Genomic DNA, 72,089 nt, shown 5'->3' with positions numbered 1-72,089 from the left:
TAAACATACAGATTAACACCTACCACAGCATCTAAATCAGCCTATCCACGCAGAACAAGCACACTACCGACCATCACCACACATGATATTCCCTTCACAAGACAAAATCAAGAACCTAACACAAACAAACCATGCGGACACAGGAGGCGAGAACAACGTACCAGACGCGGGAGCCGGGCCCGTAGTTCTTGGGGTGGGAGTTCCACACGTTGGAGTGGCCCATCGCTCGCCGCCGGTGAGGGTGACCTCGAGCTCTCGCTTCCCTTCCTTGTCGGATCGGATGCGGCGGCGAGGAGCTGGAGAAGGCGGCGGCGCGGGTGGGATTGGTGGTGAGGTTTATATAGTGGGGAGGGTGGTGCGAAACCCTAGCTCGCTCGAGGCGGCTTATTGGGCCTAATATGGGCCCTGTTTTGTGGGCTTTTTTACTTCGTGGAATATATGGGCCTTGATGTTCTGCTCTATTGGGCTTAAATGTCAGGAAAGTCCATCAGCTTGTTAGGACTAAACTATTTCGGACTTGTTCTTTCTTCTTCTTCTTCTTCTTCTTGTAAATATATCCATCGTTTTCTTCTACTTACAGTATTTATTTTGTGGGGTTTATTCTACAACTCCCTTAATAGATGACATCGTTGATTTTCGAACATATATTTAGTTCCTTATTCAAAAATTTTATATAAATGTATAAGATATAAATCATGCTTAAAGTACTTTGAGTGATAAAACAACTCACAATAAAATAAATTATTAATTGTTTTAAATTACACGAATGGTCAAACGTGTGAAAAAAATCAACAACGTTTTTAAGTACTTCTTTTGGTAGCTATTTTTACGGCGCCACATTTTTCACGAAAAAATAGTTAAATTATGTTTACATTATAAATTATCTATATTTACAATTATACATTATAAATTTCAATTTTGGTATTTACATTGCTACAAGCACTTTATTCATGAATCATTGTGCTTTTTTCTCTCAAGCTTCAAAAAGCTCACTGGGAAGTATATTCCATCTATTGGTGGGCAATAGAATCATGCAAGTATATATGCATATGCAACTGGTACATGGTGTACCTATCATGAACCTACCTATCGATCAGCACACTTCGTGAATGAGAATCTCTTTTCCAACGGATGATCAGATCAGCACGCACGGCTTAATCCGGCCTATCTGAGTGGAGAATAAGATGCCATATATATGCATGAATTCATGCACTTTTGCTTCCTAGCTACTGGTAGCCGCAAACTGAACATTTTGGAGTACTGCAGTTCAGAATTTTTCTCATTGGTAACATGCCAAACATTTTCTTCTTCCCTTTTCTTTTTGAGAGTGGTGAGATTCTGATCAAGATGAGATCCGATGCCCACTAACTATAGGATGCCTAGTGCCCACGGATTGTCGGGAACTTGCGGGTGCATAAATCTGAATGTAAGGCATTAGAAATACCGCAACGAATCCGAAACTCGATGCATATGAATAATGATCCCAAGTGACAAAAGAAAAGGCCTAGGAAAGCTATGTCCAAAATGATATATTGGTCGAGAGATAACCCAAGTGAAACTTTGCAGGCCCAATATGGGGGCTCCTATTATGGCAAAGTAGAATGACCTAAATCAATAATGGGTCCAATTGTCTCCTTTGTCAGTTTATTTCAGTTATAGTTGTTGCATCTTTTGCTAGCAGGTAGTAGCCTTCTCTGTCTACCTCATCTCTATCTTATTATTATATAATGCACAGATCTCCTATATGTTATAGAAAATAATACAACCAAATTAGGCTTGTTTAGCAGAGGTTATATAGAATTTCCCCTCTAATTAAGCTGTGTTTATCTCTTGTAGATGCTCCTACCACTACTAAACTGAAGGAATCCAGAATCTGATATGTGATCATCCATGGTCACTTTGGGTGGTCAACTAAAGTCAGATTCCTCTGTTAATTTGTGTTAGGCCACACGATCGCTAAGTGTACGTACCTCTGCATTTCACCTTAATTTGAACATGGTAAATTTTAGACAACTTGGAAAATGACACATGCCAAGAAAAGTCTTCAGCTGTGAGCTAGAGGCCACACTTAATTTGTCCTCCTTCACACTTGAAGCCATGAAAAAGATCTTCCTTAGCTTTCACTTTACGTTTAGAGCTTTCACTTTACGTTTAGCTACCTTTCCAACCAATTTGAGATGATTGTATATAAATGTTTCCAGCCAAACTAGGTTGCATAAATGAGTAGCTCACCTATCATTTGCATGGTCTTAATTTTTGCCATGCATACTACTTATTTTTAGATATATAATTCAAACCATATGCTACTCTACACATGTGCCTGAAAATTGTAATAATATTGATTCACATCCAAAATATATCTGACTATACCCCTATTTTCCAAGAGAAACATTACTGGGTGCATTATTGATATTGCAAGTTGTGCACTTATTGCTTAACATGTTGTCATATATATTCCGGTGTATACATATGCATATAGTGTTTGGTATGGTTGTGTGAATCTCACACTACAATATATATGTGGTGAGAATTATTCTTGTCTCATCTGAAAAACACACAGATAGAGTTTCTGTACTTCTGCCTTTCTTGGTGCCATGACAAGTGGCTGGTTTTGGAATGCTCTTTAGTTTTTGGTAGCTAGGTTTTCCTAGTTGCTAACTTTTGCAGCCATAGCAGGGAAGAAGAGAGAGAGATCTCAAGAACAAGTTGAGCACCTTGAAAGGGACAAACTAGGAGGAGAAATTCTTTGAATCTGCACACTACTCTGAATCTCTGCAGAATGTTAGTTAGCACGACCAAATCAGTCAGTCAATCAATCAATCAATCAATCCAACTGGTGTGCTCCAGAGAGGATAAATACTGACATGGAACTTGTCCCCCTGGCCCCCTTTTGCATAGTGAGGTGATGTAGATGTCTCAAGTGCAGTGCAATGCAATGCAAGGCTCATGCAATAGTGATAGAGTTTGGTGTGAGATATATACATGCATGGAGTAGTATGAGTACCTTTTTTGTTTTGTTCCCTTTGGTGATGGTGATGCCCTTGGCTAGCTAGCTGACAACTGCCTAACCTTTGTCTGCCCAGTGTCCAATCAGGCCATGTAAGTGGGAGTCTTGGGAGCTTTGGAGGTATCTCCTCTTCTTTCCCTGTCACTTGCATGCATTTATGCTCTCTGGAGGAATTGAAGATGGTGATGTTCTTGCCAAGTGTGCAAACCCCACGATGACACGTGTCGTTCGAGTTGTTTATTAATTCAAGCCCTCAATAATCTTGCTCAAACAACTGTATGTTTGATGGCTTATCAATTAAGTACTCCCTCTGTTTACATAGTTCTGACGTTTTAGATAAGTTTGAAATCAAAGAATTAGACTTTAATTATTTATAATTATTAGAATATTCAGTTTGAAGACACTTGAACACGATACATAGATTAGTAAAAGTATTTGAATGAACATAAATACATTTACTTATTTTTCAATATATTATAATATATAGGAAATCATAGTTAAATATATATTTTGGAAACTGTGTCCTATATAAAACCTCAAGAATTATGAAGAAATATTGCTCAAATAATTGTGGTACGTACGGTGCTACTAGCTAGTATCGACAGTAGAAGATCTGTACAGATCAGTTACACAAAATTAAAGCCGCAAATTGAAGGATATATGGCTCCAATAAATTTTTTTTATAATAAATATAGATGGCACTTGTCTGAAGTCTGAAGTCTGAAGACCGAGAAAAGCTAGCTTAGGGTGTGTTTAGTTTACGCTAAAATTAAAAGTTTGATTGAAATTGAAATAATGTGACGAAAAAGTTAAAAGTTTACGTGGGTAGGAAAGTTTTGATGTGATAGAAAAGTTGAAAGTTTGGAAGTAATCTCGGCATTGGAATGATTATTATGCAGCAGTCATATATGCAGGACAAGGGCAGGGCGTTCGTCCGTCGATGGATCCGTCGCTTTTATTCTGTGGACGATCGATGTCGTGTCAGGAAGGGTTCATGTCACGTCAAATCGATCGGTTTCATGCCGGTGCGTCGATCCAAAGTACTTGGAGACCCTCACATAGGCTGCGTTTAGTTGGATCCACGGTTTAGATTTTGGTTGAAATTAAAGATGATATGACTGAAAAGTTGTGTGTGTATGACAGGTCGATGTGATGGAAAAGGACTGAAGTTTGAATCCAAATTTTAGATCTAAACACAGCCATATTTCCACAAGTGCGCGTCTCATCGCTCTCATCTGCCTCCAAATCAGAAGTTTTCAGGTTCAGGCGGCCAAGGAATTGCATGAGAAAGTTTCTCTAGCTTAATTGGACATGAAGTTCTCAGGTTCAGGCCAAGGAATTTCATGAGAAGTTTCTCTAGCTTAATTGCACAAATTTTGACAATTTGACCCTTTGCAAAAACTATTTTTATAAATGAACCGCTGTCAAAACTTATTTTAAATCTGACCCTTTTGCTCAGCGACAAATCCTGTGGCGCTGAACTTAGACACCTCAACGCCAAATAGCATGGCGCTGAATGTACGTTGGCACGCTGATTTAGTCTCCCATCCGCTGTGGCACGGTATTCAGTGCCAGCTGACATGGTGCTGAGGTGTCTAAGTTCAGCGACACATGATTTGGCGTTGAGTAAAAGGGTCAGATTTGAAATAAGTTTTGGCAGCGGTTCATTTGTAAAAATAGTTTTTGTAAAGGGTCAAATTGTCAAAATTTGTGGTTTAATTGGACATGAAGTTTTCAAGTTCAGGTCAAGGAATTGCATGAGAGGTTCTCTAGCTTAATTGGACATATAATTGTCTACAGATTTGCTTCCTGATGTCACTCCCATGTACAAACCCATATGTCAATGAGTATTACTGCACATCCAGTAATTTTAGAGTGCCTTCGAAAGAGAGAAGATTGGAATATTTTTCTTCTGTGCACGTAAAGCGGGTGACTCATTAGCGTATGATTAATTAAGTATTAACTATAAAAATTTAAAAGGAGATTAATATGATTTTTTAAAGCAACTTTGTTTTTTTTAAATTATATGTACCATTTAGTAATTTAGAAAACGTGCATGTGAATAACGAAAGAGCATAAGTTATAAACCTATATTTCCAAACACACCCTTAGTTATCCTCAGGTGTGGCAATCGTTATTGATTTTGCAAATCAACAAAATGTATATACGTATATGAAAATGCAAAACTATAAAACTTTCATCAAGGGTGGATCTACGGTAGAGCTATCTGGATCAATCAACGAGAGGATAAGTACTATACCATAGTTCTCATTTGGTACTTGGTGTCAGGATACACTAATCGTACCCGGTAAATTGCTTAATTATATTACTCCCTCCGTACTAATAAAGGAAGTCGTTTTGTACAGCAACACAGTTTCCAAAACACAACTTTAACTTCTTGTTTCTATAAAATCTATCTATTATTATATACTAAAAGTCCATTAAACTTCCTACAAACGCTCTCAAGTCGCCACGTGACGCTCTAATAAATTAGAAAAAATCCTAGAAATTCTAAGAAAAAAGCAAAACATCTACCTCTTAATTTTTACTTAAATTGGTGGGTCCAATATTATACACCGTTAGATGAAATTGATCTTAACATAAACCAAACTAAATACTATGGGCCCCACCTCTCCTCCTCCCTAGATATATACGTACGTACAGTACGTACGCTTCTTCTTTCCTTTCTCTTTTTTTTTTTCATTTTTTCTTCTTTTTTCCATTTATATAAGTACGTACGCTTCTTCTTTCCTTTCTCTTCTTTTTTCATTTTTTCTTCTTTTTTCCATTTATATAATAGAAATATATATATATTTTTAAATAATCATAATTCATGCGTACGCTTCTTCTTTCAATTCTTTTTTTCCTTTTTTTCTTTTTCCATTTATATAATAGATATATATTTTTTAAATAATTATATTTTACAAACAAAGAATCTACCATCATACAACTTAGAGGTAACTAAATTATCTCTACAATTTTTGAAAATAAAATTTACACCATTATCTGTTACCCATTAAATTAATAATAATGTAAGATAATTTTCATTTAAACTGGTGTACTCATTACTATGTACTATTATGTTTAAATAATACACTATTTTAAAATAAAGTTTACACAGTTATATGTGTACATATGTACGTGTACGTACGCTTCTTTCGCTTATTTTTTTTCTTTTTTCCATTTATATAATGGATATATATTTTTTAAATAATCATAATTTTACAAACAGAGAATCTACCATCATACAACTCATAGATAACTAAATTAGCTCTACAATTTTTGAAAATAAAATTTACACCATTATATGTTACCCATTAAATTAATAATGTAATATAATTTCCATTTAAACCAGTGTACTCATTACTTTGTACTATTATTTTTAAATAATGCACTATTTTAAAATAAAGTTCTCACATTATATTGTATACATACGTATGTGTACGTACGCTTCTTTCGCTTATTTTTTCCCTTTTTTTCTTCTTTTTTCTATTTATATAATGGATATATTTTTTTAAATAATCATAATTTTACAAATAGAGAATATACCATCGTACAACTTGCATGTAACTAAATTAGCTCTACAATTTTAAAAAATATAATTTAGACCATTATATGTTACCCATAAAATTAATAATGTAAGATAATTTCCACTTAAACCAGTGTACTCATTACTTTGTGCTATTATTTTCCAATAATGCACTATTTAAAAATAAAGTTTACACAATTATATTGTGTAGCTATCAAATAAACAATTTAAGATCTATATTAACTAATTTATACGTGCATTTAAGCTGATGGACCCATTATTTAAATCACTGGATTTATTTTTTATTACATTGGACTATTATTCTCCAATAATGCATTGTTTCAAAATAAAGTCTACACTATTATATTATGTACCCATTAAATTAAAAATTTAAAATCTATATTAACTAATTTACACTTACACTAGAACCGGTGGACCCATTATTTAAATCATCGGATCTATTGTTTTCTTATAAATAAAGCGTTCGAAGTTCTCTTTTTTGGCCCGCTACACAATGCACGTTTGCACTTTTTGCCTTTTGCACGCGTGACAAAGCGTCATGTCTAAGGCATCTAAGGTGATTACGACCGCCGCTACGCTACCACTTTGCCACATATCAAGTCATATATGGAGTTGATTAATTTTATTAATAACATGTAAAGAAAATTAAAGGTGTGATGCCGCGAGAGAAGAATTAAGCACCGCGGGTTGAATTTTTTCCAACACTTAGCTCTGTTTAACCTGAAACTAAGAGTTGATTATAGAATAATTATAATGTATTGTGTTATGTCATATTTGGATTTTGTACTATTTGTTCGTACAGGTGAAAGAAATTATTATGTTATAAATGTGGGCATAATATTAACGAATACCAATAGAACTTTTACTAAGACAAGCATGCTATAAGAGAGTTTAACCCTCTTTTTTTTCCCAATTCCATAGTTTGGGTTTTCGTTTGCACGCTTTCCAAGTTTCTAAATGGTGTCTTTTTTAAACAACAGTTTAGCTTTTTAGAAGTCAATTCATTCATTTGTACCCTCAAATAACTATCATATAAATAAGCTATTCTAAATCCTAAGTAGTACATGTTTTTTTCATGGGAGTCATGGTGATTAATAAATTAGGGATCAACGGATAATCAAAGTCGTAAGATAAATATGTAAGAGCTACAATGAACAACTGTAAATAGGTGTCAAAATTAATTGCTATTAATTAGACATCTAATGGCTTGCTAGCCACATAATTAATTTCTCTCTACATGTATATAAACATGGACGAAGCTGGAATAAATAATACCATATGCCCCATGCATATATATATTATGTGGTTAATATTCTAATTACATGTGTTAAGTCCTTGAAAATTTCTTAAAATGCTCTCAAACTGCCACGTGGTGCTCTAATAAATTAAAGCAACTATTAAAAATTCTAAGAAAAAAAGCAAAATATATATTATTTGATTTTCACTTAATTTGGTGTGTCCAATATTACAAACCATTAGATTAAATTGATCTTAGAACAAACTAAATACTACGAGGTTCCACCTCTCCTCCCAGGGCATAGGTACGCACCTACGTACGTGGGTACGTATGCTTCCTCTCCCTTTTTTTCATTTTTCCTTTTCTTTTTTTTCTATGCATGCGCTTTCCTCCCGTTCTTACTATATCATGCGTCTTCATGAGATGATTTAATCATAAGAATTTTAAGTATCTTGCTCTATAAATGGATTGTATAATAATTAACTTCCAATAGTTTCTTATTTACTCGAGAAAAAAAACAAGATTCAAGTCATAAGTACTTAATCCATCTCCTACTCAAAAGTTTGTGAATGGTTTTTTTTAAGATACTTTAAGAAAAATAGAACCCTTAAATTATTATAAAATAACATTATCCAAACATTAGTTTGCCCTTAATTTATGAGACAAAATTTTCGAACAAACAATAATCTTATCTTTCAATAATATAATGCCCGCGCATTCGCGCGGGCCACCTTCTAGTTATTTATTGAAAAGTGATATATGTATACTTTTATGAAAGCATTTTTCAAGACAAATCTATTCATATAATTTTTACATTTTAAAACTCAACAACTTAAGAGTTATTTATGATTTATATTCCCAATGTTTGACTTAAACATTGTCCTAAATAGCTTCCTTTACGAGTACGGAGGTAGTATACGATAATATAAAGATGATACCAAATACCGAGCTCGATCAGTATGTCCTGACACTAGATATTGTGATATAATACATCATTTGACGTATTAGCAAAACAATAACAATTTATATGTAAAACTTTTGTATATACGTTCTTAGCGATTTAAATGCTAATGATGAAAAATAAACTTCGATGAAAAAACTTCTAAATTAACTTAAAAATTGAGTTTAAAAATTTAAATTTTGGCAGCGGTGCTGTATATATATATATATAGAGGAAACGATGGGGCCATATATAGCTTGTTTTTACATGTGTAATCTTATGATTTAAGCATTGTCGTCGGACAGTGATTATGACGAATGACCAGAAAGGTTTTAATTATTAAGCATGGGATGACAATATGATCGTTTGTGATGATGAAATTTAATAAGCTCGACTGACCAATCAAAGACAAATTAGTTGATTATTTTTTCAGGACGATTCTTCTATAAGTGCACTGTACATTCATGCAGCCTTCTTATTCTGCATGGATTTATTAGCAATTAGTCAAATTAATTAGAGTGTACAGTATACATATATAATTGGAGTGTACAGTACAGCACATGAGATTATAATTAGAAAAATAATATTTATATAATTTGCACGGATGGGTTATTTAAAGTTAGCACGCTCGGTCGGCTCGATTGATCAAGAAGACTGTCCTGCCTACATGTGTTGGAGACTTGGAGTACAGATTGATTGAAATCTTTGTTTCTTTTGGTTGGAGAAACATGTCCATCAATCCATCATGGATGTGTTTCGTGTTGGACATGCATCATCGATGTGTTCCTAGCTATCGATCTAACCAATACTCTAGAATCATATAAACCAACGTGTAAAGTTACCTTTCTATTGTGGCATCATTTTGGCTAGGTGTGCCCTAATTAAGATGCAATATATGATCGGATCCACTTGCTTGATTAATTAATTACTTTTAGCTATCTCTAAAACTCGTAAAAAAACATTTTACCTAAGTTTCACTTTGAACCACCCTTAAATATATCTTTTCACTTTGAACCGGACAAATTTGCCATTGTTGCGATTTGGACCACCGCAAACGATTATTTTTCAGTACAATCAATGGTCTTAAACACATCAACTCTAGTATACGGGCAAACCCTCTATGTATGGTTCATATGTTTGCCGAAAGGGAAGCTAGACATGATGAGAAAAGTTGTTCATGGTAGTCCAAACCGCAACAATGGTAAATTTATCCGGTCCAAATTGAAAAGATAGATTTAGGGGGGGGTCCAGAGTAAAACTTGGGTAATAAAAGCTGGACCAAAGTGTAATTTACTAAAAAATGAATCTCATCATTTGTTTTATGTCTGATAAGTATTGGAAAAACAAATAAAGCAAAAATAATTTATGGGTTCAACTTTTATATCCATGTTCTTAACTATTTGAAAGTCAATGCTGAAAAGTAAACTGCGATAAAAAACCTAGAGTAAATTGCACGTCAGACTAACTGCTAATTTTACCTCTTTTGCAACTTGGACTAGGTGTAAGTAATCATTTTCACTTTAGGTCAAGTATATCTACATGTTTAACTTAATTTGGACCTATTTCTTCCTCTCTCCCTTGCAGAGCCAGACCATATTCTTTGAACTTAAGCTTGAGGGTGGCAGTTCCGCCTTGCCTTGTGCTACTCACACTCGAGACGCTAGTTACATTGGACACATGAGTGTGTGTGGCCTTATATATTGATGTTGACCTCGAGTTAGGTGCATGCAATGCTGGAATTCCTTGGCATTATATGAAGATGACGCCCTACGCGATGCATAGATTGAGCTTCGGTGTGTTTCCACTGAGGAGCTATCGACAAGAAACAATATCATATTTATACGAGGTGGGAGGGAGAAGAGCATGCGATAGGTCCTAAATGAAACATCTGGGAAAGTTTTCATATGCTCTTCTCCAAGCTGCAAAAGTGGTAAAGAAAAAGTCAACCGTGCAATTTACTTAAAAAACATAAAATCTAACTTTAAAATTAAGGTTTGAAATCAAAATTTTGGGTGTGGCCGATAAGCCAACATGCAAATGATCAGAAGCTTTGTGTCAGAGATAGTACATAGAGGGTCTGTGGAAACTATTACACTTTCACGCTCTAATAAATGCTTGAAAATTGTAGGACACACCCCTAGAGCTAGCAAGTACATATACGTGTACTATTGAAAATGGGGGAGGGTGACACTATACTATATATATATATGTTTATGGCTAGACTGCTAGCTAGAATATAATCTTGGTCGTGGACTGCACAACAACAATGTTCATTGCCATTAAACGAGTTGTCAGCTTCCATATAGAACTCAGATTGATATGTACACCACACCCAATTCAGTGAAAATCTCTCACACTTTAGCCTTTGCATACCATCAAGTCGAAGTCGGTGTAGTTTGATATTGACACACCAGTATATATCAAATGGAAATTTTCTGAAAGCTCTTTCTTTTACCGGGAAAAATGCTCTTTGTTGAAAACAGAGCTGTTCTTCCTTAAATGAGTGTATTTTTAATTAATAGGATTCTAATGATAATGTCGGAGAGTTTCCATTGGCCTTCGTCTCTTTAAGCGTGTGTTAAAGGTACACTCAGTACGTGCTTGTGTGTAAGTGTGTTTTTTTGTGCATGTGTGTCTTCCATGTAATAAAAGAATGCCTTCGTATAGATAATACAAAAAACATAACATTCCATCATTGGAAACTGGTTCTTTAAATTCCAACATGAAAATAATGAAATCCAAGATATTGTGGTCCATAAACAACAAAGGAATTGCTGCTTGATCCATGGATGCACCTTTAGAGCCGTAGGGCAACCTTGTAACCAAAAATCATGACTGGCTTTATCTAAAAAGATACACCATGGGCAGCTTTTGACTAGGCATCATAATTGGACACATCCATATATATGTTCTTTTTATTGACCAAACCTCCTTTATAAGTAGTTTGATTTGATTTTAAGTCAGACAATATTACTTTGCTCTTCATTTAGGGCATGTACTGTACAACAGAAAACATTGTCTGACTTAAAATCAAATAAACACATTATATTCTATCTGTACATGTTGTATATATCATCTCTAGCAATCTCTATAATATAGTTTCTCTTAACGTATACCAACAAATTTGTTCAAAATATTTTCCTCTAATACACGAGGTGTCTTTTCTATTTTTAATCCGCATTAATGTCTTTCTGCTATAATAAGTGTATTGCTTGTTTTTATCCATCAGGTTAAGCTTTAAGGCTAAACTGGTTGGTGCATATAAACTCAATACTTCTATTAATTCGTCGATAAAAAAAAAATCCCCCCTCTTCCTTGTCCTCCCACTCAGATTTGGGCTGATGTGGCATCACTGAAGATAACTCACTGATGGACTTTGTCCATATCCTCAATTCAGTGTTGATCTATCCAACCCCTCCCTTGTTTCCTTTTGTTTGTTGGGACTAGATACATTGGACCAGTGATCATAAAACACAAGATTGCAAAATGCATCCAATATTCAACTTGGCCCCCACCATAGATGGTAGTTGTTGTGCAGCTGTGCCTCAATTCCCCAACACTATGTGCTGTAGTGTCTGTGGGCCTGCACTCTCTCCATGTGTGTGCCTGCACAAAGGGAGAGTTTGAGAGATGAGAATGAGTGTGAGATTGTTCTTATCAACTACTGTTCAAGTTGGATCCACATGTCCAGCTGCAAGGGCATCCAGCTATATATATTGCATGTTACACACCAAGGCAAACAAGATTTCTTTCCTGTTTTTTTGAAGCCCACTAATTGATGCTTCTGTCTAAGCTTTTCCATTCATGGTACTTATATATATAATCTCCTAAATATATTATAGCTATTCCATACATGCACCACACTTTAAGTGCACGTTTGAGCTTGCTATCATAATGAGATTAATTTACACACATGTAGTACCAGGATATATATGATTAATCAAACAATTAGTATAATCTAATCTAGTTAGTGCATCTAATGATATGATGCCCCTCAAGCATGCATATGCATCCATGTGCAAAACATATATACAAACTAAATATTAATAGTTTGTGAGAAGAGGTTAGGAGAGGGTGGGTAGATCTACACGCTTTGTTCCCTTTCGCGCCAAAATAGGGAGAAAAGGACTTGGACATGGCACCTTGTGCAGTTGCGTATGTGGTGAGACAATTGCAAATTAATTAAAGGGATCATATTTCTAATTATCTCATATGGAAAACAAGGAAAACATTTACATTAATTTCATCAGTATTAGTTTGTGGGCAGTGTTAATTAGCAACTTACATACGCCATATATGAGAGAGAGAGAGAGATTCATAAAGTGATTAAGATATTTTATTCTTATAATTTTCTGCACGGTATGAAAAGATTAATAAGCCAGATGGGGGAGAAACATCTCTATACCTGGACAGCACAGCGAGCTTACTGGATGCCAATTTTGAACTTGCTTCAAAAATGTTGACATCCTTCGAGTGGAATATATACTAATGATGACGTGTTCCAGAATACATGCAGTCAAACCTCGAAATCTTAAATCATCAACAAATAAGAAAATATCAGAATTTAAAATGTGAAAACTATAATAGATTAATTTGGCTTGAAAAGTCTTTCATATAGTTATATTTTTTTTATATTTTTATAGTTTGAAAAGGTTGTAATAAACATGTACATTGAATATTGTGTCAATGTCTAAATGTCATCTTTTTTATAACAGAGGTAGTATACATCCGTATATCCTTGTATAAAAACAAGAAAGGCTAAAAGGGTTACTATTATTTGGCTAGAGTAGTTATATCTAGGGTTACTTGTGTCTTAAGGTAGAGATCTAAAACATATGCAAACTATCACGTATAGGATATCACATAAGTTAGAGCACATGTATAAAGACACCGACTACTTTGTGTATATACACTGAGATCCCATATTCTCTATGACTAAACCAAGCAATAACTAACTAGAGGGACTTATCTCTTAGGCTTCCACCTTTTGAAAAGGCAAAGTGATACATGTAATGCCCATATATATAGCGTATGGTTGGAGCTAACCCCGATCAAATGTCTTGGAAGCAATGGTAGATCAAACTCCTGGCTAAGTCAGGCGACTGCCTCGGCTTTCTCTTTGTCTCTACTACTGATTATTTGGTAAATTATTGTCGATATCTAGAAAAGCAGCTACATAAAAACTATTAGTTGCTCGAGTTCAATGGCACCACTGGCTCCGCCAGTGTTTGGAAGGCATCAATTTTGAAGCCCTTATGGCCTTCGAGGAAAACCAAGCAAGATCTACAACAGTTTACCATATGGCAGCAGAAGGTTTGTATTTGCAAAATCTATCATGTGGAAAGGCAAGATCCTATAGTTCCGCTCGGTTAGGATTTAAGACATAATTTACCTTTACTTCAAGAATCCTTGACCTAAAGCCCATTTCTCTCAAAATTAATGTTTGGTCCTGTTTGTTACAACATATCGTATTCTCTCTGCAGTTCAATATATGAATCCTTTCTTGACTATTATTAGCCATATATAGTACATATTCTTAACTTTGTGCAATCGGACAAACAAAGCTGTCCCTTTCGTTTTTACTAAAGAAACTAACAAAAAAAATTGAGGGCCATGCTTCCACAAGATGGCTATGACTTATGCCCAAACTCAAATTTCCCCAAACTATTTAAGACCCATTCTTAGGTACACTTAGTACATTTCTAGAAAATTTCTCTGCAGTTTTATGCTGCGACTTTTGCAACACATATGTCGTGGAAAGCCATCTAGAAGTAAAGTTAGGATTAATTAGAAAAAAATCATTGGTGAAAAACCAGTCTGGTCAACAATATTAACGTACAAAGGGAATCATAACTCGTACGTAAGGGATAGGTTGCTATTTTGTTTTTCTTTATATGTATGTGCTCCATCGCTTTCGATGATCCAATCAACATTGGATATTAGTGCCTTGCAATAATTTGGACCAGTCAGAACATATCAAATGTTTGACACGAAAGTTAATTAGGTCATTTTGGTTGGAAAATAAGACTGGAGAGATGATGTACCTGTGATGTCCCATTATATTGTTAAATGTCAGTGAAATGAGGGCATGATTTTCATGCTGAAAATTGTGAAAAATTATTATAGGACTGATCCCAAATTGTTTGACTTCTTTATTGGGATGATATGTGCACTCAACTAATCAAATCGTGGGAAAATTCAACGCTGCTAGTACTTCAAGTACCAGAAACATCGGGAAAAATATGCTACTCTATTCGGTTTTTAATGTATGACTCTATTAGCTTTTTGGCATATTTTTTATCATAGTCTTATTAATATTTGTTTGTAATTACTACTTATTATGCTTTGTTTTATGAATAAAGGAACTTTAATCATAGCTTATATTTCATAAACTAATTAGTTTGATTTTTTTAAATAAGATGAATGGTCAAACATACATCGAAAAGTAAATAGTGTTATACATTAAAAATCGGAGAGGTATGAAACAAAATTAATCATCATATGGTTAGTTTAGGAACTAAGAAATTAGTTTTTGATGTCAAGTTAACTTTAATTTCAAATACTGGCCAATATATGCTCTATATTAGTTGAGTTGTTAGATAACACTATAAGTTAAAGAAAAATATCAACAAACAGGGGCCATTCCTGAAACATAGGCAGGGCCAGCAAGTTGTGGCTATGAAAATGTCACGCAGCCCCGAGCGAGACTAGCCCGTGACGCTCCAAATTAACCTGTTAATTGATACCAGTCCCAGGAAACAGTGCTGGTATCACAGGAAGACAGAATATCATAGCAACAGAGATCTCTTTATTATAGAGTAGGAGTACAGTCATGTTGGGCTGTGGACAGATCCCGAGCTCACAACTGCATTACTAAAGGGAAGCGGAAGCCAAGACTTGGGCCAAACTTCACAGGCGCGACTTGGGAACTAGGCCGAAACCCTAAAACTCATCGTAGCCGGCTTGCTCCTGGAAGAACTCCTCATCAGCGGGATCCGCTTCATCTTCTTCAGCAACTGGGGGGGATTATTTATATAGAGCAAGGGTGAGTACGGGAATACTCAGCAAGCCATGGGAAATAAGTGTTTAAATGCAGGCTTCAAGGAAAGGCTGTTGTTTTTGCAATTGATTTTATTTGAACTCTGTTCTGAAATCAACTAAGTGAGTGCTTCTCAAACGACACGGATGAGACAGTGCGTCTCGTCCGGTCGGAGTATGTGCAAAGTATCAGTCTTTTGAATTGATTCAAGGTTGGCACCCGGCCAACAACTTTCAAACGGCCACCCGGGCCAACAACTTTCAAACGGCCACCCGGGCCTAGCTGATCCTATCAGCTGCAGATTTTCCAAACATCGATCCCCTTTCCACAACAGCAATTTCACAAGGCAGTAGTCAAACAAAACTACGCTAGGAATCACCTCACATCCACCCATGACCGTGGGCACGGCTGTTCGAACAGTTTGTTAACCTCTGCAGAGGGGGTACACTTTACCCACACGACATTACTAACCCGGATCACCCAGCCCGTGGGGATCAACCACGTCGGGAGACCTCCAAGCTTTCATGACAAGGCATTTCGAAAGCCGACACAGGTTTACCATATGCCGACGAGAGGGGTCCCAGACCAATAACAGGTTAGGTCCCAGACCATACTGTGCCAGGAAGCCCGGGGGTCCTCCCCGACACCACCCCGGCGAATCCACATGTCTCTCGGCATCAAGGCTCCCCTGATAAGCTAGTTACTTAGCCAGGGGTGTCCTATTCCACCCATGTGGTCGTACTTGTCTTATGTTCGGATGAAATTCCAAGGAAACGGTCCTTAAGTGCAAGAGCGGGAAACCGTACACCCGGTACGTTCCCCGGTCCGTGGTTTTGGAAAATCATTTAGTTCGCAAGCACCGACCCAGGTGTCGGGTTTTCCAAGTCTTTTGTAAAACCCAAGTTTTACCCAAGAAGTTACTCAGATTTTTAAGTTTGAAGGCGACCGTCGATACTCGTGCAGAGTGCATGATTTCCGAGGCGCGACTAGGTGGTTACGAGGAAACATGGTATAACAATTAACAGAGGAAGGATCAAATGCAACAAATAGGTAGGTCCGCCAATCTGCCTTGCAGACGGGACAAGCGGATTAAGTGTGATCCTATCTATGCATAATATTTTTCAAGCAACATAATTAAGTTCAAATATAGGCTCAAGATGTTCAAAGGTGGCTTGCCTCGCTCGAGATCTTGAGCTTGATCCTCGAAATCCTCGCACTGCGGGTCTTCGGGCTCCGAAACTACACGCAAAACGGGACAACTCAACAAACGGCGAAAAATAAAGCCCTATTAATGACCTCTAAGCATGCCATTAGATAGATCTCGAGATTTGAGGAATTTTGGAAGTTGAACGGAGTCAAACGGATTTATGGTTGGGAAGATATTGAATTTCTAAGATTATTGGATTTTTGGTCTAAAGGAAAAGGATTTATTTAAATCATTTTTGAAAAAGAAAAGAAAAGAAAAGAAGGAGGGAGGGAAATTAGACTTCCCTCGGGCGGCTAGGGCGCGGCCCGAGAGAAAGGGGCGGCTCGGCCGAGCTTAATGGGCCGGCCGGCCCAATAGGGCGCGGGGAGGGTTGAGAGAGGGCGCCGGTGGACCGAGTCCATCTCGCGTGGTCCCGGGTGGGACCCGCTTGTCAGCGGCTCGGCTCACCGTGCGGAGGGAGCACGCGGCGCGGCGCTAGGGTGTGGAGCGGGGCGCGGTGCATGCGCGTGGTTCGCGGTGGACGCGGATGCGGCGGGCCTACGCGCGGCCTCACGGCTCGCGGTGGACCGCGCCCGCGAGCGGGGCCGGAGGGAGCGGCTGACCGGGGTCGGCTCGACCCGGTCTTGGCCGAGCTGGCACCGACGTGGCGCCTACGTGGCAGCCACGCGGGCCGGCGGGAGGTTGAAGAAGACGCCGGCCGGAACGGACGGCGGACGGCTGTGGCGAGCGGCGGAGCGAAACACGGCGATCTAGGCGAAAGCGAGCACACCGGGAAGTTGCGCGGGACGAGGGGAGTCGAGCCAACGGCTCGGATTTGCCGGGGGATGCTCGACGGCGGCGGATTGCGGCGGCGGCAACCGGCGGCGGAAGAAGGGGGAAACGGCGACGAGGTCACGAGGGGCCGATTCCCGGCGGCGAGAGCATCTACGCGGCTACGGGAATCCGATGCTAGCGTTGGATTGGGCGGAGCGGCGACGAGCGGCGCTTCCGAGCTCGGGCGGCGACGGCGGCGAGCACACGGCGAGCGACGGCAGCAGTCGGGGCGGCGCCGGCTAGCTACGGGGAGGCTACTCGTGCTACTACCCGAGTCTAAGGGGAGGAGATGGAACGAGGAGGAAGAACGGGGGAAGGCACTACCGTGCGGGTGGGCGCAGTGACGAGAGGCCGACGGCGCGGGAGTGATCTCTCCGGCCTCGAGCCGGGGAAAAGGAAGGAGAGGGCGCCCGGAGTCCCCTTCCGAGTCCTTGCTCGTGCCGGCTCCTCCGACACGCGCGACGGCGAACGGCGGCAGCGAACAGAGCACGGGAGACAGCGACAATGGAGTGGAGGCGATGGGACAACGAGAGGAGAAGAGAGGGAGGGCGCCTGGGCTTTATAGGATGGCAATGTCAGTTTGGGAGAGGGGAACCGACTTTGGACGGTCAAGCCAGTGAGCTGGCGCTCCGGCTAGCGGCCAAATCGGCGACAGGGCGGAGGGAGGATGACGCCGGCGGGAGGAAAAAAAGGGGAAAAGGAGGGAGAGAAAGGGGGCTTGCCCCTTGCCTCTTTGGGAAAAGGAGGAGGGGAGCGGGGGCGACGCGGTAGAGGGAGGAGGAGCTCTGCCTCCGTCCCTTGGAGGCTAGCGCGTGGAGTGGCGGGGGCCGGGCGATGACGACGGCGATGACGGCGGGGGCGGTGTGGAGCGAAGCGGCGACACGGGCGACAGGCGCGGGCAGGCGCGGCAGGCGCTGACGGCGGCAGCGACCAGGCGGTCGGCCACCACGGCGTGCGCGCGCGGGAAGCAACGGGCGGCGCGGCGATTTGAGCGGCGCGGCTCGGGCACGCGGGCTGGCTCGCGGGGCCGAGCGGCTGCGCGGCTGCAGGCGCGGCAGGGCGGCGGGGCCGGATGACGCAGACGGCGCAGGCGTGGCACGGGCGGCGACCACGCGGGCGCGCGCGCGCGAACAACGGCGCGCGGGGGCCGATTTCGCGGGCGGGGTGCTCGCCAGGGATGGAGGCGGGGAGGGGGTGAGCGAGGGGAGGGAGGAGGCGCTCGGCGCGGCTCACGCGCACGCGCGCGCGGCGCGCGGGCAGAGCGGAGAGAGAGAGAGAGAGAGCCGGGGAGGGAGGGGGGAGATGGGCCGAGAGGGATTCGGCCCATCGAACCCGAGGGAGGCGAAATAGACTTTGCGGAGGGATTGATTTGGGAAGGATTTGGATTCGGGATTGAACTCGACGATAGATCGGGGATTTGAGATCTGAGATGGCACGGACACTAGACAACAAGCAAAGAAACAGATTTCGCAAATAGGGTTTTTAAGAGATAGTTTTCCCGCTAGGCGCCACGACGGAACGGGCGCTACAGAAAAGAGCCAAAGGATGCATCCAACCAACCAAACCAAATCTCTGCCTAACCAAAACTAAAACACAATTCTACTCCAGAAAACAGCTAGGAAATGAAGGGAAGGGACAAGCAAAGGCATCTAATTAATTAATGAGATATCATGACAGTGACATGGCTGACATCATTCATACATGCATGCTTTGGAACTAATCATGCAGTGCTTGGTTTCATTTGATATATACTATTATGAGTTGTCCAAATCTGTGCAATAAATAATATTAGACCAGTTTTGTTTGAATTGCCTCACAAATCTAAGAAAACCAAAGGGGATCACTACATATATATTGCCAATCACTACATTAACTCTCTTGAGTCATGACAATCCAATCACATCCACGAATCTCGAATTGTATATTAACCAATCATGCAACAATAATCTATACTGTGAATCTGATCTGGTCTGAATTATCTTCATATAGTACTAGGTGTCTGCAACATTATATATGATACATGACACATGACCTATCATTCATCAAACATGCATGATCGGACTATAGACTGCCAGAAGGGATCAGGTTTTGAAACTTGGATGAAAAAAATTGGCTGAACTTGCATAGGTTTAATTGATCAGTAACCATACACAAATCTCAAGTTGGAAATAGTTAACAACAGTTTGTTGCTCATCAGATGGAAGCTGGATTCTATTTCCAAATTCCACTTGGTTATTTATATAAATTTGCAGTGCAACTCTGCTATCAAGCTAATTAAATTAATATTGAAAATGGTGCATATCTTAGTCTAACTACTACAGATAAAAAGGAACCATGAGCCCCTTTAACTTAATTACCATATCTTCTCTTAAGTGAATCTTAATAACTAACATGTATGCATGATCTAGTAGTAACCAGCAAGTGGCTTTTCTCAGGCAATTCACCTTTTCAGGATGGTTAAGTCAAAAGATTGCATATAGCAGTAGAAAGTGAAAACTGAAGTTATCTTAGTAAAAGAATGAGAGAGAGTCTTCTTCTGCAATAAATAAATTAGTTGGAGGAGATGTCCCAATCGTCCGGCAGCTTTAATTTTTCATGCGAAGCTAGCTGATATGTTTGACTTAGGATGACAGTAAGATAAGCAATTATGTTAGGGATCTGGCCAACTGGTAATGACAGTGCTAATCCTCGAACACATGTGAATACGAGAGATCTAAACACACACACACACACTGCATGTCTAGTTGTCTGTTGAATGATTCTGGCCAAGTAGTGATGCACGCAAAACATTCAGAAAAACTGGAACTCTGCTATGCAGCCCCCAACAAGCACACACAACAAAGACACCATCCATGTTTTTCTTTTTCTTTTTGATTTTTAAACCAAATTGTTCATATACTACATTGGTGCTACATGTGTTATGTGTACAAAGCATAGGAAAAGAAACTGAAAGTGCAGGCTTTCCAAATAATATCTACAATAAAGCTGATCGGCTGGTTCGTGCGTCCTTTGTATGTGACATGTTTGGGGAGGGCCCTTTTCAGTCCGTGCCGTGTTTTTCTTCTTCTTAATAAAATAAGGCGTTATTCTAATGTGTTTTTTCTTATAAAAGATGAACGTCAAAAAAATATCTACAGTAAAGCTTAATTTCTGAATAAGAATGAAGGATTAATAATAGGAGCAGGACAAATATTGTTTCTTCACCAACTGGAATGCGACGAATAAGAAAGACGCGCAATAAGTAATCGAAGGCGACGTTATAATGCCGCGCTGTGTAGAGATCGCAGGGGTCACATAAGGATTTAAAGGCAGCAGTTGGGAATATAATAGCTGGGGCTTGTTATCTTAGGCCCTATCCTTTTCTTGGCACTACATGGGAGCATCTTTCACACATTAAGATACATGAGCTCATTGGCCAAAGTGACTTGGATTTGTTTGGCATGCCTACAAAAAGGGACCCCACCATGGGCTGTGAAACTCATGACAGGAGAGAATCTTAAAATCTCTCCTCTCTCTCCAAGTCCCTGCCTCTCACTAGATATCATTCATACATAAATGCCAACCTGTTTGCTTTCTCAGCTAGAAAAACAGAGTTCTTGGTTACAAAGATCTTGACTTGCTTGGGAGAGGAAGAGAGAGGAGTTTCTTGCTTTCTTCAGAGGGAAATTGGCTTCTTGGAATCCTAATTAGAGGTGAGGATTGGGGTTTTGTGATCTTCTTTACCTTGTTGAGTTGTTTCTTTCATGGCAGGTGTCTGATATCCATGCATGTTTCGGAGTTCAGAGTATGCATGCAGAATTGCAGATCTCTGTTTGTTTGTTTAGAGTTCTTGGTTTGCTTACCTCTCTCTTTTGCAATGAATTGTTCTTGAGATGTTTCAGTCCAGAAATGCCTTGTAGATTGTCCCTTCTCTTCATTCGAAGCTCTTTTCTTTTTCTTTTGCAACTATATATTCCGAAAGCTGTTTTATAGTTGTTCTTGGAAGCGAAATGGTTATTCAGAGCAGTCTTTTTAGACTTGGAAGTGATTTATTCAGTTAGATCAGGATTAGATTTAATTAGTTGTTTGTACTAAACAAGTACGAGCCTAATCCAAGTACTTCCCATATAAAGTATGAATTTAAGATAAAAGCTCAAATTGCAGCAGCTCTGCTATGTCAGATAAATGATGTTTCAATCAGTCACATCATGGTTCCTGAATTCTGCATTTTCTAAGCTAGGCTTCTCTGTATGTATGCAATTTCAGTTCGATAGCAGCTTCCTAAAATTTTTTAGTTCAATTTGCAATAAAAATCGTTTTTCTTTTCCAAAGAATGACAAATTCAGAATGTTTTCTTCATGAAGCAAGGCACTAGGATAAATCAACACAAGTACTGAAATGTTGATCCTCTTGTTACCTGCAGCAAATACATGATATCCTAGGAGATAAACACACACACAAAAATCTAATTGAGGAAACTGATTGCCACTAGCTTCACCAAGAAATGGAGAGGGAGCAGATGAGGATGGCCATCCTGAGGCAAGAACAAACATTCAGACAACAGGTGAGACAAGCAACACAACATCCTGAAAAAAAAAACATATTCAGATCTCTGAATTGTACAAAAATTTCTCACCTCTCTGCTTTTATCTCAACTTTTCACTTTTCAGGTTCATGAGCTGCACAGACTGTACCATGTTCAGAAACAGCTGATGAAACAGATGCAGATCGCCAAGCTGAACCAAGCTCAGGCAATCGCTGCCAACGCCGAAACCAAACCGAAATTCGAGATCACTTTCGCCGAGAATTCAACCAACCATCACCACCACCACCAATTCTACAGCTTCCAGAGCAGCAAGATCATGTCTCCCCCTGCAGCAGCAGCAGCAGCAGCAGATCAAGAAGAGGAAGAAGAATGCGACCTCCAGCTGACGCTGGCGACGGGGAGCAGCGGCGGCGGCGATGGCACGGCGAGGGGGCACAAGGGGAAGAAGGAGGTGAGGTCATCCAACTCGGACTCCGGCACGGCGGCGTCGTCGACGTCGACGGAGTCCGAGCTGGCCCAGTTCAAGAATCATCATCACCATCAGTTGGACTGCGCGGCGGCGGCGCCGGTGGCGTCGCCGGCGGCGAGGTTCCAGGGCGAGAGCAAGAAGAGGGTGGTCGTCGTCGTGGACAACGAGATGAGCCTCCTCCAGCCTCCATGGCTCAACCAGTGCTTGAGCTTGAGGATGGCGTGATTAGCTTATAGCTAGAAATTGTAGATTTGTTGCATCGATGAAGAAGAAGAAGAAGAAGAAGAGATCGATCGATCGAGGAGGGATGGATGGATGCTGTTACTTACGTTGTAAATCACAGAGCTAATCTTCTTTTTTTCCTGCAAGAATTGGTAAAGAGATGAACACTGATTGTCTCGTGTTCTTGAACTTTTTCTTTCGGTGTCCGCCATGTCCTCGCCGACTCCGGCGAGAAGGCTACGGCGAACGTCAACGGCGGCGAGCACATTCGTCGGCGTGGCCGCCGGAGCTCGCCGCCGTGCGTGCTCTGCATCAATGGGTAGCTAAAGAAGTAAATATGAACTGATCTGAGGGTCTAATCGGAAATGGCATACAAACGACTAGTCAATGAAATCTGAGCCGCCCATATGTAATCGGACGGTTGAAAGTACCTCGTCTGAGATGGCTTTGAAAATTAACTACGCCGAGGGGCTTAAGTGCAAAACTTGTTTGACAGAATGTTTAGACTTCAGAGTTGACGTCCCATCGGAACAAAAAAAGGTTCAGAGTTTCAGACTTCAGAATATGATGCAAAGAATTTGGATTTGTTTCGTCCGTTACAAAATATAGCAACTTTTAATTATGTATTTGGATAAATGTTTGTGTAAATATATAAGTAGAAGTTATTGTATTTTGCAACAGAGGTAGTAGCGAGACAAAGGGAACCCAATTAATCAAATATGGAATTTAGGATTACATTAATAAATCAACTGACAATAACCAAATAATATTATTTAAAATGTAAGTGTCTGAATTTCAGGGCACCAAATTTTAAATCTCCTTTCTCATCCCTTTGGAGAATAATCCAATGATTTTGTCAATCCCCACTACTTATTACTTATCACTAGCTCCCTAATTGTTGAACAATAAATAATTCCAACATACAAAAGATTTATAAAATCACATGAAACAGACTCATAACTCCTAAATACATACAAACCACATAAAAAATCAAACCTATAAAATTAAAGTAAACCATATATAACTATAAAATTAAAATAAACTAAAATTGCACAATGCATAGCACTACATTTAGGCATAGCAATGCATGATTTTACGTCACTGAAAATATAATTTTCAAGCGCTTGAAATATAGTAAATCCTATCAAAAAAATTAAACAGCCGACCGGTAGGAGAACGAACCAAAAACACTTGAAAGAAATGTATTAATGTGACAATTAAATACTGGACTTTAACAAGAAACAAGGTTCAAATATGAAACATGGATGAAACCAACGCTCAAGCATGAGAAGGCCATTCTAATCTGCAGGCTCTTTTGGTTGATCAATTGCATGAGCTGCATTATTCCTGAGCATCTGGTGCAAATGTTGAGGATGAGCTCCTGCCCCAGTAATCACTGCATAAAAATGTCCTGACACATAAGGTGTGTATACAAAACTCCCATATATACCATTCGTGTACATTTGACAGTAATCCTCTGGGCGTGTATGGCCCAAATACTGCAGCTTTGAGGTGTCCAAATGGTAGGCAAACACGGTTAAAATATCACCCAAGAAGATAACCTCCTTGTAGGGATGAAATCCAATCATGTCGAAAAATGTGTAACAATATTCATCGACGGCTCCCTCGACAGCCCCATCGATAGAAATAAAGTCGTCATTGTCCAAGTCCCACTCAAAATTTACTTTTGGATCAGGTTTTTTTTGTGTGTTTTGATGCTTCCTATTATTGGCTTCTTCTATGATCCAAGGTTGTCCACAAAATACTTTTCTCCTGTAACCGTAGTAGGACAATAATTGTTTGGCGAACGGCTTGAGGTCATCATGGTATTTCAAGATCCACTCCATCTTCCCATGTGATTCTCTAAGGATCCAAATCCATAGTTGAGCATCACAATCACTTATTCCAAAGCACAAACCGTTTGGCGATCTTCCTAGATATGGTACTGCTTCCCTAGTACTCTTCCTCGACGAGAACACGTCCACCCTCCATGGCGACGGTGGCCATTCCATCAACCGGCACGAGTCATCGATGTCCTTCGCCCTTCCACGGTGGTTGCAGAGAGCCATCATCCACCTCGGATCCGGCACACTGGGGATCACCAACACCTCGTAGTGCGACGACGACATGGCCGGATCGAACGCGGGGTAGGTACAGATCTTGTAGGAGCTCCCGATCCCCGCCGCGTGGTCCGGGAGCTTCTCCCACCTCTGCGTCGCCAGGTTGCAGACGCAGAGCCACCGACTACAATTGCTGAAGAGGAGGAGGCCATTGCAATGGTGGCTGACTGACCACCCGTCCCCGGAGTATCGGTGCTCCGGCATGAAGTCGAGGACGCCGTCGATGGCCGGGCACGCCGGCGTTATGGACGGGTGGGCGAACAGGTGCGTGCGATCGTAGTCGACGTAGCTGACGAAGATGCCTCGCACCGGCGCCGGCAGAGCGACGCCGGTGTAGTAGCCGCGGCGATGGCACCGGCGGCCGTGTGGTGGCGTTGACGAGGATGACGTCGACGACGACACGCCAAGCGACCATGGCGAGACTCCATGGCCGCGACGAGCGGCGCCGGAAGACGACGGCGCCGCCACCGGCGTCCAGCAGGGTCTCCACGGGTTACATCTCCGGTATTGCCGATGGATGGAGGCGGCGGCGGCGGCGGCGGCGCGAGCGTGCATCGCGATTGACATGGCGATTGGCGAGACGGCCCAGTACGTGTTGGATCGCTACCATTGGTTGACCGTTGACTTGTGCTATATAATAATAAATTATACTTTTTTATATATAATCTCGGAGGGCTTATGCGCAAAAATGTGAGTCCAACCACGTGTCTCCCCATCTGGGCCGTCTATGATAGATCCAACGGCAGCGCTTCTTCTGAAGGCCCGAGAGCTTAGCTAAAATCCCTACAAGCTCGTATTTGGGCGTTGACAAATTGATTAATGGCATGAAAATTTCATGATTACATGATTTATAAACTGTTCGTCAATTCATTGAGTCACACACTATGTTAACAAGATGTTCAGAGTCTAAAAGAACGCAGAGACTTCGAAATGATATATACATGATGATATGATTTTTTTTTTGGAATACGCAAAAGCTTTGCGGGTATGTAAATTTAAGAGTAGAGAAAATTTGGGTGATTTTTCTTTTTAGAAATCACCTGACAAATTGGTAGGATGCTCCATTCCTATGATCGTTAAGATTTTGTAACAAACTATAAAAAAATGATAGAATATGAAAGTTGGGACTTTACCAACTGGCCGATACCAACCATTAGAACCATGGACGTCCAAAAATGCTTGAAAAACTGTATTATTGATTTATTTAACAATAATAATGCAGAATATGGTGAATTCGACTTCAACAAGAAGCAGAGTCCTTCAAATCTGTAATATGGGATTACATGAGAAAACCAACTTGCTACAGACCACGGATCAAACATAAGCATGCCATTATAACCGGCAGGCTCTTTTGATTGATCAACTGAATGCCCTGCATTGTTCCTAAGTATCAGGTGAAAATGTTGAGGATGAGCTGCCCCAGTAGTCACTGCATGAAACTGCCTTGAGATATAAGGGGTGTATACAAAAGTCTCATATATACCATTTGAATGAATTGTACTGTAGCACTTTGGATATGAATGCCCCAAATGTTGAATCCTTGAGCTATCCAAATGATAGGCAAACACTATAAAATTTTTAGCCAAGAATACAACTTCCTTTACAGGGTGAAATTAATCCTAGGATGTCGAAAAAAGCATACATGTCAACTCCATCGATCGCGCCCTCGATAGAAATAAAATCATCGTTATCAGAGTCCCGCCCAAAATTCACTTTCAAGTACCTCTGGTTTTATGCTTCCAAGTACCAGCTTCTTCTAGGATTCAAGGCCGTCCACGCGACAGTTTCCGAAAGTAATCAATAGATCATACTTCTTTGGCAAAGGGCTCGAGGTCAACTTGATGTTACATTTGTCCACGTGATTCTCCGAGGATCCAAACCTTATATTGAAAACTAGTACTACCTCCGTTTCATATTATAAGACTTTTTAGTATTACCCATATTCATATAGATATTAATGAATCTAGGCACACATATATGTCTAGATTCATTAACATCTATATGAATATAAGCAATACTAGAAAGTCTAATAACCAGCCTGAAATGGAGGGAGTATGTTCTAAAAGTAACTTCTAGATATACAATTGGACTATGTATATAACTCGTGACAAAAGCACCTCGGCAACGCACATAGAGTGCACCGAGCTGATACACGGCATAGCACTGACGTGACCCCCATGATAAAGGCTCAAATGGATCCAACCATATGTTCTCCATCGTCCCCGCTGGCTCGCCTTGCGGACGAACACTCTCTCCTCCCACCACCCTGTCATCGATGAGAACACCTCCACCCTCCATGGCGAGGGTGGCCATTTCATCATACGACACGGGTCATCTTGGCCCTTTATTATCCTCTAGTGGTGACTATGACGATGGCACGTCACCATCTCCGTCTTCTGCTTCCGTGGTGCACTAGGGATCACAAACACCTCGTAGTGCGACGACGATGACACGGCCGGATCGAACACGAGGTAGGTGGAGGGCTTGTAGACGCTCCCGGCCACTGCGTCGCCGGGTTGGCGACGCTAGAGCCCTGGCTTGCCGTAGCCGTTGAAGAGGAGAAGGCCATTGCAGTGGTCCAGCAAGAAGGACCAGTGCTCGTCGTTCCTCGGACATGTAGTCAAGGACGCCGTTGATGGCCATCAAAATGTTTCCTCTTCTGTGCAATCTCCTGACTTCTGTACGAGCAGCGTCTCTCCTCTCGTTTGCGCAGGTCTTCTATCTTCTGCAGACGCATTGGGTCTCTCACTCTCCATCTACTCTTATGGTGGGAGCTCTAGGGTGTGTTTACTTCACACCAAAATTGAAAGTTTGGTTGAAATTGAAACAATGTAACGGAAAAGTTGGAAGGCCCTGTTTAGTTCCAAAGTTTTTTTTCCAAACTTCCAACTTTCCATCACATCAAACCTTTTGTACATACACAACTTTTCAGTCACATCGTTCCAATTTCAACCAAACCTCCAAACTTCAGTCTGAACTAAACATAGCGGAAGTTTGTGTGTACGAAAGTTTTGATGTGATTGAAAAGTTGAAAGTTTAAAGAAAACGTTGGGAACTAAACAAGGGCCTAGACGAAAAGAAACGACACGAACTGACGTTTTACTATATTGACGGCGCAGATTCTTTATCTTGTCTAGCTTTAAAGCAGCAGTTATCGTGGAGAGAGGGCACTCATATGGCTGTCTTCGCATGCCCTGCTTTCGAACCCATCTTCTCCACGTAAAAATTGGAGCGGTCCATTACAACATGCTTAATTAATATTAACAAATTTTTTTAAAAAAAATTAGATTAATTTTTTAAGTAACTTTCGTATATCAAATTTTTTTCCAAAAAACATAACGTTTAGCAGTTTAAAAAACGTTCGCGTGGAATACTAGAGAGAGGGGTTAAAAACATGGAGCAAAGACTATAGTCAACTGAGAGAACCAACATGTATCGTGGAGAGAGGGGCACGTAGAGAGGAGAGGAGAGAGATTCCTCGGACTAGGTAAGCAGGCACGGTCCCGCGCGCCCATTATGCGGCAGCGGAGCGGTCCCGCTCGGCCGTTCCGCGCGACCGGCACGGTCCCGTGTGCCCATTATGCGGCAGTGGAGCCGTCCCGCTCAGCCGTTCCACGCGACCGCGCACTAGAAGGGGCCCACTCACGTGAATCTCATTGATTTATTTGTTTTACTGTGCCTCAAATTTTGGAGTGATTTGTCACACCCCAATCCGGCACCGCCGCACAACGGCACCTGATAGGAGCGTGTCGTAGGAAAAACGGCGCGAACCGCTTCCTACGAAACCGCGATCTCGGTACCAGTCCCAGGACATAGTGCTGGTACCCACGGTGACAAATATGAATCATTGCAAATCCTTAAAATAGATAGAGGACTTATTTACCTTAACTTAGGTTGCAGCTCAGAACAACCCGAGAATGCAACCGACGACACGGACGAGGAAACACCAACAACAGCAGCAGCAGCGGAACCAACGAACTAACACCCAACACCACAGGCGACGGCTGGGAACCAGGACGAAACCCTAATCACGGGAACTTAGGTGTTTAATGCAAGCTTGGAAGAGAGGCAAGGTTGTTTTGCAAATCTTTTATTTGAAGACATTTTTGAAATCACTAAGTGATTTATTTCTTTCTAAGTTTGGGCCGAAAAGAGACTTGCATCTCGATTCGACTTTAAGAGATGTTTTTCAACAGCTCATTTAGTAATGTACCGACCTCCCGGGTCAGATCATTACTTCTCGGCTCCCAGAGCCATTCCACTTGATTAATCGGCTCCCAGAGCCTTTTTCATTTTCTCGGACTCCCAGAGTCCAGCTGCCCAGCAGCAAAGCAATCCGCCTCCACTCGGGAAGCCTAGTCTATGATGCCCACAAACATCCCGAATCACACAGATTCGTTTCTGACCACTCAGGTCATCCATCTGCCACATAGGCTGATTCTGGTTACGATTCCCACACCACAACAACTTTTCACAAAGCACAGGCAAACAAATCTACGCAACGGGAACCACCTCACATCCGCCCATGACCGTGGGCACGGCTGTTCGAACAGTTAGTTAACCTCTGCAGAGGGGTACACTTTACCTACAAGACACGAACTTACTCCAGACACTGGCCGGTGTCAGAGGTTCGCGACAAAGCCTTTCCCAAGCCGACCCAGGGTTACCTCATGCCACATAGAAGGATCAAATCCTCACATAAACATAGGCCATTTTAGGCGTTCACAAATCAACTCCAACCACCTTGATCGGTAAGTGAGCAAGCTTCTCGTTCTTGCCTTACCAGGAACCCGGTTTGTCCGACCCCGCCCCGGCGTTCCCAACTATTGGCATGCGAGGTTTCCCTGAACCGACTAGTTACTTAACCAAGGTGTCCCATTCCACCTTGTGGTTGCACTTTGATTATGTTCGATGAGTTTCCCACAGGAATCGGTCCTTATATGCGAATACGGGACAGTGCCACATAGGCACAACCCCCCGCATCGTGAGTTTTCACAATTTATTTTATTTTCAAACACACCGACACCACATGTCAGGTTTTGAAGGCTTCACAAACCCATTTCCCAAGTCTTCGACAAACAACGGTGTATGTGGGATATTTGGTATACGCGCTCAGAGAGCACGAATACCGAGGTACCACAAGGGTGGAGCGACAAGGAAATCAGGGTAGTACGACCTATGGAAATTAGAGCGACTACTAGGTAGGTCCGTCGGTTTGGCACGCAAACCGAGGCCAAGCAAGTTAAGTGTGTGATTCTAATAATGCAAGTTGCAAACAAAATAATAATGATTTTCCAATTATAGGAGCAATTGGTCAAAGCGTGACTTGCCTTGCTCAAGGCCTTCACGAAGCTTCACGAATCTTCGAGAAAACCCGCGATCGACGAAAATCCGCAACCGCAACTATACGCAAACAATCGAAAACCTAAACAAAAGACCAAAGAAGGATCCTATTTAGACTAATTAATAGTGCCATTAAATAGATCTCAATTTTACGGAATTACTGGAAGTGGAACGGAGGCGATCGGAGCTACGGATCGAGGGATATGAATTTTGGAGGTCTAAGTGGATTTTCTGGACAAGGAAATGTTTTGTCGGAATTTATGGAAATAATATTCTCAAGAATATTATTGACAGTCGCTGACCAAGGAAAATGATTCATGGAATTTTGGAATAAGGAATTGATTTCTGAAAGAGGGGAAAATGATTTATTGAATTTATAGAAAAGAGAAATATTTGTGGAATATTGGAAAAGACATTCTCAAGAATATCTTTGACTCATTGACAAGTGGGGTCAACAAGAAGGTGAGAGAGAATAAAATTGAGAGGGAGCAAATTTGGACTTGTAGCTCATGAGAGATGGACACTGACTTGGACGGAGGGAGGAAATATGGACTTTTAGGCCGAGCGTGAGGCGCGGCCCAATGGGTTGAAGGAGGCTCGGCCGAGCCATTGGGCCGGCGCGGGCGCAAGGAGGCGGCCCATTAGGGGCGCGCGGAAGGGAGAGGGGGCGGTCCGGGTGGACCGAACCCACCATGCGAGGTCCCGGGTGGGGCCCGCATGTCTGCGACATGGTTCACGGAGGGATGGGCGCACGCGAGGTGCGGCGCAAGGGTTTCGGGTGAGCGCGGTTCACGCGCGAGCACCGGATGGACCAAGGATGCGCGGGCCCACGCGCAGCCGGTTGGTGCACCGTGGACCGTGCGTGCGAGGGGGGGGGAAGGAAGGAGGCGGCTGACCGGCTCGGCTCGGTCAAAGCCGAGGTGGCGCCGACGTGGCGCCTACGTGGCAGCCACGTGGGCCGGCGGGAGGAGGAAGAAGGGGGCGCGGCCGAATGGACGGCGGACGGCGGCCGAGTTCACCGGAGCAAGGCGCTACCTCAATGGAAAAAGAAAGCGCACCGGAGGAGGGAAGGGACGAGAGGAAGCGAGCCGACGGCTCGGATTCGCCGGAAAGAGGCCGGAGGCGGTGGATTGCGGCGACGCGCACCGCTGGCGAGCAAAGGGGGAAAACGGCGGCGGTCGAGGAGGGATCAATTCAAGGCGGTGGGAGTATCTCCGGGGTTCAAGGAGTTCATCTCCGGCGTCGGATGGGGCAGAGCGACGCCGTGGAGATCTGGCGACGAGCGGCGGCCTCCGGGAGCGAGCGGCGACGGTGGCAAGCCTATGGCGGGTGGTGGCGAGGCTAGGGGCTTTGTCCACGCGCGTTCGGGAGGACTACCGAGCTACCGCGCGAGCTAAAGGAGGGAGGGGGCAAACGGGAAGGGAGAACGGAGGGAGGCACTACCGAGCCGAGACGGGCGCTGTGACGAGCGGCCGACAGCGCGGGAGCGAGCTCTCCGGCCTCGGGCCGGGGAAGGGGAGGAAGATGGGTGCCCGGAGTCCCGCGTCACGCGTCCTCGCACGCACCGGTCTTCCCGGTGCTCGGCGGCGGACGGCGACGGCGAGAGCAGAGGAAGGGCGACAATGGCGCGGTGGAGTAGGAGTGTGAAGCGGGAGGGATTGAGATGGGAAGGGGAGCTCGGCTTCGGGTTTTATAGGCGCGGGGTGAGGTGATGTCGGTTTGGGAGGGGAGAACCGACCTTGGCGGTCAAGCGCTCGGCTGGCGGCAACGGCGGTTTCGTGGGCGATGCGAAAGCGGCGACGGCGTGGATGCATTGGGCGGCGAAGGCGGTGGATCGTGCGGGGAAATTGAACCGCGGGAGCGGGAGGAGCAGCGCCGGCTAGCGCGGGGCGAGCTGGCGCTGGGTCAAGGTGGGGGCGGCGAGCTGGCGGTCGCGCCCGTGGTCCAGGCGGTGGCAGGCGGTGACGCCGATGGTGGTCGGGGAAAGGGAAAAAGAAGGGGGAAAAAGAGAGGCTCGCTCCAAGCCGATTCAGGAAGGGAGTAGGAGGGAGAGGGAGAGCTCGGCCTCCGGGTTTTGGCAGGACGCGCGTGGAGCGGCTCAGGCACGCGCGCGGGGCCGGGCAGCTGTGTGGTGCAGCGCGGCAGGGCAGCGGGGCCGGCCGGCTGCGCGGCGCAGGCGCGGCAGGGCTGACAGCGGCAGCGACCGGCCGGTCGACCTCCTCGCGAGCGAGCGCGCGCGCGACGCGGGGGTGCGGCCGGATTTCGAACGGCGGCGGCGGGGAAATCGGCGCCGAGGAGAGGGAGAAAGGAAGCAGAGAGAGATAGCGAGGAAAGAGAGAGGAAGAAGAGAGGCGATGCCTCTCTCTCTCGGCACATGCAGCGCACGTGCGGGGAGGTGGAGAAGCGGGCTGAGAGGAGATGGGCCGGGGAAGAAGAGTCAGCCCACCGAGGCAGAGGGAGGTAAAATAGACTTTTTCTGAATGATTTTGATTTGGAGAGATTTGGAGTTTGGGTTTTGAATCTAAATTTGATACTTTGTACACAAGGGTTCAAGGAGTCAAAGAAGGAAACAAAACGGGAGTTTGGATATTTTTGGGATTCGGAAATGTATTTGGCGAGGATTCAAGGGAAGGGATTGACTTTCGGAATTTGATTTCAGAGACTCGAATCGGAAGAGGAATTTTCGTGGTGGAGGATTTTGATTTCGATGAGAGGGAACAACGGGATTAAATTGAGATCCTTGGCACAACTTAGACTCGCACACAAAGAACGAAAATTTTCGCAATTAGGATTTTTGCCGAATTAGTTTTTAACGACTCACGAAAAGCGGAGCGTTACATGATTTGACGTAAAATTTAGATTACGAGTTTTAACTGTGTGTCTCAAATTTTGGAGTGATTCGATATTATATTTAGATTAGGAGAGCGATCACGCAGATCAGATGTGTGGTACCGAGCCGTGCGGAACCGAGGTCCGTCCCACGCAGCCATTTTGCGGGACCGGGCCGGTGCCGCTCGCCCGTTCTGCGTGACCGAGCCGGCGCCGGCTGGTCCCGCAATCTACCGCGCTGCCGCTTTATGGACCTGCGGGATCGTGCCAATGCCGCATGCCCGATATGCGGGACCGCTTCGATCCCGCATATTCATCCCGCGCAACCGGGATGTCCATCGATCCATCGTCGCTCCCGCATCTCCAACCCGCGGATTAGGTATATTTGTGCAAATCTCCGCCATGCAGGTATATAAACGCAAATTATGAAAAAAAGAGATATATTTTCAAATTTTTTTCAGGAAAGACCGGGATGCTCTATTCCATTATCTAAGAAATATACCATTTGTGTGGCTTCGATAGTAATTCTTCGGGCGTGAGTACCCGAACAGTTAGAATGTGTAGACAATTAGACTTGACGAATCGTATCTGCATGGGTTTGGGCTGTGGGCTTTATGGACATCAATTGCTACTGGGCCATGGCCCATTAGCAACAATCTATTGCCTACAAGAACGCGTCGATTTGCGGTTAGCGATAAGCCGATAACGAACTCCGGCAAGCTAGGGCACATCGTCGACGTCGATCTCCTCTCCTCCGTCCCCACCAATGGCGCTGCCGGTGCCGGACGACGCCTTCGCCGAGATCCTCGGCCGCCTGCCGCCCAAGAGCCTCGCCGTCGCGAGGTGCGTCTGCAAGCCATGGCGCGAGCTCGTCGACAGCCGCGGGCTGCTGCTCCGGCGCCTCCTGCCGCGCTCGGTGGACGGCGTCCTCTTCAACTACGTCGGCCACCGCCGCCCGCACCTCCTCTCCCTCCGCCGCCCCTCCTCCTCGTCGTCGTCTTCGGTGCCGGCGTCGTGCGGCGGCGGCAGGGTCGACGGCGACCTCACCGCCTCCGTGCCCGCCGGCGACCGCGCATGGTGGGCCGTCGTGGACCACCGCGACGGCCTCCTCCTCTGCGACGTCTACTGGGGCAGCCGCCTCTTCGTCTGCAACCCGGCGACGCGGCGGTGGGCGACGCTGCCGCAGCCGCCGCCGGAGCGCGAGCCCGCCGCCGCGTGCGCCGGCGGCAAGTACCTCGCGTTCGATCCGGCCGTGTCGCCGCACTACGAGGTGCTCTTGATCCCCGCCTTGCCGGAGAAGGCGGCGGAGGATGCCGTCGACGGCGATGAGGCCGCCGCCGCCTATCTGTCGATGGAGTGGCCGCCGTCGCCGTACAAGGTGGAGGTGTTCTCGTCGGAGACGGGGCGGTGGGAGGAGAGGGTGTTCGTCCGGGAAGAAGAAGGCGAGGCGGCGGCGGCGACGACGGTGGAGGACATGAAATCATGGGAGTATGTTTTCGCGCGGCCACGTCAAGGGTACAGCGTGTTCTGGAAAGGAGCACTGTACGTGCATTCTGGAGGTCATTTTGTTACAAGGTCCCTCTGTTTTATATTATAAGTCGTTTTGGTTTTTTTTTCTAACTATTTTTTTAAGAGTAAATCTCACAAAATTACATGTTTTATGGTTCAAGTTGCATAAAACAACACATATTTTGACACTTGGCACTTAAGTACATATATTTTGGTAGTTTAGTTTCACAAAACCACACTATCGATGAATGGATTCACCCGTAAGATGACGTGGTTGTTCCATCTAGGATGATGACGTTGCATCCTATTAATTTCGTGTGATGGCTGGTAATAGAATGCCATGTCCTCGTCCTAGGTGAAACAACCACGTCATCTCGTGGGTGAATCCATTCATTGATAGTGTGGTTTTGTGAAACTATACTACCAAAATATATGTACTCAAGTGCCAAGTGTCAAAGTGTGTGTGGTTTTCTTCAACTTAGACCACAAAATGTGTAGTTTTGTGAAATTTACTCTTTTTTTAAAGTATGATCAAGTTTATAAAATACTTTAATAGCAGTTATAACACCAAATTAGTTTCATTACAATCAGCATTTAATATATGTTTGTTTTGTGTCCAAAATTTTGCTATATTTTTATATAAATTTTGGCAAAATTGAAAGAAGTTTGATTGGACAACAACTTATAATATGACACGGAGGGAGTAAGGCAAGTAAGCATCACCAGCCTATGATTCATACATATATAAAGGGTATTTTGATTGAATTCCCAAAATAGGATATTGATTTCTTCCTCTTGTTCTTGATGATACTATAATATCATGGCGAACGTATATCTTCGCTTACTAATCCGAATTATTCTGAAGAATAGAAGGATAGACAAAATCCCAATGACCATCGGACATGATTAAATCTGACATTGAATAATCGAGAATTTCCTTGTGTTTTTTTATCAAAAGTATCCAACAATCTATGCTTACCTCATTATCAGCCAATAGGGATGGCAATTTTGCCCATTGGTCTAGCTATCCGCGGATATCCGACCAGATACATATGTATTAGCTAATTTCGACTCATCTCTCTTAAGGCTTATACCCCTTTATCTTGGTTCATTTGTGATGCTAACGGATAATAAGTTGTGATGTAATTCAAATTATTGTTAATAACTAATAATTTAGTAAATTATTGATTTTATTTCTCTTTGTTAAATTAACCTCTTTCGAGTTATTATTCATGTGAGATTCATTGGGTACCCGCCAGCCACGCATACCCGTGCCCGCTAACCCTACTGGGTAGCTAGGGTTCGGGCGGGCGACGTCGGGCGTTGGGTCGGGCATGGTTTTGCTCTACCCGTGCCCGACCTGACCCATTGCCATCCCAATGAGCCAATTAATACATGCTTTGGTTAAATTGTCAACCTTATTATCAGCTAATTATACATGTTGGCTAAATTGTCAATGACTAGCTAGTACACCTACAAAGCCTAGTTCATGTATAATAAAATAAGTATTGTTCATGAAGTTTGAGTTAACACTAATGCAATGGTAAAGAAACTGAATTAGCAGTAGGTATAAGCAGTAATTATGTTCAGATCTGTAGATAAGTTTGGTTTGTTACAATCCTTTTTCAAACACTTATTATTATGTGCCTTATGTTGACCAGATAAATATTTTTGAAGTTGTAATGTATCATATGCATTATTTATATATGCAATACTCACTCCTCTTTTTTTTTCAGGTTTTCAATGTCAAGTGACAAGTACCAAATAATTAAAACTCCAATAATCATTCGGAACAACATGTTTGTCAGACCACATTTAGGCAAATCTAAGATGGGTGTGTCATTTGGATTTATTGATGATTATCAACTCTCAGTCTGGATCCTCAAAGAATCAGCTGGACAAATTAAGTGGGTCTTAAGTTACCAACATGACCTTTGGGCAGCGATCAATCAAATAGATTCGTTTGATTTTGGTGGTCACCAGATTAATGGGCCTTGGGTCTTAGAAGAGACCATCCCAAAATACAGAACAATTGAAAACAAGGAGACTCTCTCAGACAAAGAGTGGGATTCCGACAATGATGATTTTCTTGATACTGAAGTTGATGATTTTCTAATTGATACTGAAGTTGATGATGAGGGACATAACGATTTTGCATACTTTCGTATCCTTGGATTTCATCCTTACAAGGAAGTCATTTTCTTAGAAGAAACATTACGAACATTTGCCTATCATTTGAATAGCTCAAAGATTCAATACTTGGGCTACTCATGCCCTAAATATTGCTACGGAAGATACACAATACATGAGTCGTTCGTGTACACTCCCGGCATGATTGGAGAGCTTAATGGACACTATGCTGCAGGGCAGAGCTCACCTCAATGAATAGCACCGTATGTGTACAACTCAGGCAATTGAGGAAGATATCATGAGAGAGAGATAATTAATCAGGTCTGAACACACTGGGTTGTTCTTTGGTTTCATGGAATTCCCTATCGTCGAACCTTAGTAGTCTGTCCTTTGTTTCTGCTATTTTTCTACATAGTTCTATCTCTACCGCCCAGTGTGCCTTTATTTTAATTTCAGTCAATCTGATCATACATTTTCAGCTAAAATCTATGATGTTCCTGCTTCTTTAAATTGTATGCCAATTTGTTCCTATATGCAGAGTTTGTACCTAAGTTCTTTCACCTTTTTCAGTTGTTAGTCTCATGATAATCCACAGTCAGTAAGGCTTTCATGTCAAACTATGCTAAACTGAACCATTCTACAGTAACTTCAGGGGTTGTAAGATCACCTTCACTCTGAATCTGCACTTCCTCATCGACAAGCTTATGTATAACGTATTTATCTTTCTTCTGCAACTGAAACAGGGGAATTTTTGTTTGAACGCTTCTCTCTTGTTCATAGATAGGAGTATTACCATTTAAACATTATCGATCTCTTCAAATAAGAAAATTCATACGTGCGAAATATATAGAAAACCTTGATGACAATTCATTGCTGATACATTATAATATTTTATTATAGTAAAAGAAAAATGTGGAGAGCTAGAGAAGTTGATTACATCAATACAAGCAGAGAGATTTATACCTTAATAAGGGTTCATCTAAGATTGGTCAGAACTCACAACTGCTGCTGTTCTCTTGTTCCACTGTTCTTAGTTTCACACTCTGCAAAACGATTACGTCAGGCATTGAACTGAAACCTTCAGGAGAAAACGCACCAAATTGAAGCATTAGTGCCCAAGCTTAAAATGATGCCAAACACCAAGTTAATCTCGTAGGTGTTTGGGTGTATCTTCACATGTGTGTCGGATCGGCTTGTAACAGATTGCAAATCGGCCGGGAATAGAGCCCGGACCCACAATAGAAAAACAGTGAACACCAAAAGAGGAAAGGAGCATATATGCTGTCTCTGGTATTTGGTAGTCGTAGGCTGTGTTTATTTCCCTTCAAACTTTCAAAAAATCCATCACATCAAATGTTTGAGGGGCATTTGCAAATTTATCTCCCTTTTTTTCAATTTTGTAAGAATACCACTCAAATGATAATTCTAGTGGCATTTTTGCAATTTTCTAGTGGCAGTTTTACAATAACGATTCAAAGCAGTGGTAAATTTGCAGTTGCCCCAAGGTTGGAACACATGCATGGAGCATTAAATGTGAACGAAAAAAACCAATTGCATAGATTGCATGTAAATTGCGAAACGAATTTTTTAAGCCTAATTGCGTCATGATTTGACAATGTGGTGCTACAGTAAACATTTGCTAATGATGGATTAATTAGGCTTAATAGATTTGTCTCGCAGTTTACAAGCGGAATCTGTAATTTGTTTTGTTATTAGTCTACATTTAGTACTTCAAATATATGTTCGTATACGTCAAATTTTTTTTTTGACAAGTAACTAAACACGGCCTAAGTAGTCCTACCAACATTCTTATATAAAGCTCTACAAGGAAGTCATGATCTGATAGACAGGTGAACATTAACACAGGTCCATTAGCAGAAAGAAAGCAAGACCTTACGATTGGAAAATATGGAAATAATAATAAACCAAAAAACAACCCAGTGTTTGCCATTATTATATCCTGATATGTTTTCCAACTGCCTGAGTTGTACATATACGGTGCTAATCTTCAAGATGAGCTCTGCCCAATAACTCCATGAAGCTCTCCAATCATGCAGGGAGTGTACACGAACGACTCATATATACCATTTGTGTAGTTCCGGTAGTAGCACTTTGGGCGCGAGTAACCCAGGTATTGAATCTTTGAGCTATTGAAATGAAAGGCGATTGTTTTGAATGACTGATCCAAGAAAACAACTTCCTTGTAAGGATGAAATCCAAGAATGTCAAAGTGTTCACAGTCATCATCATATTCCTCGTTTCTAACTTCAACCGCGAGGAAATCATCATTGTCAGAGTCCCACTCGAAATCCTCTGCAGACAGAGTATCTCTGTTTCCATGCATACCAGTACTATTTTCTTCTACAGTCCAAGAACCAGTAGTCAGGTTACCATTGTATCTGAGAGAGCTTACTTCTTTGGCAAAGGGCCTAAGGTCATGTTGATAAGTTAAGATCCACCCCATCTGTCCTGCTGATTCTTGGAGGATCCAAACGGATAGCTGGCCGCCATGAATCATTCCGAAGAGCACACCCATCTCTGACTTCCCTAGATATGGTTTTTCCCATTTGTAGTTCGCCATGTTTATTGGTGTTTCAATTACTTGGTACTTGCCATTTGCCAGTGAATACCTGAAAAACAGTAAATTTGCCGGATATAAATAATTAATATGATATCGTACAACCAAATTGATGCAATGTCTGCTTGCGATGACAACAATTAATTTAATAAATTGGTTCACATGATATTTTCTCAAGAAAATACCATGATATTTTCTCAACTATGTGGTCCATATTAATTGTATGTAAATCTACTTCTTAACATGCAAACAATATAATGATATGGGCGTCAGATCCCTAGAAAAACATTAAACCAAAGGCTTGTCTATAGCCATCTATTTGGAGTTTCTTGTTGCATTTCTCCAAAATCCATCTCAATGTGCGTCCCTCATCTAGGCTTGATCATCCAAAAAAAACACAACCAAACTGAAACCCAAATAGACAATCCCTCTCATTGCGCCCCTCATGCCTCTCACTCAGCCCATGCAATTCGATGGCACCCTAATACCTCATTCGCATTGCTGCAGGTGCAGAGCGACCACTCTATCAGTCTATCTCCTATCATCTCTGGCGAATTCACCATCACACTGCAGTCTGATCTCCTCATCTTTAGTGGTGGCCCTAACAACTTTTTTACGTTTACTGCATACTGCCTACCTTCAAGTCCATTGCCATGGTGATGCCATAGACAACAGCCAGCAACCATCGCCCACATAATTCTCGGACCGGAGGAAACTGAACCTCGATTTCCTAACTCAAGTGAACCTAACCCGAGAAGAGGACGACAATGGCCCGAGCAACACACCAAACTTGTAGTATGTACAGTTTTGAATTTACATTCGCTAGCTATTGGAAAGCTACTGAAACTCATGAACAGAAAATTTGACTATCTACCTGAGGCATCAAGTTAACCAAAAACATGCTATGTGAATCAAATTCGCAGGGAATGTGATGATGCTCACCTTGTAACAAAAGCGCCTCGACAATGTGCATACAATGATCCATGGTGATACACGCTGTACCCTCGGCGCGGGCCCCGGTAAGGGTATCCCAATGGCATCATGTCTTCCACGGTGGTCACCTTCTCCCCTTCCCTGACGAACGCCCTCTCCTCCCATCGCCCGGACCTCGACGAGAACACCTCCAGCAAGTACGGCGATGGCGGCCATTCCATCAACTTATACTGATCATCATCCACAGATGATGCTGCTGGTGTTGCTACCTCATCGTCATCGACATCGACATCGACATCGACAGCGACATCGACATCGCCGTCCAGATCCGATTCATCAGCGGCGTCCAGCGGCGAGAACAGCATGTGGAGGCAGAATGGGCCGGCGAGCTCATCCTGCCGCCGCCGCCGCCGCCGCCGCGGCTGATTGGGTACCGGCGGCGAGGGTTTCTCCGGCAGATTGGGGATCAGGAGGACCTCGTAGTCGGGGGAGGCGGCCGGATCGAACGCCAGGTACGCGGCGGCGTAGCGCGAGGGCCCCTGGCGCGCGGCGGGCAGCGTCGCCCACCGCCGCGTCGCCGGGTTGCAGGCGCAGAGCTGGCTCCCCCACTCGATCCCGCAGAGGAGGAGGCCGTCGCAGTGGTCCAGGACGCACCACCAGTCCCTGTCCCCGTCGTTGGGCAAGAACGTGAGGTTCCCGTCGATGATCTCGCCGCCGATCGCCGCCGCCGACGACGGCGAGGAGGAGGAAGGGCGGGAGAAGAGGTGCGGGCGGCCGTGGTCGATGTAGTTGATGAGGACGCCGTGCGCCGAGCGCGGCAGGAGGCGCGGGCGCAGCAGCGCGCGGACGTCGACGAGGTCGCGCCACGGCTTGCAGACGCACCGCGCCGCGGCGAGGCCCCGCGGCGGGAGGCGGCGGAGGACGTCGGCGACGGCGTCGTCCGGCAGCAGCAGCGCCATTGGAATCTGGGGGGGATCGATGGGTTTGACCGAGTCAACGCTGACGTCAGGAGTGGCTTTGTTTCGTTGTGTTCTTGGTGAAAAAAGCGTCAGGTGCGAAATGGGCCGGCAATGGAAGCCCAGGCCCACGATAGAGAAGTTCTTTTCCTGAGAGGCCTTGTTCGGTTTATAGGAGGAAAAGTAAGGAATTGGATTCTTAAAAAATATTTTATGTTATATAAGTGTTATTTGGAAAATAATTTTTCCTAAAAGTTGTATAGTGAAATATATGAAATTTTCCATCCACACAAAGCTCTTGGGAAGATTGCTGTGTGCAAACATTCATATTCCTTGACATTTCCTATTTTTATGGGTTCAAATTCCTCCAAACCCTTTCTAAAAAAATAATCCACCAAACCGAATAAGTCCTCAAACAACGCAAAACATTTGCTCTTCTCAAAAGAAATTAAAGATAAAATCGGAAGGTACATATCAGGAACGAAAATAAAAACTTGTAGAGATATTTGAGTTCTAGAATAAGCAGAGAGATTCAGAATTCAGTAGTTCGCTCTTTTTGATGTATTTTTTTACAATTTTATTACGTAATTCTTCTGCTCTTGTCACTCTATAATAAGACATAAATAAAGTAGAAAAGTAGACAAACAGGAAGCATTTGAAACATGAAAGGCATAGATATGTTACTTGGGCCGTTCATATTTGTTGGTATCCACAAGAACTGAAACGGTAAAGCTCGAACTCAAAGTACATTACTGAAGCAACTCAAAAGAACAATGCAAGATTCCAGCAAACTTCATGAGTATAAATCTCAGGCATCTTCTAGTAAGTGGCGCATATCCTTTGATCTCCAGTTCTTCTCAACTCCCATTGGTCAGAAAATGCCCCATTTCCACAAGCTTCAGCTCTGAAAATGATGGCAGGTTCAGAAGGCCATGCCAACATTATTCAGATCAGATAGTGTCTGTTCTCAATATATTTTACACATAGATAAAAAAACAGATCTGGCAGATCAAAACTAAAGTAAATTCAGTTTCCAGGAGTAGCTTTTGCATGCACACTGTTCAACCTTGAGTTTCTATATATCTGCAGTATAGTCATGGGGGACTTGTAGTTAACCTGTCTGGATTTCAGTTGAGAGGGTTGTCATGAGCCAAACAACTGAACAAGGTGAAAGCACTTTACTCTAATAGAATAGTTTGGACTATAACTGTAAGAGGCATGAACTCAACGGGAAAAAAATGCTCTTGTTGAAAACTGAAAAAACAGGTTCAACTGAATAAAATCATACAGGGTGGTACATGCAACTCAGTTGCCAAAACAACGGTCAGATTATACTAAGGTTCAAGAATATGGAATTCCATGAATAATAAACATAGACCAAAGAACACCCAGGTTTTCGGACATGATCCCGCCATTATTGTTTCTTGATCTGTTCAACTGTAAGCCCTGTAAATATATGGTTCTGTTATTTAAGATAAACTCTATCCAAATGTAGTCTTCATTAAAGGTCTCCAATCATGTATGGAGTGTACACGAATGAGCCTTCTATACCATTTGTTGAGTATTGGCCGTAACACTTTGGGCGCGAGTAGCCCAGATAATGAATCTTCGAGCTATTCAAATGATACGCCACCGTTTTGAATTCTTCTTCCAAGTAAATAACTTCCTTGTAAGGATGAAATCCAAGGATGCCAAAGGGTGCACAATTATGTCCCTCATTTTTTTCCCCACCAACTTCAATAGCAAGAAAATCATCATTGTCAGAATCCCAATCAAAATCTTTGTGAGAGAGTCTCTGTGTTTAAAGGAATATCAGTGTCATCCTCTTCTACGATCCAAGGTCCATTGATCTGGTCAATATGAGAATCGATTGAATCTAACTGGTTGGCAATTGCCTGAAGGTCATGTTGATAGGTCGATTCTTTCAGGATCCAAATTGATAGCTGCCAATCGTGAATAAATCCAAAGGACACACCCATCTTTGATTTGCCAAGATATGGTTTGTCAAATTTGTTGTCCAGAATGTTTATTGGTGCTCTGATCATTTGATACTTATCGTTTGACAGTGAAAACCTGAAAAGAAAGTAAACATACAAACGTATGAATAATTTACTACATGGAGATTAATTGATGTACTGCATGCTTGTAATTGAGCATAATCAATTAAAATATTCGATGTACATATGATGTACAATAACAGGGAATAAACATATCTAAAAAAAAGAGCATAAACAATGATGGGACAACGAACCAGACTTGTTTGCACGGTATGTTTCTGAATTTACACTTGATAACTGTCAAGCTTTCATAGCACTGCATTGGTCCTAAGTTGCAGAAATTCATGAACAATATGTTGTTTTTGGCTTAAGGATTATTTATTATCACGGGCATACTTTCCGAACCTTCTAAAAGGAAATTTAGTTTTTCTGTAAAAACTTTATTCATCAATATTACTTAGATTTTTTTTATATCAACTAAAGTACTCAACTTTTTATATATAATTTATTCGTTTGTGTCCTCGAATAATTGTCAACTCAGTTTCATCCATCAGCTATAAAGACAAAAAACCCTTTTTATTAACTATTTGTTGACAATTTAAGCAAAAGATATATCTATCAATCAAAATTGCAATGAATCGATAAAATTCATGGCAAAACATATATAGAGTGGTGATGTTTTTTTTTTTTTACCTTGTAACACAAGCCCCTCCAGAATGCACATACAGTGCTCCCTGCCATAACACACTGCACCCTTGCCATGGACCTGCATAGACATAGTTCCAAGGCTTCATGTCCTCCAATGTCGTCGCCGTCTCGCCTTCCCTGACGAACACCCTCTCCTCCCACCGCCCGGTCCTCGACGAGAACGCGTCGATCTTGTACGACGGCGGCGGCCATTCCGCCGACAAATATTGGTACTCAACTTGCCAACACATCAAGCAAAATAATTGTTGGTCCCACTCATACGGCGATGGCGGCGGCGAATCCACCGTTGCCTCAGCCATGTCCTCCATCATCTCCTCCACGGTGGGGTAGGAGGCTCCGCGGAGCGACGCTAGCCGCTCGTCCAGGCAGAACGGCGCCGCCGCCGCCGCCATTGGCTTCAACCTGATGTGCGCCGGTGGTGTTGGTGGTGGCCCGGGGTGCCCCGGCACGGTGGGGATCAAGAACACCTCGTAGTGCGGCGACGGCGACGACACGGCCGGCTCGAACACGAGGTACTCGCCGACGGGGATGGCGGTGACGTCGTCCCTGCACGCGCGCTGCGGCGGCGGCGGCAGCGTGGCGCGCCGCCGCGTCGCCGGGTTGCAGACGCGGAGCTCGCCGCCCCAGTTGCCGAGAGGAGGAGGAGGCCGCCGCAGTGGTCTATCACGTGCCACTGCCAGTTTCTGACGGCGGCGCGGGGCAGGCAGAGGCTTGGTCCGTCGCTCGCCGCCGCCGCCGACGAGGAGGATGAGGAGGAGGGGCGGGAGAAGAGGTGCGGGCGGTGGTGGTCGACGTAGGAGATGACAACGCCGTGCGCCGAGTGCGGCAACAGCAGCGCGCGGTCGTCGACGAGGTCGCGCCATTGCTTGCAGACGCAGCGCGCCGCGGCGAGGCTGCGCGGCGGCAGGCGGCGGAGGATGGCGGCGAGGGCGTCGTCCGGCACCGGCAGCGCCATTTTGGGGAATCGATGAGTTGTGTGCCCACCAGATCGGGTATACGCAGCAGAGTCCAAATTGGGCCGTTAATGGGCCGAGGCCCACGGGTAATAAAATTAAAAGAGGAATAAAAACTAATTGATGCTCAAGTGAGTACAAGTCCATTGCAGAGTTGCAAATCAACAAATAGCAGTGGGGAAAAAACAGATAAAAAATGGAGATGTAGGGTCTGTTCAGATTGATGATATTTTCAACTATATTATTATTTGATAAAATTAATAATTATGTGACTACATTTAGTTTCTTACCAAATATTGGCAATGTGAATAGAATTTTGGCAACATTATTAAGCCAATTCTACCAAAATTTTGGTAATATTATCAATTTGCTAAAATTTTGGCGTTGTCAAATTTTGGTAAGGTTCATTTTGACATCAATCTGAACAGCCCCGTATTGTGCTTGTTGTTGTTACCCTTCAGTTGTCAGTTCCACTCCAATAAATGAAGTATGTATATGAATAGAGACGCTATAAAACTTTCCCTGTTTCAGTGGCAGAAAAAAAAAAGACATAGGACGCGATCACATAGGCCTGTCGATGAGTGCAGATCCACAGGTCGAAACCAACGTCTATGATGGTGGATTCCAAAAGAAAGGATGCAGAGAGCATTTTATCTGTTTCCTATTCTTCAAGATGAGCTAGTTAGTATCCATGAAGTTCTACGATCATGCAGGGAGTGTACACAAAAGATGATAACACGCCAAACTTACCTACAGTTCTGACCGTAATTTACTACGTGTGCTTATGATTATTATAAGCTTCTGTAACATTGCATTAGTCATTGATAATTGAAACAAAACATATATATAATCTTGATTATATCCTATCTGAAACAACTGTCTAATGATTGACAATTGAAACAAATCATATATAATTAATGAAAAGTGCATGGAACTGAGATTCATGGCCTCCTAATATCATATTGTCATATGCTAATGATGCTTATACCTTTGTAACTGAAATTCACAAACAGAATTAAACTAGTGACTAACTAAATTTTAACCAAAACATACATGTATGAATCAAAAGTTGCAACGAACTTAATTAGGCTGATGATGATCGCCTAACCACCTCACCCCCATGGTCGATCGAGGAGGCGCCGTCATACAATTCAATTGCTTCCACCGGCGGCAAGTCGGCGACCAAGAAGAACACGCCGTAGCGCGGCGAGCACGGCCAGATCGAACGCGCGAGGTGCTTGCCGCCGGCGGCGAAGTACGCCGCGTCGCCGGGGCGTGAGGCAGGAGGTGCGGGCGCAGCAGCTCACCTCGCCGCCGCGGCGAGGCTCCCCGACGGCGGCGGCGCCATGTGGGGAATGGGGATCGACGCGCAGTCAATGGGCCGGCAATGGAGCCCAGGCCCACTATAGAAAATGAGTGAACGGGAAATAAAATTGGCATATTGCTGTGGGAATAATAATAATTCTAAGTTCTACCACCACAACCTGCTAGTGTGATGTAAATTCTGAGTGATTCCGTAGCAACTATATATTTTGTTAGTGTGATAATTACTACTAGTATATTTTTACTTTTGTTTGTCTCTTGTTCTATAAGAATTGATCTATATCATTTCAATATGAGATAGTCTGCTATATATATATATATATATATATATATATATATATATATATATATATATATATATATATATATATATATATATATATATATATATTTATTTATTTATTTATTTATGTTCGAAACCATAGCCGTCAATATTTTAAAACTCCTAATGGCTCATCAATGTATATCCGAGTTTATTTTTATCCCTATAGAGAGTTTTAGCGGTGGCCAGCGCGGTTCGCATGTAACGTCTCTGAGCTGACAAAATGGCGAATGACGAGACCCCGTCCTCCCTCAATATGATATCTCTCTCTTCACACATCCTTCCCCTTCGTGTCTATCCTTGATTCTTCACCCTCTCTATTGCCTTCAATGTGCAGCGTGCTACTATAAGTAAACATTACCTCCTCGCGCACTGACGACGAGAAGGCCCTTTATCGATTCTGCGCATTAGCCTTGTCCTCTATGGTCTGTGTGGCATAGAACCATCATGCGCGCGCCGTGCGGTAGGCGAGAAGGTTTGGTGGGGGATGTAGATGGCAGACCTCCTTCCCATATGTCTCCTCCTTATGCTCCCTCATAATATTTTGGGCTACTATATATACAATGTCTCCTGAATAAAAGGGTTTATGAGGCGTGGCTTACAGGTGACCCATACTTGTCACTCTACACATTCTAGCTCATACGGATGAAAATGTATGTTAGAGAAACAAAACAACAAAACGTAATAAGTGATGAAAACGTACAGGAGAGCATATATAGAAAGGAATTTTTAGCAGTTTCTAGTGGATGCCAAATTCAATCGTATAGAAGTTTAGAACAAACAAGGGAGAGACGATGAGATTGATGACGAGCTTTCCGTGCAAAAAGGAAGGATTATTTTGTGACCAAAATGTATCACCAGCCCTGGCCCAATATATTGCACATTTCTAGTGGCGTTAATTCAGGTCTTAACTGTTGCATGAAAGGTAGGTTTGTCCAATTAATACATACACACACGCTATGACACATTGACACGCTACTGGAGTAGAATTCGATCAGCTGCTACCATATATACAGTGGCGCATACATCTCCAAGAACACACAAACACAACCTCAACCCCAGGAACAAGTATAAATTAAATCGTCTCTCGAATACGCATGCCAAAGCAGGAATGTAGGATCAATAGGATTGAGAGGTATCAGGAGAGCACTTTCAACAGAGAATGGGAGATATGGATCCACGCACAATCAGAATGGATGTTGGTCAAGCTCTTGCGCCAACGAGTTCAGTGGCCGGAGTGCGTCGTTGTCCCGCTACATTTCGTGCAGGCCGAGAGCCTGCTGGAGTGCAGCAGAATGGGTGGCGACTCGGCATACGGTGGGAATCCAAGGCTGCTCGGCGGACGACGCCGAAAAGAAGGGCGGTAGCATCGTCGTGGTGGTGGCCATGGTCGGAGGCGAGATGGCCCAACCCGCGCTGAGGCCTCTTTGTTGGTAAGGGGGGTGCTCACCCTACGAAGCTAGGGTTTTGAGTTCGATCCCTCGCACCCGTGGTGTGCCTGCAATTTTATTTTTCCTGTCTAACGTGCATCGGATAGCCAGAAAATCGAAAGTTGCTATAGAAAAACCGAATTGTAGCCATGACCAACATGTGGTCTCTTGGTGAGTAAAACTCATTTTCCCTGTAGTGATGGCATATATGATATATACATATCCAACAACACACAAAACACAACTCATCCCCAGGAACAGTTATAATTCATTTCTCTAATATCCATGTCAAGCAGGAATATAGGATAGATTGGATTGAGAGGTATCAGGAGAGCACTTTGAACAAAAGAATTTTGATGCGCATCCTTGCATGTATATTTGATAATATTCGATTTCGTTTTTTTACGAGGTTTCTTGTTTCCGAATACAATTCCAAGAAAATGAACACGAATATACAATAAGTATAGTTTCAGTCCGTTTCACAGCCGTTTTTATCCCTCAAGCGAATCAAGTCAACTACATATAATCTAATTCGATTGTTTCCATCTTGCAGTCTTTATGTTTTCTGTCTGGATTAGTAGAGGAAATTAGTTACATGCTCAAGGAGAGGCTTGCATTCTATACTCGTGTGTTTATGCATGTGTACTCTTTGCCCAAACAGTCTTCTCTTTGTACCCATATTGTGCAACAGCTCATAACGGTGAATGGCAAATGATTAGATGCTTACTATGTAAAATGATGATTAGGGAATAAGTCCATATCTCCCTAACTTTTTTATATATCGATAATAAACAATAATAATAACCTACGCAATGTATCGGTTGACGATTAATATGGCTACGGTAGGAAGGGTTCAATTAATGAAAGCGTGCATGATGGCCATGTTACCGCAGGTCTCTATATATGATCATTATAAAAGCAAAGCTAGTCAATGAGAAACACAACTTGCAACTAGTTCACTTGCTTGATCACCAACTCTAATATCATTAACTCATTGTCCTTTGTAGGTTACAATTGTTACGAAGATAGATGCACAACGGAGACATAAATTTTACGTGAAAAACCCTTATAGAAAAAAAAATCACGAGCGTCGACCGACAATGATCAATATAGAGGAGTTGAGTAGAAACGCAGAGGATACAATAGGCTATCGCACTCTCCAATCTCCGTGCAGCTTACAAGAGATATATATAGGAGAAATATAGAAGTCCTAATAGACAAAGACACAAGGTTCTAATAGAAAACTAATCGTATAATATGAAGTCCTAATAAAAAATAATCCGAATATATTGTAGGCCTAAAATTTGGATCACATATTTAACAATAATATGTACATTTGTCAATGCCAAACCACATGAAGCTAGATGATGCAACCGTTCAATTACGTAGGAGCTAGCTAGAATTGATAGGCATCAGGAATGCATCTACTACCAGAATGCACAATCTCAGTAAGTAGTCTGTTAACGACTTGACATGAGTAAATTGTTTGCGTTCATTTGGCATTTTTTTTATCAGTATGCCATATTCTCAACTTATGACGAACTTGATGTGGACTTTTTGTGCAGGATGAAAAGGCAAACATTTTTCAGATGTAATAGAATCGCTCTCACCAGAGAGTACTTGTCTCTTTAATTAACTCTAGCTTGATCCCTTGCTGCCCAAATCCTGACTAAATGAATGGATCTAATGCATTGCCATAGTTCTTTTGATGTGTAATAAAGAAAATCTCATGTTCACTGCAGCGAAACACTAGTTGCTGTGTAATCAAAATATGAATTCATGATCCGTAGTTAGAGAGTACATATGTCGTCGATTAGTCTCTTGGTCAAGATCGCGCACACAACTTATTATTTTACCATTCTGGAAATGGAACACAATACATCCAAAAACTATCAAAGGAATATTTTGAATGAAAAACTTTAAAATGTAACTATGGTATAATATAATCAAGCTGTGGCTACACTATAGTATAGTATAAGTACTTGTAGCAATATGAGAAAAAGACAATGTACAAATTAAGCTCCACGCACATCAGCTTGTCAATGTCTAAGGTGGTGTTTGGAACCAGGGACTAAAGTACTTGTCACATCGGATGTTTGGACACTAATTTAGAGTATTAAACATAGACTACTCACAAAACTAACTACATAAATCAGAGCTAATTCGAGAGAAAAAATTTTAAGCCTAGTTAATCCATAATTAGAGAATGTTTACTGTAGTATCATATAGGCTAATCATGGATTAATTAGGCTCAATAGATTCGTCTCGCGAATTAGTCCAGGGTTATGGAATGGGTTTTGTTATTAGCCTACGTTTAATATTTCTAATTAGTGTCCAAACATCCAATGTGACAGGGACCAACAACTTTTAGCCTCATCCAAACACCCCGTAAATTGAACTCCTAAAATATCCGATCTGTACTGTAGCGAATATATATAGTAACTAGAGAGATCGAATGAGCCATCTTTTTGTGAAAAGACAACCAATATACAATAGGTTGGACGAGAAAAAAATGAACATAAGATACCATCTAACAGTACATAATATTACAAAGATAATTAAGGCATTGTATTAGTTTTATCAGCTGTATAATGACCTAACTTTAGATTTTTTTAGATAATGAAATAAAATCCTATCCTTTACTTAACGAGCTATAACCAATTATTACAAAAATTTGTTGAACGATAACGACATGACAAGATATAAGAAGTATACTTTATATGTGAAAAAAAAATCTACTACCATATGACATGAAAGCTGGGACGTAACGGAACGCCCGGTCGCCCCGCTCCAGGCGACGCGGGCGGCGAAACCTCGCCGTCACCTCCTCACTCTCCTCCTCTCCCCCACCTCGCCGCCGCCCGAGCAGCCGCTGGCAAAGCCAGGCGGCTGCGAAGACGGCGGCGGCGGGGCTCCCTTCTCCCTCACTCCCGGTTAGCCGGTTGGGGCGCTGACGACACCAGAGAGCGAGAGCGCGGCCCCGGCGACGACGGCCAAATCTGGCGCCGTTGGGTTTGGATCCGGCCCCTTGGCCGGATCTAGGCTAGGACGCGCGGGTCGGCGGCGGCGTGGCGCGTAGCGCGTGGGCCGCGTGGAGGCGGCAGAGTGCATGGAGGCGGCGGCCGCGACAGCGGCACGGGAGGCGCCCATGCAAAGGTGGTGGGGCAGAGGTCCGCAGCTCCGGCGACGGGTAGGCGCCAGATCCAGTCGCCCCGCTTGGCCAGGGTGACCGGCGACGGGCGTCGATGCCGGCGCCGCTCCACAGACCTGGCAGGGGGGTGGTTGGCGGCGGTGATGGTGGCGGATGTGGCGGCGACGAAGTTGGCGACGAAGGCGGCGGATTGCGGCGCGTGCCGCGACGCCGGCCCTCGTCAAGGACCTCGCCGCCACGAGGGAGGCGCGGCGCCTGTCACCGTGCCCATGACGCCTTCCTCCATGGCGCCAGCGAGCCGCACTGCGCGCTGTCCACGCCACCCCGGCCGGTCTGTACGGCTGGCGGCTGGACGGTGGTGGCTGACGGTGGCGGCTGGACGGGGGTGGCGGTGGCGGTGGCGGTGGCGATGGTGGCTGTGGCGGCTGGCGATGGTGGTGGCTGTGGCGCTGGCGGTGGCGGCTGTCGACGGTGGTGCAAGGCCATCTTCCGGGGCTGACGGTGCGTCGTCGTCGGCAGCGGCATGTGGAGGCGGGGAAGGAGTCCGGGTGCGGGCGCGCCGTCGAGAACTGTGGGCGGTGGCCTTGGCCGAATTTCTGAAAGGACAATGTTGTTGACCGCCGAAATCCTTCTTGTGCGGATTGGTGGTGTGGGTTTGGATAGGGAATCACGGGCGAAAGCCTTGCCGAGCCGTTTGGCCGGCTGACGACGTCGACGCTATTTGGCGTTGTTCCCCTCCTTAGAGGCGTCGTTTTAGATTACCTCTCTCCTTTCCTAACCATATTCTCTGGGTGAAAACCTTGCTTCGTTCCGAACGAGCGGTGGCGGCGATCCACGTCGCGTCCTCCTTGGGGGCACCGCTTTGGAGAACCCTCTTCATGCAAAGATTGTCAAGGGTCTATGCATTGGCTTTCAGTCCTAGGCTTTGACGAGGCCTTCTAGCTCCACATTTTGTTTTGCTTTTCTTAGTTTGGGTCCTCTCTTTTCCTGTTTGTTGTGTTCAACTTGTCTTGAACTACAGTCTCTTCTGGAGTGAAACTTTGTAATAATTGGCTGTAGCTCTTTTTAAGCAAAGGCCGGGATATTATATTCCATTATCTAAAAAAAATGACATGAAAGCTTGCATACCATGTGGTACTCATCAGCCTCCACGGGACAATTTTGAGCATTAATTGAAGTCTTAACTATTGCGCGATAGGTTCGCCCGGCCCAATTTATATACATATGAACATGTTATGTTGTGATATACACTTGTGCAATAGAGTTAGATCAGCTATCTACCATGAGAAATGAGCTAAGCAACGTACTGGCTGCCGGCCGGATCAATCTACACCATACATATATACATTCCCCAACAACACACAAACACAAATCATCCACACACACACATGAACAACAGATACAAACCATAGTGTACGTCTCTCTAATTAATACGCATTATGCCAATTAAGCAGGATATCAATAGCTAGGATTGAGAGGCATCAGGAGAGCACCTTCAACGGGTAACTTTCCATCTGCATCCCGGCTATCGGAACGGCTGCTGGATCTGCTCTTGCACGAACGAGTCCAATGGAGCTCGTCCTCGTCTCGCATACGAGTACATCGGAGTGCAGCGGCATGGGTGGCGGCGCGGCGTACGGTGGGAATCCAAGGCCGCTCGACGGACGGGATGGACAGAAGGCGTCGTCGTCGCAGTTGAGGTCGCCATGGTCGGAGGCAAGACGACGGGCCAACCCATCGAGGCCACTTCGTTAGGATGTACTACCTCCTTCCCTAAATATTTGACACCGTTGATTTTTTAAACATGTTTGACCGTTCGTCTTATTTAAAAACTTTTGTAAAATATGTAAAATTATATGTATACATAAAAGTATATTTAACAATAAATCAAATAATAGGAAAAGAATTAATAATTACTTAAATTTTTTAAATAAGATGAACGGTCAAACATATTTAAAAAAGTCAACGGTGTCGAGTATTTTGTGATGGAGGGAGTATCTAAATATCTGTCGTAAGTCATGAAAGTTGCCCTTTTGGCGTATGTTTAGTCTTCTCCAGGAGATGCTCTAGGTGCTGAATCCGCAGGTAGGTTAATTGCATCCTGGGCTCTTGGATAAATCTCTCTGTAATACATATCCTGGACAGACGAGATGAAAAAAACTCTCATGTAATACATATGTGCAGTTTTTCCAGATTTTGATGGTGTTGCTAGTAAGATATTTTGAATTTGTTTAGCATTTTCCGTTGCTATGACATATATATTGAAGTTTTAACTACCAAAGCACTTGATGTAACTTTGGTAGGACAAAAGAGTCGTCAAGACTCGAGTGATCAACACACACCAAGGGCCTTTACGAATTCCATTATACACATGTGTTAATTATATATGTTTTTGACAGTAGAGATTTTGAAACTTGAAACTGACCAAAAAAAAGTTGATGCGACTTAATTAGACTTGGCAGTTAGAGTAGGTAGTAGTCACTGAAAGCATATATGCGAGTGGCCATGCCGCCTATATATAGGGTCCTCCAAGAACACATGCACACACACAAATCATACACAAGAACACATATATAAATCGTCTACCATATCTAATGACAAGCACGCCAAGCATGATCAATGGGATTGAGGGGTACCAGGAAAGAACACCTTCCTAGATTTCTCAGAACGGTTGTTGTTCTGCTGATCTGCTCTTGTTCTGCAACTGTCGTGTGTTCTTTTATCACTTATTCTCGTCAGTTGTCAGTTCAACTCAGCAAACTGCTAATGCCAAGGCATCTAGGAGACGGAATAACCTGCAGAAATGGCGCACCAAAGGATAGTGCTTGAGCTTCTACTGACACTCAACTCTATTCATTGTACTAACTAAAATTGAAAGGATGACCAAGGTCTTGGGTTTGTCTCTGCATATTTATCCCATTCAGAAATCGGTATTAATTAGTAGAAACCAGCCCGGTGTTCAAATTAATTAGCGTCCCAAACAAATATTGTATGTTTACATAAAGTAGAAAAACATACAGTATCGGAAACATAGAGATGAAACAATATTGTATATATAAGATTCAAGAGAATTTCGTGAGAAGAGATCTCACGTGACAAGTTCACAGTTTATGCTGTCGTCATTCACAACTGAAGTTGGTCAGAAAAAACTGAACGTCCACAGCTTCAGATCTAAAAGTGATGTTAAGTTCATGAGCAGCTTATCAGGAAACATTTGCTTCAGAGTCAATCCAATAAGCTTCTTGGCATTGTGCTTTGCTCAAAATTTTCTGTTTCTCAGCTCAAAATTAGAGAAAAATAACACCACCTTCTCATTAGTAAGATTATCCCTTGTAAGGAGAGGTGATGGCCAGGAATGCAAAATTTTGTTGGGAAAACAGGAAATATGAAAATTTGCTCAGCTTAAAATATATGAGCTCATCACACCCACGTCTTTATAAATCCAATAAACATATACTCCCTCCGTCCCATAATATCCACCGTTTGTCCAGATTCATTGTATTTATGATGTATCAAATACACCCAAAATCTCTTATATTATGTGACGGAGGGAGTACGCGTGTACTTCTATTATTCTCATGAACTCACTCTCTCAATTAGCAACAAGGACAAGCTTTGATCGATCACAAATTTACGGTTGCTGAGAATTGAAATCCTTCTGAAAATTTTACATCCTTACCTTACTCAACACATGGTAGCTAGGTCTAGGAGGCATCGTGAACAAGACTACGACAACCACTGAGCTCTGTTGGTACAACGTCTCACAATCACACCATATGTATGGCATGTCTACAAATTGATCATGTATGTTCCAAGATTTGAACTCATCTCGCTCGGATTGTATTCGAATTCTGATTCGCAGTTCACCGGTAGTCGGTGGGTGGAGATACACTGTGGAGGTCGACAGAAGCAATGCCATGCAGGGTTTGCAATCTTGAAATTAGGTTTTTTGCTGGGGTGGCCCGAAAGAACTGAAATTCCTAAAATTTCTTGGCTGAAATTATTTGAAAATTTGAGGAATTTTGAACGAAATTCAAATAAACTTTGACCAAATTCACCAAAAAATGAAAAAAAAGGGAAAATTTCGGATGAGATTCGTGCTTACGGGGTGGGGAGCAAATTTCAAAACGAAATTTCAATCACTGATGCCTTGGAACTAGTTCATGAATTGAGCCTGAATAGTTGGACATCTAGGACGATTCTCACTTATGCTACAATAATATATTAACATTGAAATTATCAAATCACGGCGGAGGCCAAGCACTAGCTTTGCCTCGCCCTGTCTCCTCCATTGATTATTACTTGCATAGAAGGCTCTAGCAATGTCCATTGACGACTTTCAACTCTGTTCATTTTTTCCCAAACACAATATCAGACGCAAGCATCATATATACGTACACTCGCTGACACGCATACTCACCTCTACAAGTGCACGCGTGCATAAACCTGCCTCCATGAGAACCAACGAAGATTGAGCTGGCATATCTCAAGATTGACAAAGTCACCATATATGTCTTGCTGCAATAGCTACGTTGCCTACTACTTAAAAAAATAATTAGCCATACTTAAACTTGAATGGGCAGGTTCCATAAAAAGAAAAACCTAATCAGCCATACTTAAATTTGGATGGGCAGGTTCCATAAAAAAAAAACTAATCTACTCTTACTTCGTAACTCTGTTCATTCTGTTTTTGTGGTTAACTGCTATTGTGGTCCATCAACAAAGTGTTCTGAACATGCAAATCTGAGGGTTTCTTCAGAGAACACTGATAACGTAAATATTTCTGCAGGGGCGTTGTTTGAATTTTTGTTGTTGTCGTAGTCGGGAAGATTCAGTGTTAGGTGGTTGTGTTTATTGGTTCTGTCTGAAGGACAATTCATTGTGTTCTTGGCTTCCGTCAAAAATCAAACAATGTTGACTCTGTAACTTTAATTAGATTCTATACTTTGCTCATGTCCAATTCGAAATAGGCCAAGCCCGAAGCCTCTCTTATAATCAACCCGGAAGGCTAAAAGTAATTTTGAAATACAACATCTCCTGACTAAAATCATCAGACTAATATGACAAACACTAATTAAAGATTTGGAAACTCATGGCTATATTTTTGATTCAGTGAGGTCGATCGGATGACAAAAGGACACAGGTGAAGCCAATGGCTCAGTGCATCATCAAGCTACAACAGATAATTTCACAGAGATTCGTCGAAATATAAAACATGTACAAATACGGATAAATCATATGTGCATATTAATTGTCCTGCTGCATAGTCACCAGGAGTTACAGTTTTATTATTCTTACATCCAAGCAAACAAATATAATGGAAAGCCCTCATTTCAACACACCGGATATTACAGATTGAGAGTCAATATCTCTATCTCTACTATTATAAAAATTAAAAATATTTTCACCGGTATTTTGGTACGTCTTCTGTGTATGAGTCGGTTTTTAAGTTCGTTTGCTTTTGAAAATACATATCCGTATTTGTGTCGGTTTTTAAGATCGTTCACTTTTGGTAATACAGAAGGAATCCTATAAGAAATCTGTTTAAAAAAAACTCGCATGCTAACTTCAGACGATCGGCCTCCTAACTGCAGCTCATGATTCTCTAAAAATATATATATCCAAGCGAACTACCATAATGAATTTCATCTTAACTAAACCATATAATAATAATAAGATTAAAATAAACTTCACCCGTTGCAAGCACGGGCATTTTTTCTAGTTGTAATAAACATTCATCTTGTACGTACATCATGATTACTGCCTCATAAACGATGACATGTCACCTTCTTATAGGCAGGAAGCCCAGAGAATAGCTCGCAGGAACGGGGAGAAACCTCCCTCCCTTAAATAAAATCCAGATCAATTAATATGCTACTTCTCTGGTGTATGTATCTGGTGTATGTCACCTGATAACATGTATCTGGTGTACCTCCCTCCCTCTAAAAAAACCCTCCCGATAACATGTATCTGGTGTATGTCACCTGAAAAAGAAAATTGAGAAGGGCTTCCAGTTACGAAATTGATCATCTATCACAGAGAGTAGTGATTATATTCATCCTTAATATGCTACTTCATTTTTGCCAATAAGCCAAAAAGGAAAAAAAAAATCTGGGCACAGCGCAAGTGGCTGTAAAAAAAATATGCTGAGATTTTTTTTTTTTTGGCTTCAAGGAATGATGTGAATCCATGAATTGTTCGATCATTATTCAACAAAAAAAAAAGGGATTTGCTTCACACAAGGTTCACAAACCGTTTTGGCCCCACAGTAAAAATGACCCCTAGCTTATTTGCTTGTACTAAAAAATATTGCATGACACACATAAGTGCAGAATGCAAAATGGCAACAGAATCAAAACAGTACAGAACTGAAGGCTGGGAAAGAGGGGTTGTTACTGACCTTGCATCCTTTCCCTCGTAGATCTTTGCAAGTGATGTCATCTTCAGAAATCAAGGGATCTTTCAGAACTAGTTCCTTGAGGGATGGAAGTTGCCCCAATCCATCAGGCAGCTTCCTCATATTCTCAAACCAATGAAGACCCAAATGAGAGTCTTGGCAGCGCCCCAATTTCAATGATCCACTCCTCTGTGTAGAACACTGAAAGATCCAAGCGCTGTAGCCGAGGGAACCCTTGGGCAGAGCAGGACATTGTCCGGCCTTGATACCCACTCAAAGAAAGAACCACAAGACAGGGAAGCTTCTCTACGATTGGCATCGGGTCTTCTTTAATGACATTAGCAAAAAGATCTAGCTGCCGTAGACATTGAGGGAAGAGTGTACTCCCAGGCAGTTTATCTAGCACATCGAATCTACGAAGAAGAATTTCAACTGCATCAGGCATATTTGCAAGCATTTTAATCATCTCCACGGGTATGTCGGTGCGAGAGAAGTCCAAAACAAAGGTAACCAGTTGAGTCATTTGGCCCAAAAATTTCACAATAGCACTCGCAGAACTTCTGAAGTAATTGAACGACGATGTTTCCAAATGAAAAGTCCGAAGCTCTTTTTGTTTGCCATTCCTTGTTGGGTAAAATCCTCCACTAAGATAAACATGCTTTAGAGAGGCAATATTCCACAGGGACTCTGGTACAATTGACTCCAAAATTGTTCTCCTCAAATCTATTGTTTGCAAGTAAAGAAGCTTTCCAATTGAAGGTGGGAGTCTAACACTTACACAATTTCTCAATATTAGATGCCTGAGGTGAATGCACTCACTAATTGCCATGGAGAAATTATTTATCGTTGAATTTTCTACATGAAGAACTCTCAGAAACTTCAGCTTCAGTAGGAACATCGATGGGACACTAAAGCCAAGTATAGTACGTTTATAAGCTGTTGCCTGGAGTATCTTGTCATCAAAGAAGTGATGAAAAGAATTCCGATAGAATGTCATGGTATTAAATGATGATACTTCAGCTCGACCTGCAAATGTGTTAAGTAAATCAATACATGCATGTCAGCAGGATAAATATTTTGAAAGGAGCAATAATCTTACAGTCCTTAAGGAGGAAACAAGAGAGCCTAAAATATTTTTTACGTATCTTAAAAGAGACATCAGGAGGTATCACATTTCTTAATGAAAGTTGTGGATACTCCTGACACCTCAATACTCAGGTACTAGTATGCAAAAAATAATGCTAAAAATAAGTGCTGCCCTCCTTGATGACCATAAAAACTTCTTTTCTGAAAATATGTAGCTACAGTGCAAGGAGAAGAACAATGACCTGTATTTTTGTCGGTGACACAAAAAAAACCCATCTTGTGTTGCTTCTTCGATGCACCAATCGCGCAAAATATCATGGATCTTTATTCTTAAAATCGATCCATGTGCTGTGCTTCTATCAACTACTTGGACGAGGCTTCTTTGAGCTAGCTCACTTATGTACTTGTATGCTAGTTCTTCTGGCTTATATTTTCTTCTAGGCTGAACAAAACATTCAGCTGTCCATAATTCAACAAGGTCCGCCGTAGATATAGAATAATCCTCAGGGAAAACAGCAATATAAAGGAAGCAAGACTTCATATAATTATTTGGCAGATCATTGTAACTGCGAGCTAGTATGTCTCGCATCATCTGTCCATTTTTTGTTGATATCCGGCTCTTAAATATGTCTGACCATGCTTGTATGTTTAGATTTTTGGACAGATAACCCCCCAGAACTGCAAGTGCAAGAGGCAATCCGTTGCATTTTCTAGCAAGCTTTCTCCCTAGTTCTTCAAACTCATTAACATCTTGTAGTGAAGACCTTTTGTATGATGGTAAAGATTTTCTACTAAAAAGTTCCCAACTTTTCTCATCATCTAAGAGCTTCAGAGGATGGATGTAGGTCGACATTTCAATATGATTTGCAACATCTTCCTTTCGAGTGGTTAACAATACTCTACTGCCATTATTTGCATCTGGAAAGACTTTACCCACTCTATTTATTTGATTCCATGTATCTGTTGCCCACACATCATCAAGCACTACAACATATCTCTTATTCAATAAAAATTCGTGGATCTTTTTTCCCACCTCCAACTCTTGCATCTGATCAATTTCTCTAGACTCAAGTTTGTTGGGCATTATCTGTCTCATAATATCTTTAAGTAAATCAATGCCTTTGAACTTTTGAGATACAGTCACCCAAGCAGTTGTGTCAAAGTGATTTCTGATTCTAGTTGAATTGTAGATTTTTCTAGCAAGTGTAGTTTTCCCCGCACCACCCATGGCTACTATGGAAACAACGCTAAGCTCGTTCTCCTGTTCAACTAACTTCTCTACTATCTCATTGTACTCATTATCAAATCCAACTACATCATCATCTTCAAAATTTTGATACATAATATCATAATCTTGGGGAAACTCATCATCAGCATGACCTATGTCTGTGGTAGGATTACCCAATCCAACGATTTTTAAACGGTTTGCACTGTAAAATATCTCACTGATCTTCCTTCTTATCCATTGAATTTCAACACCAATTTTGTGCAGGGCTATCAAATCAGTTGGTAAACGAGCATACCTTGAAATGGCACCCATGAAACCCTTCTTGAGCTTGTTTCGCTTCACCATGTACTCTGATGCTTCAATAACATTCTCGGCGTCATATGCTGCATCCCTGATCTGCCCTACAAGAACAGCTGCACTTGCATCCCCAGACCTCCTCTTGTGCTTGGCATCTTCAAGGAAGCCATGGAGACGCTCGAGCTCAGCTTTCAAGAACCCAACTTCATCCATGACTCCACATAACAGTGAGGTCTCCTGGGCAGCAAGGTTGCTGATGCTACCAACCGCTGCAGAAACAGCCGATTCAGCCATATCTGCTCACAAACGGTTGCTCAATGAACTGAGGAATATGGAAAATATTTCCAAGAAATGAGGATTGTATTTCTCAGAGTGTAATTGTGGTTTTGGAGGGCATAATTTGGTAATGTAATGTTGGCTTGATCAGGGCCTTGCTTGATGTAAATAAGAAGTGCAGGTAACTAATGAGGTGCAGCAAAGAAATGCAGTGGAGTTAACTACAAGAATACCTTACTTTGGATGGGGTTTTGGCATCTTAAATTAACATATTTGAACCTCCAACAGACTAGCTTTTTTGTGTTGTTTCTTTTCTATTAAATAGGCTCACAGGTGTATTATACTAAGCTCAAAGGAACAAATGCACAGTAGCCCCACACATTGTATACTTAGAGAGGGTAAAGGTTCACAAAACTAAAACCAAAGGAGCATGTGAGATTGGCACATTTGCTTTAAGCAGATATTGATCAGTAGGATTTGGATACATGCTTTGCAAAGCATGTACCTTCAGAACTTATAAATTGGAGCTAACAAACCATTTTCCTTGGTGCCTTGTGCTCTAGGTGTGCAATATGCCAATATGTGATTATAATTAACTGCTTTGACCATTTGATTGAAGGTGAAGTCTAGTAGATAATAAGCAGGGTAACAAAGTAATAAATCGATCTGACCTCCAGTATGTAGACGACACACATAAATCCTTGACGGTAGTAGTATTTCTGTAGGTCTTCCATCATGTAGCTAATCTTGTTAGAGTGATGTAATGAACAATTTAAGGTGAATCGGAACTGCAAAAAGATTTCAACTAACATCCGAGTTCTTGATACCTTACTCTCGTGTTAGAGTGATGTTGGCTTGATCAGGGCCTTGCTTGATATTGGGTGTTAAGTAAAAAACAAGTGCAGTATTTAGCCTACTTAATTTGGTAATGAGGTGAAGCAAGGAGATGCATTGAGTTAACTACAAGAATACCTTACTTCAGATGAGGTTTTGGCATGTTAAATTAACATATTTGAGCCTCCAACAGAATAGCTTTATTTATGTTGTTTCTTTTCTATTAAATAGGCTCACAGGTGTATATAGTACATAGAGAGGCTAAAGGGGACGAAACTATAATCAAAGGAGCATGTGAGATTGGCACTTTTTGCTTTAAGCAAATTTTTATGGTAGGAATTGGAGACATTGTGCAATGCATCTACCAGTGACAATCCATTTACCTTGGTGCCTTGTGCTTATATGTATAAAATCTATGATTAATTAACTGCTTTGTCATTTCACTTAATGGCCAAGCATGTAACAGGGTAATAGCTCTGACCTCCATTATGTAGACCACCCAGAGCCGCTCCACCTCGGCCGTCAGATATTCACTAGCACAAACTTTAGTCTCGGACATAGAACTCTTCATTTGTATGTTCTGGAAGGTGTTTCGCTAGCTCCTGGATCATATCATGTAGTCTTGTTTGACAGATCTTGCATGCGCTAGGACATTTCAATCGCAAAAGGTTTGAGCTAATATTCGAGTTTCTGAAAATCTGTTGTTTTTTTTTTAAGAATTCACATTTAAGTTTCAGCTACAAACTTGGGCAACTAAACTAAAACTTTTCACAAGTTTCCGCACAAGAACTGAACAAATTAGAGATGAACTTTCACTTTGAACTCTGAATCCCCCAAATCCACACCGCAGCTAAACACAAACCAGAACCTGACCGACCGAGAAATCAAGCTTTCAGCTGCAGACAAAACTGAGCCGATTCAACTTCAACCCCAACCCACCCACACACTTTCACGTACCTAGGGCTTGCAGTTCCTCTCCGCCGCGGGGGCGGGTCGACGGCGACGGCGATGGCGGCGGAGCGGCGGCGCTTGGGCTCGATGGAGAACGAAGTTCCTCTTTCTCAGGGCATCATCGTCGCTGGATGGTTCAGATTCGCTTTTGTGGGGATCGGACGGTTGGTAAACCAGCCCTTGAGATAACTTTTGATTAACTCTCTTAATAATAGTAACTCTCTAACTAATAAACGTGTCTTCAAGATCCAAAGCCTTTGATTGGAGTTGTGTTAATCATCATCTGTGTTTTTTAACTAATTTAATTTGCATCTCAAATCTTCTATCTATCTATCTATCTATCTATCTATCTATTATCTATCTATCTATCTATCTATCTATCTATCTATATATTATATACTAAAATTATATACTAAAAGTCCATCAAACTTCCTACAAACGCTCTCAAGCTGCCATGTGGCATTCTACAAATGTTCTTAAGCCGACACGTGGCGCTCTAATAAATTAAAGAAAGTCCTATAAATTCTAAAAAAGAAAGCAAATCCAACCATCTTTTTAACCATTAGATATATCCTTTAATTATTTGTTATGTACATACATACGTAATACGTATATGTGGATGCATCCAATCAACAACCGATCATTATCCTTGTATCAATCGTTCAGCCATTAGCAGATGGGAACACGGCGCAGGTGGGATTTTTAAACAGCGATGGAGCCTGTTCCAAACCTAGCGACGGCGGCTGGCCATGACGATCTCTCGGTGTATGCCAGCGCGCCCTAGCTTCATCGATCTTTCATATTGACGCGGCGAGTGCAAGAGGACCGATGACCACTACATACAAATCCTTTACAGCTCTGGTGTTGTTTCCTCAATCAAGATTTGATTCCATCTATAATTATCTCTGATTATCTATGGGATTTGATGCATACAGGACAAGACGAAAATTTGTCATGCATTCGTGCAACACGTTGGCAGCTTGGCTACTTGCATGCGCATCCATAGCAACGCATGTGGCCAAAGGATTAAGGATAGCAGCAGATAATGCGACAAGATGCATGATCGATCAATGTAAAGTTTCTCTGGTAGCTGCTTTATCTTGGTTATAAGTAAGTATACTATTTGGTTTAGCAAAATACTTTCAATCAATTAAAGCCATTGATCTGATCCCACATGCATGCATTTATTTTAACTCTTATTACATTTTCTTCCGAGGCAGCCTCATATATACACACACATATACACTTATTTCGATAAATATACACACACCGTACATCTTTGAAAACCGTTAAGAGACTAGGCTGACAAATCCTATGAACGATGAAGTAACCACACACAACTCGCTATCAACTAGCATGTCGTCTACCACTTAATTTTAGGCATAATATTCAAATTTAATTTTGTAATAAGCCTTATTAACGCGCGCATTGATTGCCTTACTGAATCCGATTAATATTTTAGTGTTTATAGTAAACTTTATTGACACTGATTGCATTGTTGAATCTTAGCTATGAGCCCAGATAGAGAGAGTATATATATGAGTTGACTTTATCTGATCCAACCAAATATTAAACGATGAGGTTAGTCTGCATTCTTTTATACAAATTTGCATGTCCTCTATTCACAATATAAATAAGCTAATGCTAACATTACATATCGATATATCTCAATTCATGCAAATTCAAATCAAAACATGACAATCGATTTAGCTATAATAAATTGTATTATATGAGTTTATTTAATCCTCTAAGGTTTATTTAATTTTGGCAACATATAATAATAGTTTTAATATTTATATGCCTTAGGGTCAGCAAAATTATTTTTTTCTTGATCTGAATTAGAAATGAATTTAATTTTATTAATCCTTAAATTAAGGTTTGAATAACACAACAACTAGATGCATAAGGATTGTTCACATATATTTTTGTGTTGTCTTTGCTTGCAAAATTTGGATGTTTGAAAAAATTGGATCATTATTTAATTTTAAACTACTAAATACCCTATTGAAAATTGTGCAATAAAGTTAATTCATTGATGCTTTTGGGGACATTTAAAAATCCAGAGAGCATAAGAATTTCATATATAAAATTACAAATATTTATTTAGATTAGGCATGACTAAACAAATGTAGTAGTAGCTAGGTTTATATTTCATTAGGTAAGGACATTACCTCTAATTGTTTTTCGCTGAAACTATGAACCTATAGCATATACAAGTAAAATTCTATCATAAAGATAGCCCCATTGAAAAGGGAGGACCAGCATGACGGATAGATTAATCAGCATTTAGCAATTAGCAATATAACCTTTTCAAGATTTCTAAAAAAAAGAGAGAGAATGAACATTCAATTAAAAAAAAGAAAGCATCATACTTTTTATTTAAATTTAATTTGTTATAATTATTTTTGAAACAACTTAAGACACATGCCCGCGCAAATGCGCGGGCTATCTTCCTAGATAAGTTAATTACTTTGCCAGTGACTGGTAGAGTTAGGTTTTACTATCTCCGTTTTATATTATAGGACGTTTTGACCACTTTATTTCTCATCTAGGTTCAGTAATATCGATATAAGTCTAGACACATATGTGAGGCACGTACATGGATTAATGTATGGATATATTTAAAACCCAAAATATCTATAATATGAAATAGAGGAAGTCCCGTACATATTGGCTTGGGCACCTTCCTGTCCTTCCTGACTCCGTTTCAATAAGTTGGTGTATTTGATACGGTCTGTATCCCGAGTGTATATATTGTACTCCACTGGTTATGAGTCAAATCTCTTTATGAGTGACAAGGACCAGAAAATTCAATTATTAAGAGTTGTTAGCCTGCAGGTATTGTACTTTTTCAGAGAAACTGACTTTTAGAGCAGAATGGACCACTTCGACTCCTCCACTTCACCGATGACTACACGCATATCATATTTCAGCTAACAATAGAACATTTGTAAACCCTTGCTGTGTGCCTGTGACTGTGATTGACTGCATACTATCCTTATGGTCGATCAACTATGGGTGACCAAACATGCACCTAAACTCATCTTTGCATATGATTCAGTGTTGGATTAAGAGGCTTCAGGAAAACTCGTATTGGTTGAACCTAGAACAAACATACTACTTCTGTTGGCCCTGCACTCTAGGAAGATTATTATCGCAGGCGGCGCCTTATGTGATACACCTGTGATAACCTATCTTCGCAGGTAGACGGCCAACTCCATGCCGGTACTCATTTTTGCTGGCGGGGTTTTCACTCCAATTTACATACCCACCTGCGAAAAAGTATACCCAACGTTAGCGAAAATGCTTTTTCTAGTAGTGAAGGTTGAGGGCACTCGAGCTAGGAGCTCAGAGTGGATAAGCCCGGAGCTCTCTCGGTTCCCTTCTCGAGCTACAGTTCATGCGCCGCTCGTTCGGCCCCTGCTCCGACGATTCGTCGTCGACAGAGGGAGGGAGAGGGGTCCGGTCCTTCCTCCCTAGTACTATAGGTATAGTTTAGTCGGGGTTTCTTGGTTGGTTGGGGTCCTCCCGTTGTGTAGTTCGTTCTTTGGGTTTGTGAGATGGCCTTCAGCGCTAGCCTTCCTCGTCCTGGTATCAAGATGAACTCCACCGGAGCTAGCTTTGGAGGTTGTTCACTTTGCTCCCAAGGTCTTCTACTGCGCCATCACTCGGGATCCCTCCAGATCTGCGAGTTCACAGGTAGCGTCGACCAAACTTTCTTTCTTCAGTGAGTTTTTTCCTCAGATGGTGCTCCTCTGCTACTTCTCCAGCGAAGGATTTATTCAAGGCATTTGATGCTTCCACGTTTAGCCGAGATGGTCTCAATCTCCCATGAATCGGGTATGCCTCTTGGTGTTCTTTGCAAAATGCTGCGTTTTCTCTCTAGTCCTTGCCGGTGGGGTAGTTCTAAGGTTCATTCTTGGAGTTTGTGCCTGAAAGCTGACTTTCTTCTACTGATTCGACGGATTTATTTTATTGTGTTGCTGACATTGATATGTGATTTCCAACAACCAAACCTCCTTTGCGAGGAGAAAATTGGGATTATACTATCGTAAAAGAATGGTTTCGCTGGAATGCTATCGCTTCAAAGTGATTCACTGGAATACCATCCTAAACTGAAGGTGTTCACCAAAATACCATTTTCGGTTATTTTTGTAAATAGAAATGTTTTTCTCACTTTTATATTTTTTCCGGACCAAAATACCCCTGACGTGGGCCCAACCTGTCATACTCTCTTCCCCCTCTCTTTCTTCCCCTCTTCCTTTCTCGAGGACGTCGTCGACTGGCAGGCGTGGCAAGCTGCGGGCAGTGGCCAGTGGATCTCGCGGCCGACGTAGTCCTCATCGCCGTGGAGGTAGTCCACGGCATCACCGTCCGCATCTCCGAGGTCCTACTCGACGTCGGCCTCGCCGTTGACCTCGGGCACGCGCTCGACGTGGGTCTCCTCGCCGCGGAACACCGTGCAGCTCCTTGTGGACGGGCTCGTCGTCCCGGCGCCCGCCGCCCTCAGGGTAACCCATGGTCCCGGAAGCCCCAGCCGCGCGGCGGACATCCGCGGTGGTGCTCTGCTTGGCCTCGGCCAGCAACAGCAGCTCATCTTCCCCAACTCTCTCCACTGCTACTGTTGTCGCTGGCTGCCCCTACTCCTCAAGATGCGGCTGTAAAAAAATATGCTGAGATTTATTTATTTTTTGCTTCAAGGAATGATGTCAAACCATGAATTGTTCGATCATTATTCAACAAAAAAAAAGGGATTTGCTTCGTACAAAGTTCACAAACCGTTTTGGACCTACAGAGAAAATGACCCCTAGCTTATTTGCTTGTACTAAAAACTATTGCATGACACACTAAGTTCAGAATGGAAATGGCAACAGAATCAAAACAGTACAGAACTGAAGGCTGGGAAAGAGGGGATGTTACTGACCTTGCATCCTTTCCCTTGTAGATCTTTGCAAGTGATGTCCTCTTCAGAACTAGTTCCTGGAGAGATGGAAGTTGCCCCAATCCATCAGGCAGCTTTCTCATATTCTTAAACCAAACCCAAGTGAGAGAGTCTTGGCAGCGCCCCAGTTTCAATGATCCACTCAGTGGAGAAGGAATCAAGAACTGGATTTTTCACATTTTGGTCCTTTTAAAAAACTTATTTCGCAAATAAACCCCTGAAAAAACTTATCCCAGAAATGGTCCTTTTTGGGACGCCAGAGTGGCTAGCGCCGTCATCCAACGGGACGGCGCCAGCCTCTCTGGCGCCGTCCTCCTGCCATCGTGGCGCACGCAAACCGACGTGGCAGGAGGAGGGCGCCAGCCATGCTGGCGCCGCCCCAGGGAGGAGATGCTGGCGCCGCCCCCCCCACACCCGCCTCCATTCCTGTTTCTCTGTATGGAGTTGCAATGGTGTCATTTTTATTTTATTTTTTCGGATGTTTTTTCACACTCAGGATCACGATACAACCGATCAAAAAAAATTTAAACTCGAACTACCACCTAGCTAAGTCTGAAAATAGCTAGCATACCACTTAGTCTACTTTGCACCTTCACTAAAATTGGACCATAACTCCTTTAGTAAAACCCTTTGATCAGCATGTTAAACATAATGCACTCTACCACTATATGAAATTTCTTAATTTAATTCAAAATATAACTACATGAAATGACATATATAAGTTAAACAGTACAGAGAGATGCAATTTTTTTATTTTTATTTTATTTTTTTGATATTTTTTTTCACACTTAGGAGAACATAGGAACCGACCGTATAAAAAATAAACTCAAACGGACAAAATATGTGACTTGTAGAATTTTCCAAAACTCTACCGAAACGGACAAAACATGTCATCTATTAAAATAGGCGTAACTTTCTCATACGGACTCGGAATCAGGCAAATAATATATGCACGGACATCTACAGAAAAAGTTACATCCGATTCTCCCAAGCTTCGCCGGGTTCGGCGATATTAAAACCTCCAAATTCCGCTTGCAAGATTATATTTTCGAGGAGATAAGTTTTTGGTAGAGCTTTGGAAAATTCCACATGCCATATATTTCGTCCGTTTGAGTTTATTTTTTATATGGTTGGTTCCTGTGAGTTCCTAAGTGTGAAAAAAATATCAAAAAAATAAAAAAGTTGCACATCTCTCTCCTCTGCACTGGTTCGGAGAGAGATGAGAGGAGAGGAAAAATTCTACAGGTCACATATTACGTCCATTTGAGTTCATTTTTTCTATGGTTGGTTCTTATGTGTCCCTAAGCGTGAAAAAATATCAAAAAAAATAAAAGAAAAATAAAAAATTTCGGGGGGGGGGGGGGGGGGGGGGCGCCAGCCACTCTGGCGCACTCCCCCTAGCCACCTCAGCATCGCCCCGCCACGTCAGCAGGGGGGCGGCGCCAGAGAGGCTGGCGCTGTCCTGTTGGACAACGGCGCCAGCCACTCTAGCGCCCCAAAAAGGACTAATTTTGGGATAAGTTTTCTAGGGGTCTATTTGCAAAATAAGTTTTTTAAAAGGACCAAAATGTGAAAAATCCAGGAATCAAGAACCAAGTGCTGTAGCCGAGGGAACCCTTGGGCAGAGCAGGACATTGTCAGGCCTTTATACCCACTCAAAGAAAGAATCACAAGACAGGGAAGCTTCTCTACGATTGGCATCGGGTCTTCTTTAATGACATTAGCAAAAAGATCTAGCTAGCTGCCGTAGGCATTGAGGGAAGAGTGTACTCTCGGGCAGTTTATCAAGCACATCGAAACTACGAAGCAAAATTTCAACTGCATCAGGCAAGCTTGCAATCATTTTATCATCTCCACAGGTATGTCAGTGTCAGTGAAGTCCAAAACAAAGGTAACCAGTTGAGTCATTTGGCCCAAAAATTTCACCATACCACTCATAGAACTTTTGAAGTCACTGAACGATGTTCTGTCCAAATGAAACGTCCAAAGCTCTTTTTGTTTGCCATTACTTGCTGGATAAAATCCTCTACTAAGAATTTAAGATAAACATTCTTTAGAGAACCGATATTCCACCGGGACTTTTGTACAATTGGCTTCAAAAGTGGATCTGTTGCCTCCACCCTCAGCTGCCGTCGGAGGAGCGGGTGAAGAAAGGCCGACCTCCACTTTGCCGTCACCGCAGGATCTGCCTTCCCTAGCACTGCCGCTGCCGGATCCACACCTCTCGAGGCAAGCCAGCGGCTAATCCTCGAGGGAGGCGTCGATCAGCCACCTCCGCGCTTGGTCACCATCGGAGGGGAGGGGGACAGGCGACGAGAGAGCGGGAGAAGGAAGGCCAACCTCCGCAATGCTGCCACCACGGATCTGCTTCCCCTAGTACCGCCACCAACAAATCTGCTCCTCTCGAGGCTAGCCAGCGGCGGATCCACGAGGGAGGTAGTGAGGCCGCCATCGATTCGCCACCTCCATGCTCGGTTGTTGTCGGAGGGGAGGGGCAAAGGCGACGACGGGAGAGCGGGAGAAGGAAGGTCGACCTTTGCCACCGCCGCCGCCCTCCATCGTCGCACGGTCGTCACTCCTCGAGAGAGATCGAGACTGAGAAAGAGAAAGAGAGGGAGACTGAGGCCTCAGTAGAGTATTTTTTTTAATGGTTAATTGGATCCTTGCCATTAAAAATATGTTGGTTTAGAAATGACACTAGTATTCGTGTATGTGGAAACATGCCATTATAATTTTACACATATTAGAAATATGCCACTACTTACCCTTTGGATGGATTTACAGAAAAATCTGGACCAAACTACCCTTTTCCGCCTTATGCTTTCTCCCTTCTTCCCCTTTCTTCTTCCGCCTCTCTTCCATGGCGTGACCTGGCTGGTGATGGTGGCCACCACAGTCGCACCCCCTCCCTCTCCGGCAATCTTTCGTCTGCGTCCCCCTCCACCTCGGCCCGCCGCTGACCTCCTCCTGCGCGTCATCTCCCTCCACCTCGGCCCGCCACCGGCCTCTTCTTGCGCATCAGCGCGTCCCAGATCCAACCGCCTCTTCTCACCGCGAGGAGCTATGGGAAGTGGCGACGACCAAGAAAAGAGCAGCCACTTCTTTTCGGCGAGCTCATTAACCTCCCTCCCTCCCTCTCTCATTGCACCTACAGCTCCTCTGGTCTAGCAGCTACCTCCACCACCTCGTCGTCGATGACTGCCTCGAACCCCGACGTAGCAGAGGACGGCCTTCGTGAAGAGCCTCGGTGGATGGCGGACCTGCGGTGTTCTATCCGGCGCTCCGAGCTCCCGCAGCGGACATCGCCGGTGACAGGATTTGGGAAGAGAGAGGTAGAAGATGAAAGAAGAGACGTAGAAGATGAGGGCATTTTCGTCCAACACATGCAAAATATGTATCTTAGTGGCATCACTGAGATTACAAAAAGCAGTAGTGGCATCGTTACAAATACGCAAACAGTAATGGCATATTTCAAAACTGGTAAATTCTTAACGGCACATATCTAATTAACGCTTTTTTAAAGGAGAAGCTATCGATGCAGGTCCGTGCATATTTTCATAGGCTAACCTGTTAGGGGCCGCCTGCAACAACCGTATTATCACAAGCGGCCCCTTATGAGGCCCACATGCGAATAAACCCATGATCGCAGGCGGACCTCTTAAGGGGCTGCCTGCGATAATACGTTATCGCAGGAGGGCCATGAAACACCCCTAGGGAAGCGATTTTCGCATGCGGAGGCAGTTACGGTCCATGTAGAATTTGGAGGGGTCTCGTCTGCAAAAATCAATTATGTAGTAGTGCTCGAGGTACACTAAAAAATATGGTTACCTTCCAATACCTTCTTAAGAATGATAAAAATAGGATAGTCTACCTTCTTAAGAATGATAAAAATAGGATAGTCGGCCATCTATAGGAGTTGAAGGCTCTTGCTCTAGTTGAATGCTCGGAGCATATGGCACAACCAATTGTAACGCCCCGACATTCATCAGCCATAAATACAGCTAACTTACATCGGGATGTTGTTCATTACCTATGAGATAGTACCTGTCCCAGAATATATACACTAGCTGGTACACACAGAATAAATGTAGAATCCAAGTAAACTGTTTTATTACATCACTGGGTAGTAGTCCTTACAAACGCTGCCATCATAGACAGGCCCATAGATGAGCAACACAACAGCATAGCAAAAACATAAAAGAGACAGTGCAGAAGCAAACAGCGTGAAAGACTAAGCGACTACGCACTAGGCAAAGAACCTAGGCAACTAACTTATTCCACAGACGAGGCTTGGGGCTAGGCACGAAACATCTAGAAGTCTTCATACTCGGCTTGCTCCTGGAGACCCTCCTCAGCGGTCGGGTCGACGTCTTCATCTTCATACTCTATAGATTATTATAAGGGGCAAGGGTGAGTACTTAACGTACTCAGCAAGCCAGGGAAAAGAATGACATGTTCGGTTTAAACAAGGAGGCTAGGGTTTTATTTGCGAAAGCTGCCTTTTTTTGGCAAAGTGATTTATTTCACAAAAACTCCTAGTGAGTCAAGTTTTAGTTGTCGGGAGGAGGCTCATGCCTCGACCCATTTCACAAGTTGCTTTGCAACAACTTGTCACAAGATTAACAAACAATAATTAATTTGTTTCCTCTATTAGTTTCTTTTCACTTTCACAACAACACATAGTTCACACAGTTATCTCAGCACATCAAAATCCTCTCGGCCCTAACAACACCTCGGTGTCGGTTGACACCCCAGGTCACACAAACCCGTTCCTAACCACAAAGGTT

The 72,089-nt window shown here is 42.8% G+C and overlaps 4 protein-coding genes, 2 long non-coding RNA genes and 2 pseudogenes across 7 annotated transcripts in view; 2 read left to right on the top strand and 6 right to left on the bottom strand.

Moving 5' to 3' along the window:
• The window catches only part of LOC4350976 (small ribosomal subunit protein uS14), a 1,628-nt gene extending 1,318 nt beyond the window's left edge, over positions 1–310 (bottom strand). The window contains exon 1 of the mRNA XM_015759933.3: positions 162–310. Within this exon, the coding sequence (XP_015615419.1) occupies positions 162–223 (62 nt within the window). The 5' untranslated portion in view covers positions 224–310. The remainder of the gene's footprint in view (positions 1–161) is intronic.
• A 21,064-nt stretch (positions 311–21,374) lies between these two features.
• LOC4350975 (uncharacterized) lies at positions 21,375–23,198 on the top strand. Its single transcript, XM_015762395.3, has 3 exons — positions 21,375–21,485; positions 22,196–22,336; positions 22,443–23,198. Exons 2-3 carry the CDS (start codon positions 22,277–22,279, stop codon positions 23,010–23,012), a joined length of 630 nt encoding a protein of 209 aa, XP_015617881.1. The 5' UTR covers positions 21,375–21,485; positions 22,196–22,276; the 3' UTR covers positions 23,013–23,198.
• A 10,804-nt stretch (positions 23,199–34,002) lies between these two features.
• LOC107279407 (uncharacterized) lies at positions 34,003–37,452 on the top strand. Of its 2 annotated transcripts, none has more exons than XM_066305586.1 (2): positions 34,003–34,843; positions 36,547–37,452. In XM_066305586.1, exons 1-2 carry the CDS (start codon positions 34,068–34,070, stop codon positions 37,193–37,195), a joined length of 1,425 nt encoding a protein of 474 aa, XP_066161683.1. In that variant the 5' UTR covers positions 34,003–34,067; the 3' UTR covers positions 37,196–37,452. The 2 variants fall into 2 exon arrangements, with proteins under 2 accessions (XP_066161683.1, XP_025877494.1); XM_026021709.2 differs by having other exon boundaries at positions 34,003–34,876.
• A 1,310-nt stretch (positions 37,453–38,762) lies between these two features.
• On the bottom strand, positions 38,763–41,441 carry LOC4350974 (uncharacterized). The gene is made up of 2 exons (XM_015760288.3): positions 40,461–41,441; positions 38,763–39,570 (listed from the first exon to the last, which is right to left on the bottom strand). Exons 1-2 carry the CDS (start codon positions 41,408–41,410, stop codon positions 38,949–38,951), a joined length of 1,572 nt encoding a protein of 523 aa, XP_015615774.1. The 5' UTR covers positions 41,411–41,441; the 3' UTR covers positions 38,763–38,948.
• Positions 41,442–42,631: 1,190 nt separating this feature from the next.
• LOC107279295 (uncharacterized) lies at positions 42,632–45,215 on the bottom strand (annotated as a pseudogene).
• An 11,754-nt stretch (positions 45,216–56,969) lies between these two features.
• Positions 56,970–62,480, bottom strand: LOC4350972 (putative disease resistance protein At1g50180; annotated as a pseudogene).
• Positions 62,481–66,484: 4,004 nt separating this feature from the next.
• LOC112936892 (uncharacterized) lies at positions 66,485–67,494 on the bottom strand. Its single transcript, XR_003239350.2, has 2 exons — positions 67,285–67,494; positions 66,485–67,018 (listed from the first exon to the last, which is right to left on the bottom strand). It is a non-coding gene; the product is annotated as an uncharacterized lncRNA (long non-coding RNA).
• A 3,879-nt stretch (positions 67,495–71,373) lies between these two features.
• The window catches only part of LOC112936866 (uncharacterized), a 3,988-nt gene continuing 3,272 nt past the window's right edge, over positions 71,374–72,089 (bottom strand). Inside the window, exon 3 of the long non-coding RNA XR_003239287.2 lies at positions 71,374–71,687. This is a non-coding gene — a long non-coding RNA (uncharacterized lncRNA). The remainder of the gene's footprint in view (positions 71,688–72,089) is intronic.

Source organism: Oryza sativa, chromosome 11, assembly GCF_034140825.1.
Source record: "Oryza sativa Japonica Group chromosome 11, ASM3414082v1".
In the NCBI taxonomy this organism is placed as follows: domain Eukaryota; kingdom Viridiplantae; phylum Streptophyta; class Magnoliopsida; order Poales; family Poaceae; genus Oryza; species Oryza sativa.
Note: the sequence above shows the minus strand (reverse complement) of the source record. Positions and strands in the feature narration are given on the sequence as shown.

Bases quoted from the DNA above. Each gene is read 5' to 3' on its own strand.
- LOC4350975 (XM_015762395.3), top strand. From the start codon at position 22,277: ATGGAGAGGGAGCAGATGAGGATGGCCATCCTGAGGCAAGAACAAACA. The intron at 22,337-22,442 runs GTGAGACAAGCA...TTCACTTTTCAG, and splicing joins AACAAACATTCAGACAACAG to GTTCATGAGCTGCACAGACT.
- LOC107279407 (XM_026021709.2), top strand. From the start codon at position 34,068: ATGGCGCTGCCGGTGCCGGACGACGCCTTCGCCGAGATCCTCGGCCGC. The intron at 34,877-36,546 runs GTCCCTCTGTTT...TTTTTTTTTCAG, and splicing joins GGAGGTCATTTTGTTACAAG to GTTTTCAATGTCAAGTGACA.
- LOC4350974 (XM_015760288.3), bottom strand. From the start codon at position 41,410: ATGGCGCTGCTGCTGCCGGACGACGCCGTCGCCGACGTCCTCCGCCGC. The intron at 39,571-40,460 runs GTGAGCATCATC...ACTGTTTTTCAG, and splicing joins CGAGGCGCTTTTGTTACAAG to GTATTCACTGGCAAATGGCA.